This window comes from Peromyscus maniculatus, chromosome 6, assembly GCF_049852395.1.
Source record: "Peromyscus maniculatus bairdii isolate BWxNUB_F1_BW_parent chromosome 6, HU_Pman_BW_mat_3.1, whole genome shotgun sequence".
NCBI lineage: Eukaryota > Metazoa > Chordata > Mammalia > Rodentia > Cricetidae > Peromyscus > Peromyscus maniculatus.
In genome coordinates, this window is record NC_134857.1 from 2,970,725 (window position 1) to 3,042,813 (window position 72,089).

The window sequence follows — 72,089 nt, forward strand, 5'->3', positions numbered from 1 at the left end:
TGGCATTTAATAGAGAGATGTGGAGAAGAAGGGGATGCTGAGATGAAGTCATATATGCACAGCCAAGAAGAATGGACAGCTGAATTAAAAAACTGTCAACAATTTCCAGAATTTAAAATCCTGAATCATGACAGGACACTAGTGGAATTCAGGTGTTTCTGGTACGTGGACTGCTCTCACCCAATGTGAGGTTGAACTGTTGACCTTGTGTACATCCTACATCACAAATGAGTCTGTCAGATACACTAAGCCTATAGGCTGAAGATGATGCCCCAACACTGCGGAGAAACCTCAGGTGACTGCCCAGGCAGCTGGCTGTTTCTGTCAACTCACAAATTTTTTGGAAGTTGCTTGCATGCACTTCCTGTTTTTATTTTTGTTAGCTAATATTATTCCCTTCTTGGGTCTCTGAGGGAGTTGAAGATTAGTTAGTTATGGTTGAAGATTAGTTAGTTATAGTTGAAAATTAATTAGGATAGAAAGTGCATTAGATACATCTTGGATTTACCAAAATAGGATAGATAATGGAATTATTTTCTCTGATTTGTCAAATACCTGTTTAGGTATTTATTATTTGTATATATTGTATATAGTTATTGTACTTTTGTATATAGTTTTTCTTTTGTTAGTTATAACCTTTTGCTTTCTTTTTCTTTTTATTAAAATAGAAAAGGGGAAATGTGGTGGTATTCTAATTGTACTGAAATGTGATTTTGATTGTATGTTAATAAATAAAGTTGCCCGGGGGTCAGAGCTATTAGAGCCATAGACAGAGTGTGGCAGTGGTAGCACACGCCTTAAATCCCATAGATCTCTGTGTGTTCAGGGATACAGCCAGCATTGGAGACATATACCTTTAAGACCTAGGGGGCTGTACATTCAGACAGTGACGAGGCAGTCACGTGTTTGGGTTTACAACCAATGAGAAGGCAGAACAATAATACTATAAAAAAGATGTACAGACAGGATATAGCTCTCTTTCGGGAAGCTGGGACACCGCAGGCAGAAGGGTGAGATTTTAGCTCTGAGCTCTGACCTCTTGGCTTTCTCTTTTACATTGTTTCTGTGTTTCTTATTTAATAAGACGGTTGGATACATCTACACTTCATGTTTGCTGTCCAAGACAAGAACCTCGGTCTCAGCTTCCTGTTTTAGTTGTGCTGCCTGCTGGCAGTCCTGCTCCTCTGCTGTGATTGTGAAGGACTCTAATACTTCTGTATCTCTAAGATCCAAAGAAACACTTCCTTCTATAAGTCTCCTTGTTTGTGGTGTTTTACTAAAGCTGTAGAAATGTAACTAAGACAAAAGACCTTAGTTCCAGGAGTAGCAAATCCATATCTAAGAAGAGGGAATCCTAACTGAGAAAATGCCTTCCTAAGACTGGCCTGTAGTATAGGGAAGTCTGTGGAATATTAATTGTCTTAATTAATGGTTTAATTTTTATAGACCAGATCAATAGGATGGTGTCATCCCTGAGCTATTGTTCCTGGGTTCTAGAAGAAAGCAGGCTGAAAAAGATATGAGGTTCAAGCCAGTAAGCAGCACCCTCCCATGGCTTCTGCTTCAGTGTCTGCCTGCAGGTTCCTGCCCTTCTTCAGATTGACCCCTGACATTTCTCAGCAACTGATTGCTTAATGGAAGTTTAACATGATGTGAATCCTTTCTTCTATAAGCTGCTTTTCCTCCGTGTTTTTTCATAACAATAGTCCAAACTAAGGCACTTGCTAAGTTGAAAACAGTGCTTTTTTTTTTCCTGAGATGGTTAGAGTTCTTAGAGAAACAGAACATACATAAATGAATGTCTCTCTCTCTCTCTCTCTCTCTCTCTCTCTCTCTCTCTCCATATGTATGTATTTATGTATGTATGTATGTATGTATGTATGTATGTATGTATAGATAGATAGATAGATAGATAGATAGATAGATAGATAGATAGATAGATAGGGAATTTATTACAATAGCTTTCATAGTGAGGTAGTGGTGGTTGAAGCCCGTAATACCAGTACTTGGGCAGTAGAGGAACTTGGACCTCTGAGTACAAGGCCAGCCTGGTCTATAGAGTATCCAGGTCCATCTGGCTCTCTGGACCAAGAGGGATAGATGAGCAGAAAGCTGAGTTGTCCTAGCAGTCCAGGACACAAGACCTCACAAAGGAAAGCAGTTCCCAGCCTCTTGCCCTGAAGGAGGAGAGGAAACCATGGCATTTGTCAGGAGTCCTGGTCCAGGCTAGGCTAGCCAGCCCATACCCTGCCACTTCTTTCCATGCAGCAAGGCTTCCTTTCCAGAGCAGAAGGGTTGGGGTTAGGGTGGACCTGAGGATTATGGAGGGACACTGAACTTTATGGAATCTACTTTTAAAAAGGAACTACTTGTTTTAAATAAGATAAGTAATGGAAATTTTTTGGTCTGAGTTTTTCAGATGTTATTGGACTGGACATTGTTAATATATATAATGGAGGTTTTATCTGAATCTGTCAAATGTTAATGGACTAGACATCATTAATGTAATTTTTGGCTGTATATATTGTATATACTTATTGGATAGTTTATCTTGTATTAGTTATAAGCTTTTTTAATTTTAGACAAAAAGAGAGGAAATGTGGTGATATTGTGTTCCCCAAAATATCGTGTACCTTAATAAACTTATCTGGGGTCAGAGAACAAAAAAGCCACTAGTTAGGCAGTGATAGCACACACCTTAATTCTAGCATTCCAGAGATAGAAATCCCTCTGGATCTCTGTGAGTTCAAGGCCACATAGGAAAAAGCCAAGCATGATGACACACACCTTTAATCCCAGAAAGCCAGCCTTTAATCCCAGAGAGTGGTAGTAGAAAGCAGAAAGATATATAAGGCGTGAGGACAAGAAACTAGAAGTATTTGGCTGGTTAAACATGTGGCTGGTTAAGCATTCAGGCTTTTAAGCAGCAGTTCAGCTGAGAGCTATTGGGATGAGGACACAGAAGCTTCCAGTCTGAGGAAACAGGACCAGCTGAGGAACTGGCAAGGTGAGATAGCTGTGGCTTGTTCTGTCTCTCTGATCTACCAGCATTGACCCCGATAACTGGCCTCGGGTTTGATTTTATTAATAAGAACTTTTAAGATTCCTGGTACAGAACTTTTCAAGCAAGAACTATTCAAGTCCCAGCTCCTCGTCTACTGCCATCCCTCCACCAGCCCTGTCCATGCAGGGAGCCTGGATACTGCTGCTGCAGGGCCTCAGGCTACAGCTGTCCTTTGGGGCCATCCCAGGTAAGGAGGCACCCTACCTTCTTGTACCCACTCATAAACACAGACTTCCCGCTGACACCTACCTCTTTTCTCCCCCCTGACTAGTGGAGGAGAAGAACCCAGCTTTCTGCAACCAAAAGGCAGCAGAGGCCCTGGATGTTGCCAAAAAGTGAAAGCCTGTTTAAACACCAGCCAAGAACCTCATCATCTTCTTAGGGGAAGGTGAGCATACAAGGCCTGGCCACCCTGGGGCCCTTGCTCTCCAGGTACCCAAGATCACTTATAGGTCCAAGAAGGCCTGGAGTTCAAATCTGTCCAGATTCTGTTCCTTCAGGGATGGGGGTACCCACAGTGATAGCCACTAGGATCCAAAAAGGACAGCTGGAAGGCCATCTAGGACCTGAGACACTCCTAGCCGTAGACCGATTCTGATACATGACTCTGTCCAAGGTGAGACTGGGACACACCTGGGATGGGGGTGGGAGTGGGGGCTGGAGATGGCTGGAGGAAGAAGAATCCAGAATAACTAGATCCCACTTTGGTAACCAGGACAGTGCAGACATGTCCCAGGAAGCAAGGACAAATGTTTACGAGTAACACAAGCTGAGAGTGTCTGTGTTCTCAGACATACAATGAAGACAGACAGGTCTCAGAGAGTGCAGGTACAGCCACAACCTATCAAGGCCAACTACAAAACCATTGGCTTGAGTATAGCTGCATGATCCAACCAATGCAACACTGCATTTGGCAATGAGGTCATCTCTGTATCATGCAAAGAAAGCAGGTAAGCCAGGCATGGAAGTGTATGCCATTAATCCCAGCATTCAGGAGGCAGAGTCAGGCAGATCTGAGTTCAAGGCTGGCCTTGTCTATATAGTGATGTCCACACCAGCCAGAACTACATAGTGAGGACTTGTGCAAAACAAAGCAACAAAAACCCCAAATAAGTGTTTTAGCGCCAGGCTAAGGAGCTGGAGGAGGCTTGGAGCACTAGGTGGCCCACCTGATTATTGTCATTTCCAGGAAAGTCTGTGGGAGTGGTGACCACGGCATCGATGCAGCATGCCTCTCCAGCTGGCACCTACACACACACACAGTGAACATGATTGGTACTAGGATGCAGAAATTCTGCCTCTGCAGTGCACTACAGCTGCAAGAACATTGCCTCACAGTTCTTCTCCAACATGGACATTGATGTGAGCTCGAGGAATGAGAGATGAGGGCTGGACTGAATGTTGTTCACCACAGTATAGGCAGCCAACAGCCAGAGCTCTGAGTCTTCAATGGTAGCTGAGGAATTTGTAGGAGGAAGGTGTTGAAATGCAGCCCAGGAGAAACCCTTCCAGCAAAGATGAAGTCTGTCTGTCAGGAGGAGACAGAGGGACCCAATCCCTCCTGTTCTGATCCTCAGATCATAGGTGAGCCTCTGTTGGGGCTGCCAATTCATCTTTCCCAGGGGGACACCAGACCCTGAATATCCAGACAACAGAACTCAGTCCAGAACCAGGCTGGATTGACAGAATCTGGAACAGAAGTGGCTGGCCAAGCACCAGGTGACATGGGTACCGGGTAAGGGCTTAGCAAGCACTAGGGCAGGGCTGTGACTTTTAGCAGGCATCCCATACCTGATGTTTCTATGTGACTCCTAGCATGCACCTCATTCCTGAGGCTTTTCCCCTTACTATAAAAAGGGGCCAGAACTCACCACCATTATCACAGCCTCAAAATCCAACTCTGGCTGTGGTCTCAGGTAGCTGATAAGTTTTTGGGCCCCACAGTAATTTTTTTCTTCTTTCTTTTTTTCTGGAATAAAGTTTACTTCTGTTTTTGTTTTGTTTTGTTTTGTTTTGTTTTAAGGACACAGTACCTGCCTTGCAGGGGGTTGGTGAAGATGGTCTATTTGCCAGATTAAAGTGAAGATTGTGTTCTATATGGGAAGCAAGCCAGGGCCATGGCAAAAATATGTCTCTCTGTGCAGGGGTGGGGCCCTCCTTCAATGTTCTGGATGGCAAATTCTTTACCTCCATCCTATACAGCAATGGTCATGGCTGTAAATTCCAGAAAAGTATCTGGCCAGATGTTACTGACAAAGAAAGCCTTAAGTTTTGTGGGGCCACCACCCATGCAGTCGAGGATAGAGGGGACTGGGGTCAAAGGCCTTCTGCAGTGAATATCTTGTTTCTGTAGATGACCCCAAATGCAGGAAGCAGGCTGCTTTACTCCTGTTATCAGAGAAACACACTGGGGAGGATGTAGGAATATTCGAAAGTGCTCCGCAGGCAAACCTGGTGTTTGGAGTGCAGGAACAGAACCACATTGTGACATCATGGCCTTTGCAGGTGCCTGGAGAGGTACCCTGACTACTGGTCAGAGCACTCCTGCTAGCAGGGGCCAGACCCCCACACTGTTGGCAGAGACAATGTTGATGCTGCTGGTGGTAGCTGAACTTTGATTAACTAAGCTCACTTGGCTCTAGTCCAGTGTCCCACAGCTGGCTCCAGTGTCCCATGCCATTGCTCTCCTCAGATTCCTCCTGTCTCTCTGGTTCCCTGAACCTTGGCTTCAGGTTTCTAATCTCAGATCTGATTCAGGTTGCCAATGCTGCCACTCAACCATGGGCTCCAACAACAGACCTCACTCAGAGTGTTACACCCAGCCTCACAACCTGCAGAACTTACCTCCCAGGCCATGGCAATCTAACAGGATGCCCTGCAGACTGAGGGGATGCCAGTCACAGCCACCCCTTGGCCAGCTCTCTCTGGTGTTTTTCACTGATCTCAGATCCCAAAACATGTGATGCCATGCACTCAGTCAGAGATCAGCCTATGACTGAGAAAGAGGACCATGTAGTCCCTTGATGTCCCCACAGGGCAAGGACTGAATGTGCTGGACTTTCTTGACTCTGTGTCTACAGATCATCCAACATATCCTGCAAAGGCTGATGAAGCCAAGATAACCAGTGGCTCTTGGACAGTCCTTAGGTGCCACCACTAAGCCTCAAACCAATGATATTCCTGACAACCTCCAGGGAGCGGTAATTCATTAATGTGGCTCTATGCCTGACTTGCACAGTAATGGCCAAGCAAAGAGCATTTTCTTCAATCTTCTGGGAGGTTTTGGAATAATAAAATGAACTATTATACAATCTAATGCCAGCAGTGCTTTCCTGAAAGAAAAGCTGAGTGTTCAGGTCGAGGTGGGGTGAGAAATGGAAAGCAGAGTGATGGAGAGGAGCAGACTGTTGGAGGGTCATTGACAAATTGAGACTTGAGCAGCACAAGTGGCCCTGTACAAATGAGGGATGAGTCATGGTTTGCAGGTTCCACCTCCTGGCAATGAGCTTCAGGTTTGCAAGGATCAAACAGCTTAGCCACACACTGCTTAATCATTGCCTAAGACTCCACCCCTTAGCCAGCTTTAGATGTAGGGCAGGGGCTCTACAGGGCAGCTAGTGTACTAAGACAAAAGTATGCAAAGCTTATCCTGAAGTGTCCAAAGCCCCAGTGACACAGGACATGGCCCTGCTTCTGACTAGGAAGGACCCTAATGGGTCATGGCCAGTACAGTTTTCTGCCTCCCTGTAAGCAGGCCACTACAGACTCACAGGGGCTGCCTTGGAGTTAGCCTTGACTGGGCTCAGATTTCAGATTGGCAGAGACCAATATGCTCTCTCCAAGGTGTTCAGGGCAGATAACTGTGGTCACACCTGCCCTGGAAAACATCCAAACTTTCCACCTCACCATCCCAGGATGCAAGAGCAGTTCAGGAGGACCCCAGACTTCCCCGGCTCCACTGAATAGTAGTGAGCACAAACATGTGACTCAGGGATCTGCTTTTATGCTCTAGTTCTCCCAGCTGCCTCCAGCAGAGATGGGAGTTCAAAGGTCACCAAATGGACAGCTCTAGGATGTTCATAGAGGGGCCCTGAGGCAAGGAGCCTGGAATGCATGAGTGAGGGATCTGCAGCCTTTTGGGTGAGGAGGATGAGCTGAGACATCTGCTATAGGTACCCCACAGCTAGCAACACCTCATCCTCAGAGAAGTCCTCCTGGAAGAGTTGGTCCATCATCCACTGGAGCATTTTCAGAAAAGTCACATAGTAAGAGGAACAACCAGACCAGCAAGAGTACACTAGAGTCCAGATGCACAGAGCCCTGGTCTAGCTCTGGGGAAGCCTTTTCCCATAGCCTTTACTGCCGACCATGTTGAGGTCACACTGCAGGGTGCTAAGTGTCTGCATGTGCCCCAGCAACACTGTTGAACACCTTTACATGACAAGGTGATCTGGAGTGGAGAGCAGCCTGGGCCTGTCCTGCTCCAGCTCCTCCCAGCAATCCCCTGGTGCCTGCTGCTCATATAGGCCAGTGTGAGAGGGGCTCCAGCTGCAGGATCTAGCTCCTGGCCCTTCTGCTCTTTAGCACTGGTCCTCAGAAGGCTGAGCAGCTGACCCAGGAACACCCTGCAGGTGCCCAGGTAACGAAAGCTATTGGGGTCCAGCCCCAAATAACCTTCTCCCAGAGTCCTCAGAAGAATCTGCAACCAGCTGGGAAATCTACTTATCTATGAATAAATATACTTATCTGAGGGTATATCAATAAATCTATTCACACAATGCTCTTTCAGTCCATCACTTTATAGTTCTAAGAAATCTTCAACTCTGCCTCTAATCTCTCTGCTCTTCTTTCTTTTTTCTACCTCTTCTCTAAATCTACAGCTTACTTTCAGCTCTCCTTCTTATCTCCTCTCTTGCCTGAATTTTTACATTTCCAACAGGAGACTCCTTGCAATCCTGAGAAAAGTTCCAACACCCTCAAGTTCATAGAATAATCCTAGAATAGACAATAAGGAGCACAGCCTTTACTATAGTACATTACTATAGTAGTTTCCAAGGTCACAGGACCAGAGGGATGGGGCACACTGCCCAGTGTGACAAATTCTGAGACATAGCTTTTTATCAGCAGACTTGGCAAGCAAAGAATTGGCAGGCTTTTCTTAGGCTGTTTTGTCTTAGTAACCTTGGTAGACACCTACGACTCTGACCTGGTGCATAACTGTAATGTTTTAAACTTATCTCTATACAAAGGCCTTTAATCTAGTTTGAACTTACTCTGAGATAAAAATGAGCTAGATTCATGCAGTTTGTCTAAGGACAGAGGAGAGATTATTATTTTTCTGCATTAGTCTGAGCAAAAGGAACAAAGCTGTTTTTGTCTATAGAGTCCCATGGAACAATGGATCTGGCTATGAAGTATATCCTAGTATATTTTCTATATATCAAAATTATACAACTAAATGAAGAGTCATCCTCCTGAACACCCACAGATACATGTGCTCATCATATTGAGATATAATCATAATATGACATTTTTATGAAAATGCATGGTAATGGGAAGATATCATAGGTGTTATTGCATAAGAAGTTTACAAGAAACAGCCAATTCATTCAAAAGGCCATAACCTCATCACGTCTGGAGTGACGGCTTAGTCCTCTACCAGAGCCCTTATTTCTCTTAAGTTGGCCTTTTAAACACTATTTGTCCTTTGTTGTATACTCCCATGACCTTTTGCTACCAGCAGCTCTCAATATCTCCTTTTTTCATTTAATAAAAAAAGAAGAAAAAGAATTGGTAAATCTCCCTAGGATAGTGACTAATGTGAATAAATTAAAAGTCTGGAGAGGACTGGAAGAATGATAGGTAATGCTTCAATAATTAATATTGATATTTAATCAATATTTGTCTCAATAATTTATATTCATATTTAATAATCAATATTCGTAACCAATAATATGTATTTAAAGAATAATCAATCAATAATCTATATAGATAGTAAGCTGAGAATCAGTTTAACCATCTAGTTCTTGTATGCTTGAGAAGCAGTCACACAAGACTGTATATTTACACAGGCTTTAGGTGACAGCAATTGTTTTATTACATTTATTTACATGTATTTATGAGATCTTAAGATGACTCATCAGGGCAATGCACATTACTATATAAGCACAATAAGCTTGCTCCTGGGAACCCATGGTAGAGAGATCCACGTCCTGAAAGTTGTCCATTGAACTTTACACATGAGGTATAGCATGTACCTACACTCACTCATCAAAGAGATGCAGACCTCACACACACATATACATAAGTACACATGAAGCACACACAAATGCACACATATCACACACACCACACACACAAATAAACACACACACACACAAATACACATACACTCAAACACAAACTAAACATATACACAAACACACACATACACACAAATATACTCAGAAACATAAAGACACACACACAATCATGCATAAACACAAATAGATACACATCACACAAACACACATACATCACACACCCCCAAACACACAAATAAACACAAACACATATGCACAAACATAAATACACAGAGAGAGAGAGAGAGAGAGAGAGAGAGAGAGAGAGAGAGAGAGAGAGAGAGAAACTGTCCAAAGCAGTATTAGTATTTAAAGAACCTTTAGGATATGTGTGGTGAATAAATTTACACAGGAATGGATTTTTTTGTTCAATTTTTAATGTGATTTGTGTGACATAACAGTATGTTCTGAAAAGTTCTGATTCATAGAACTAGTCTGCTCTTGTATCCATAAAAGTAATATTGTCAAAGTATAATACTTGGAGTACTTTGGCTGCTATGAGGAAAGGGTGAATAAATTGTTTTTTCATTTAATATTACTGACTTAAAAGAATCATTTTGAGTTTCATCTATAGCATAAAAAGCCATCGTTTTGTTTTTGTTTGTTTTTATGGACACATTCTTTCTATGTAGCCCTGACTTCTTGTAACTTGCTATGTAGACCAAGCTGACCTTGAACTCCCAGACAGATCCTCCTGTCTCTGCCTCCCAAGTGCAGCAGAGTGTGGGGAGAGAGGTTTAGATAGGATGGTCTGTGAGATCCACAGGAGATGTGGGCAGGGGGAAGGGAGGGTTTATGTTCTACCTGCTACATCTTCCAAAATGATCCCTGGGACTTAGGAGGGGATTGAGATTTACATGTTGTGTTAGGTTGAGCATTGCCCAATAGTGTTTTATTCTCTGCACTTTGGCCAGATATGTATCACCATGTAAATCACAATCTACTTTAATTAGAAGCATTAACTTGAGGGATGAGAGGTCCATTCATCTATGGATACAATGGTAAATTATTTTAAGTCAGTTTAATTCTTTGTCCCCTTAGCAGCATAATAGCAAGCAGTACATTCTTCCCTAAAGCCCTGTCTGTCCTTAGATTCTTAGTCTGATAGTAGCACCAGGTATGTGTATGTATCCTGTGGAGAAGGACTGAGATACAGTCAGGAAGAAGTTGCTTTATCCCGTATTTGTGCTACTATTGTACCAGTGGGTATGTTTCATCAGGTTGGTCATTATTGTAGCTTGAAGCGCTTGCAGTTGGGCAAGACTGATGATAACTTCTCTCCTTGCTGATGATAACATGCTTGCATAGCATGATCCAGTACTATGACAGCAAGTCAATGGAAATAAAGCTTCTGTATCTTTTCCAGTTTGATTTTGCCATGCTTTATACTTAAGCATATGGTGGCTTCAGCAATAGGTGTAGCATGAATCTTAGAGAGTCTTATTAATAAAAACAAATCCGGGCCAGGTATTGGGGTTCACATTGGAAGATCAGAGAGACAGAACAAGCCACAGTTACCTCACCTTGCCGGATCCTCAGCTGGTCTTGTTTCCTCAGACTGGAGGCTTCTGTGTCCTCATCCCAATGGCTCTCAGCTGAACTGTGCTCCAAAGCCTGAATGCTTAACCAGCCAAATGCTGCTAGTTTCTGGTCCTCATGCCTTATATACCTTTCTACTTTCTACCACCACTCCCTGGGATTAAAGGCTTGCTTTCTGAGATTAAAGGCATGAGTATCTGTTTGTATCCTTGAACACATGGATTACTGACTCTGGAATGTTAGGATTAAAGGCGTGTGCTACCACTGCCTATCCTTTATGTTTAATATTGTGGCTGCTCTGTCTCTGATGCCAGATAAGTTTATTAGCATGCATAATATTTGGGAGAATACAATACTACATTTCCTCTCTTTTTGTCTAAAATTTAAAAAAGCTTATAATTAATACAAGAAAAATTATATCCAGTAAGTATATACAATATACACAGCCAAAATTACATTAATGATGTCTAGCCCATTAACATTTGACAGATTCAGATTAAAAACTCCATTATATATATTAACAATGTCCAGTCCAGTAACATTTGATAAACTCAGACCAAAAATTTTCATTACTTATTTAAAACAAGTAGTTCCTTTTTTTTTTTTTTGGTTTTTTTTTTTGAGACAGGGTTTCTCTGTGTAGCTTTGCACCTTTCCTGGAGCTCACTTGGTAGCCCAGGCTGGCCTCGAACTCACAGAGATCCGCCTGGCTCTGCCTCCCGAGTGCTGGGATTAAAGGCATTCACCACCATCCCCAGCCAAGTAGTTCCTTTTTAAAAGTAGATTCCATAATATCCCTTTTATCTTATCATAACCATATTCTCTCTTTTTTCTTTTCATAATAGATTCAGTAGTCTACCTTTTGTCATTTTTATATCTTCTCCTTTTTCTTTTCAGGGATCTACCTATTTATCCAATTATTTCTTTATCTTTTTTTCAGAGTAGATTCGATGATCTATCTCATATCTATTTTCTCTTTTTCTTTTTTCTTTCTAGGGGTAAATATCTTTAGGGAATCTTGAAATGAAAATTTTTGGGTTAATTGTCAAGTCCTGTATCATTTGTCCAGTCTCTGTATAATACGAAAGTTCAGGGCTTGTCACAGTTCCTTGCTCGAGTATTCTGTCAGGCTGGATCATCTCAGCTAGTCATCTCGAAATTGTTCTGACCAGTTTGTAGTCCAAAGTCGATTTTTCTGTGGTGTTAATCGGCTTAATGGCTTTATCATAGTCCATGTGGAATCATCTTTGTGGGGTCCTGTCATCCTTTTGAAGATTTCAAAGTTGCTGTTAGGTGTGGTCATAGTTCTCTGCAGACTTTTGTGTGTGTGTGTGTGTGTGTGTGTGTGTGTGTGTGTGTGTGTGTGTGTGTGCCTCCTCTGTGGTTTGGAGCAATCAGAGTCTGATAAATGCCTGCCTTTTGGGACCATGAACATTCTTCCCTAGAAGAGAAAATCTTCACAGCAATTTCTCCCCACCATTTGTTTTGCCAAACTTTTCCAAAAAAAAAAAAAAAAAAAAAAAAAAAAAAAAAAAACAGGAATCCTAAACGCTAGGGTCTCACCATCACTTTCTGGAGGATAACCAAGAGCAATAACAATACAATGTAATGTTTCAGAGGTGTTTGGGACCTAATTGGCGAGAACTATAGCAGAAGTAACTTATACACGGCACAGAGTTTTTACGTGTTATCCTCTGTTGTCTAGTAGGGGCACTGTCCCTTTGTTTAAGAGTAACTCCATTTTAATTCTGTCTCTCTCTCTCTCTATTCTATTTTCTTTTCTGTGCATATGTTTGTGACTTTCTGTGTTTGAGTGTATGTTAATAATATTAAAGTATAGTCAGTTTCCATGTCTTTTTCAAAAGGTCTTTCACTTTATTTATCTCTTTCCCTTCACCCTCTGGTAGCCCACCTCCACTTCCCATCCCAGTTTAATTTCACTTGGTCCATTTTTCCTTTTTTATCTATGCATTCTATCTCTGCTCTATTCATAGCTGTTGCCTTGGCACTTCATTAGTTTCATGAACGTTATGGGTCTTGCAATTGAAATACATATCTGAAGATTTAACACCAACTTCCACAGGGACAGAAAACATGTGATGTTTATCTTCCTTGGTCTGGGTTACCTTTATCAAAATTGTTTCCAGCCCCATCTGTTTAGTTGTGAATTCCATGGTTTCATTTTTCCCCCAGTATCTGAATGACATTACCCTGTATGACTAACAATTTTCATAATTCATTCATCAGTTGATGCAAATCTAGGGTGCTTCAATTTCCTGGTTATTATAAATATAATCACAATAAACATGAACTAGCAGATGTCTCTAGAAGAGGATGTGGACTCCCTTTTGTATATATATGGAAGTGGTATTGCTGGGTCATATGGCATATCTAGAGTGACCTTTTTGAATAACCGCCACACTGATTTTTAAAATGGTTGCATCAGTTTGCATTCCCTCAAGACTTGAAATGGAGTTTCTTTTCCTCTTATCAATGACAGCATGTGTCATTTTTTTTTATCTTAGGCATTCTGACTGGGGTAAGATGAAATTAGAGAGAAGCTGTAATTTGCCTTTCCTCAATAGCTAAGTATGTTAAACACTTTTGTTTGTCCTTAATTTGTATTTTATTTTTTGAAAATTCACTATTTAGTTCTATTTCCCATGATTAACATTTAAAATATAAACACATAACAACTCCCTTCTCCTTCCTGTTTCTAATCATTTCATGGCCCCCACTTACTTTATCTCAAATTGGTTGTCTCTTATTTTCTGTTATTACTTTTATATGTCTATGCACATAAATATTTAAATATAAGCTGCTGAGTTCATTTGGCATTATATATATATATACATACATATATATATATATATATTATATAAATATATGAATACAGGACAGACCACTTTGTTTTGGGTAACCAACTGGGAGGCTCTTGCCTGGGAAAATTAATCCTCCTTCTCTCAACACTCAGTAGTTTCCTGCAGTACTTTGTTTAGGGATAGATTCTCATTAGATTCCTTTCCCTCACCTTATGTTAGCATATCTACTGATCATGTTTTCTCCATCACCTGAGATCTTGCAGATCTTGCAGATCTCAGGGTCTGTCCACCCTGCCAGCTGTGGTTTTGGGTTCCCAGATCCTGTATGATACCTTCTCTGGAGGATCAAGTCTCCTCTTCCAGGGCCCTGTGGTTTCAGTTGATGGCTGCCCTGCTGTCTCCACTGGTCATGATCTTAAGCAGTCCTCCAGTGTAGCAGAAAAGCACTCCCCATTCTGCCCATTTCCTCAGGGCTGAAGTCACAACAGGATTCTCAGGTCCTCTGAGTCAGGCTAAAAGAAAGTCTGGAAAGGCATTTCCTAGGAAGAGGATGGTGTGTCTGTGAGCCTGTTATTTAGATGTGTCTGTGAGAGACTTGCCTGTACCTGAAGACTGCTGTATTGAAGAGATTTTGCTGGGTTTGGCTCAGAAAGACAGTAATGCTGGGCTGCACAGGTCCTGTTTATGAACCCAGCATTTGTCTTGCCTACCTGTGAATATCTGCAGAGCTGAAAGAGGTCTTCCAGGAACATAACTCTGCCTAATCCCTTACATCCCATTACTGGTCCCTGGAGATCCCCAGGACCTAAGTCTTGCTGAGCAAGGAGTCAACTAAGTCTGATGGTGAAACCCAGAGAAGTGGAGGTCATACTGCTTCTGCTGTAGCTACCAGGAGTGGTGGGATGCTGGGAATATTCGAGGAACAGCTCACCATGGCCATACAGATGAACCTCTGATACAGGGAGAGTGAGGCATGTATCTCTCTGAACTTTTTAAGGACCTTCTCACCACAAGGTTGCCTTCTGATTCCTTAGCCTGTAAGCCACTCTGTATGCCTTTCTTTGAGCCCAAGTGCCTTCCAAATACTTCTCTTGTGCCCTGCTGCTTTACAAAGCTTTCCATGGGGCAACTACTGCCTTCTGAACCCTTAGAAATTGCTAGTCAGACCTGAGAGATGGTTCTACCATTAAAGGCCAGGCTCACAACCAAAAGTATAAGAAGTTCCTAGAGTTTGAGTGTTCCTGGGTAGCCTGGCTAATCCTCATAGGTGAGCTCCTCAGTAAAATGGAAAGTGTATGACGCAGAGGAACTCATAACTGTTGTTTTGAGGCATTTGCTATTTTGTATATAAAAAACTAGTTATATTGGCTATTATCGGTAGTAGGGAGGTTGTTGATATTATAAATTGTTCCTGTTTCTCATAGAAATAGGAACAGATTTTGGTCTCTTGGTAAGAATTGTAATTGCAGTCATAATGGCAAAGACCCACTAAACAACTGACAACAAATGCTGGAGAGGAAGTGGGGAAAAGAAAAACATCATGAACAAGAAGGTGGATGTGCATAGTTAGTGTAACAAATGTTATACTTTATTGTTCTGATGGCCATCACACAAGGTTCATAGTCTGAATTCCTAGCTACGGTCCTAAACCTATTTCCCCAAAACTGTTGTGTAGTCAAAAGTTTTCTCCTGTCCCACCCAGCCCTATGGTCCTGCAGCCACTTATAAAATGTCACTCAGGGGATTAATAGTATTTACAAACTGTATGGCCTATGGCAGGCTTCTTGCTAGCTAGTTCTTATCGTTTAACTCAACCCATAACTATTAATCTATTTATGGACATGTCTTTGGTGGCTTTACCAGTCTGCTGGCATATTGCTCCTTAGGCAGAAGGCTGGCATCTATCTAGACTCTGTCTTTCTCTTTCCTGTCTCTCTCCTTAGATTTCCCACCTGCCCCTAAACTGCCTTACCATAGCTTTTTTATTAACCAATGGGAACAACTTATATTCACAGTGTACAGAAAGACATCCTCCAGCACTGTTGACCTATGTAGTGAATTTTAGCTGAAGGTCTGTTCCAGTCTTTGAAAGATGTCTTTAATTAGAGAGTGAGGATTCTAGGTGAAACTTTCCAGCCACAGTGAAGTTCAAGGTGGCATATCTCCAGATTTGGAGAACAGAGCATTACTCTTGGTCTCTGCTTATAAACTGTCCAGTGGACATCATGGGGTTCTAAGACTGTGTCTGGTTATCCTGAGTGAGTGATGTCATTGAATTCTGGTTATCAGGTGCAGCCTTGGGTGTAGTGGAGTTCCTGACTAAGCTATTTTTACATGTCTAAAAGACATGTATGTTTTTACTATGCTAATTATAGTAAGGCTTCTGATTCACATATGGTTGGCCATGAATAACAAATAATACATCAGGATGCCTTGGAATTAATAATGGTATGGCTTTTTCTCATAAAATAAAAAAATGGGAAAAATAACAGCTACCTGTGCAATAAAATTACCCTGTACAAGGTATTGGAAGCAGAGTTATTAAAACAGGCATCTCAGAAAACATAACCAGTGTCAAGGAAGTGCCTTATTTCCTCTGTGTCCAATTGGAGGACAAGGAGCAACCTTGCCATTATTCCTACATTGGGTTAAATGTAAGCCAAATACTTCATATAATCTATCATGGGGCCTTGGATGGATCCACTGAAAATTTCATGGTCTTATAAATTATGGTATGGAAACAAACATACTTTTGATCTTTCTCAATCCTGTGGGTCCACTGTTTCCTCACACAGGAGAACGTATCATACTTCCTTGTGAACATTAATACTTAGTACCTGTGGTGTTCTAAATGTAATTGGTGCCAATAAGCTCAAAGGGAGTGGCACTATTAGGAGATGCAGCTTTGTTCCAGTAGGTATGGCTGCTGTGGGATGGTCTATATGTCAAATGTGTTGCTCTGATTGGTCAATAAATAAAACACTGATTGGCCAGTAGCCAGACAGGAAGTATAAGTGGGACTAACAGAGAGGAGAATTGAGAGAACAGGAAGGTGGAGGGAGACACTGCCAGTCACCGCTATGACAAGCAGCATGTGAAGATGCTGGTAAGCCATGAGCCACATGGCAAGGTATAGATTTATAGAAATGGATTAATTTAAGATATAAGAACAGTTAGCAAGAAGCCTGCCACGGCCATACAGTTTGTAAGCAATATAAGTCTCTGTGTTTACTTGGTTGGGTCTGAACGGCTGTGGGACTGGCAGGTGACAGAGATTTGTCCTGACTGTGGGCAAGGCAGGAAAACTCTAGCTACATATGGCCTTGTTCGAGGAAGTGTGTCACTGTGGGAGTGAGCTTTGAGGTCTCACATATGCTCAAGTCACTCCCAATGTCCCAGACCATTTCCTTTTTCCTGTGGGTCAAGTTGTACAATACCCAGCTCCTTCTCCAGCACCATGTCTGCCTGCATACCACCATGTTGTACCATGATGATAATAGACTAAATCTCTGAAAATGTATGTCACCTCAATTAAATGTTTTTCATTTATAAGAGTTGTCATGATCATGGTGTCTCTTCACAGCAATAGACACCCTAATTAAGACAGTACATGATTTATTATGCATTAGAGGTAAAATATTATGAGAATGCTGCTAATTTTACTTTTGATACAATCATATCACACATAAGCTTGTGTTGTTGCTCTTCATGTGTTATTAATAGAAAACTCAGTAATCCAGTATAGTCATTCTTTATTTCATGTAACATACAATAACAGCTATTTAACTTAATGTGTTGATAGCACAACATATTATACTATAATTGTGTATCAACAACCTCCTTTATTTTTTGATCCCAGTAAAATTAAAAAAAGAGCAGTATTACAAAAATTTCAATACGAAACTTGAAAAATTTCTAACTATTTTAGAAAACATTCTTAAAAATTCATTGGGTTACTCGCAGCTAGAATATTTATTTTAATAGGCATTATTTCAACCTTCACAGTTGGAATCTTAGCATAAAACAAAATGTGGAAACAACTCAATTTACAAACAAACTAGTTAAAATATTTTTAAATTAGAAAAAGTTCAAGAAAAATTGATATTGATTTTATAGAATGTTTGGATGGAGGAAAACAACCTAGGAATATAAACTGTAAAATTTCTCCCACTTCCAGTTCTCTTGAAATATAAGTAAATATACAGGAAATTCTTTGGAAGCTCCATCTTGTGTAGAAATTTGCCATACTTTTAATAATAAGCCAATTGTATAGAAGAAAATGTTTACTGGAATTTGTTTTAAAATATTCAATATGTATTTATTAAGCTGTTTATAGATAGTGAGTTCTAGGCCAGCTAGAACTTTCTAATGAAATCCTGTAACAAACAAAATGCAAAATTATATTAAACTATATTTGTGAGTGTGTGTGTATGATGCATGTGTTATTAAGACATGTCTTATTATCATACTCCCTATGTAGACCAAGCTGATTTGAATTCAAGGAAATCTGCCTGGCTCTGCTACATACCGTGCTTGGCTACATTCATTTCTGAGACTAATTTGACAGGGACCAGTGGTGACACTGGAAATGACTTAAAAAGATGTCCTGAATCTCCTGTGCTCTTCGTTATTTAGTTTTGTTCTTCTTTCACTTGTTCCTGTGTGCGCGTGCATGTGTGCGTGTGTGCGTGTGCGTGTGCATGTGTATGTGAAAGCATATAACACATGCTTTCCTCAAACTGACAGTGGTCTTCCTGTCTCTTCACTCCCATTTATGGCTCAGATGGGCTCTTCTAAACTATTTAGTGAGACTTGAGAATGGTCAGACAAAAATACCGGTTCTGTGAAAGATGAAAGACTCAGAGACACAGCCTCATGCTGTGTAGCTGCAAACTGGGTGTTCATAGGGACCTCTGCTCAGGTTAAGCTGGGACAATGTGGTGTATTTTGGAAAAGCATTTCAGGATCAGTAAATAAAAATCAGTTAGAAATTTATTTTGAGAAAGACTCTTTCTATGTATTTGTGGCTATCCTTGAACTCAGAATGTAGACAAGGTTGGCCCAAACTCCCAGAATTGTGCCTGGCTCTGCCTTCCAAGTTTTGGAATAAAAGTTGTGTCCACATCATACAACTTGTAATTTTATTATATATTTACTTCTGACTGTTTGTATGGGTTGGTTCATTTGTGTGTGGAAAGGTGTGCATGTGTGCCATGGGATGGGTGTAAAAATTTAGAGAATAACTTTAGTTGTTGGTTCTTTCCCATCGGCACATTAGAGACATGGTCTCTAGTTTGCTATCACATAATCATATTTTTCAGGGTTTCTCCTCTCTGCCTTTAAAATTACCTTAAAAGAATTGGCATGCACTGTTGCAACTGGCTTTATAATGCAGAAGTAAAGAGGTAGTTGCAAGATGAGTACTGTATCTGTTAACCCATTTTCTCAGCCCTAAAGTTTATTAAATAGAGATTTTTTTGGAGTGAGTCTGTTTTGAAACACAGTCTCACTTTTCTAACCCTGTCTGACCTGGATCTCACTCTGTAGTAGAGAGGCTAGACCTGGAACTCACAGACATCCACCTGCCTCTCCCTCATGTGACCACACTTAACTATTAAGAGGTGTTTATTGTGGGGCATACAGGGGCTGCAAAGAGGGTACTGAGAGAAATTCAGATAAATAGAGCTTAAGCTTTAAGCTGTTTGTGCAGAGAGTGGATACAAATGGTACCAGAGGAAGTTAGTTTAAGCTGTTTGTGCAGAGAATAGATACAAAGGATGGCTAAGAGGAAGTTAGCTTGGGTTGTTTGTATGGAGATTAAAGACTAATAGTGAGATTAAAGGCGTGTGCCACCACCGCCAGCACTCGGGAGGCAGAGCCAGGTGGATCTTTGTGAGTTCGAGGCCAGCCTGGTCTACAGAGTGAGATCCAGGAAAGGCGCAAAGCTACACAGAGAAACCCTGTCTCGAAAAAGACTAATAGTGAGAAAGGAAGTTAGCTCAAGTTATTTATGCTAAGATAAGATACTAAAAACAGGAGATGATGTCAGGGCATAAAGAACGTGTAAATAGGGTGACCTTTAAAATGATTGGTTGGTTCCTTCACCCCCTCCTAGGGGTCTGGGGTTTTCTGGTATAAAAGAGGCTTACTGCCAATCAAATGAGTTTTTGCTTGACTTGACTCCCCATGGCGTCTGATTGTCTCTGGGTAAGAGGGAGGCTGGGGAACAGTCCAGCGACTAGCATCTACCTTTCCTTGGTTCCAGGCCACCTCTTCACAGGTGACCTAAGTTCCCAGTGGGGCAGGTCCCCACAGTTTATCATGGATTTAGCACAGATATTAGTAGAAAGAAAGGACTTTTGGATAGTGTAGTCTTGTGAGGGAGAGCCACACTTAAGAACTGACACAAAGTCATGTTTACAGTTCTGTTGACTTTGTAAGTTCCTTTCAATGGGTCCTTAGGGAGTCTCTCTCTCTCTCTCTCTCTCTCTCTCTCTCTCTCTCTCTCCCTTCCTCCCCCCCTCTCCTTCTCTCTGTCTTTCTGTCTTTCTGTCTCCCTCTTTCCTTCTCTTTGGTAAAAAGATCATCTGTCAGTTGCTGAGGTGGCTTGGGTAGGATTCTGATTTAATGAAGTAAAAACATGGGTCAGAAGGTTTCTGCACTGTGCCTTGCTCTACATGGAGTTCATAATCCTGTCCTGGAGATTCTCAGCAAATTGCTGCTTACATCTGGGAAAGGAGAAAGTCCATACTCCTATGTTTTATGTACTTTGTCTTCAAACATGGCTCATTGGTATTTGAGATATCATTTAAAAAAGGAATAGTGTCACTGTCTACACAGGCAGTCTACATAGCAAATTTTATGAACTTTGTGTGATGGTTAGTATTGATTTTCAATTTGATAAGATCTAGAATCAGCCAAGGGACACTCCTCCAGCCATACCTGTGAGGGCTTATCTAGAACCTGTTATTCTCTGGTGTGTGCTTATGAGAGATTATCTTGTATATTAAGTTCATTGAGATGAGAAGACCTTTTTCTTTCCAAAAGTGATAGCACCATTCCATACCATGGATTTGGTAATGAATTATGTAATAATGACCAACATTCATCACTGTCTGCTTCCTGACTATGGATACAGTGTGATCAACCACAACGGTTACTTCTTATAAACCTTCTTTTTATTTACTTTTAAAATCTTACCTTTTGAATTTCTACATGTTCATGCCATGATACTCAGTAATGTTGAATAAGAAGTCACCAAAGCCAGATATGGTGTCCCAACCCTGTGATCACAAAATTTAGGAGGCAGAGTCCTTAGTTTGAGGGTTACAAAAACATCTAAGGACTGAGTGTACAATGGCATATGGATCATACAAGTTTATAGTGGAGGAATCTGTCCCTTGTTATCTTCTACAGACCAGAACTAGCCTGTCGGCCTCTGGATAATCTCACCTCTGAGGCTCAAGGTGTCTTCTTCCATGAGGCATGTGAACCCCAAGTTCTGAGCTGTGGGAGATGTGAGTCCCTGTTGTCTTGAAATCCAAGTTCACAACATTTCTATAGTGGTAGCATCTCAGGATGTGTGAGGGTAGGGGATGGGGAGGAGGTTTTGCCAGGCTGCTGAATTGATGGAGCTAATATATTTCCTTCTCACATTTCAATGCCTTTGTTACTTGACTGAGGGCAAGCCAAGCAAGTTTGAGGCACAAACAGTAATTATAAGGCTGAGGATAGGAGCACTTCATCAGGCTCTACCCAGTGTCCCAGGAGGTCACATGTCATTAGGCCTGAATCACATACAGTTGCATGGGAAAGATGTTGTACACTCAGAAGGAGGGAATACCTTTCTGTGATGGAATATCAACAGTCAGCAAACCTGATGGTGGTCATCCCTTATAAGCAGGCACATCTGATCATAGGATGGTGTCAATTGTTTGTCCTTAGATTGTACTGAGCAACAAGAATCAAACAAAAGAAAGCTGAATAGAAAGTGTTTATGAGATAATATAATAAATTAGCACTTCCTAGGAACAATCTGTTAAACTGAAGCTTAGAGAAAACAGAAGGCAGTTTTCATATAATACATGGCATCACTACTATAACCATGCTTTTGGTTTTGGGTTTTTAATGAGTGTATGTAGGCAATACAAAGAAACAGCAAATATGTTAAAAAAATCAACGAATAGATGTGTACAGTATCCAGTGAAAGACCCCCGCTCCATTATGAGGACATGGGGCTTTGGGCCAATGAAATGCTCCCCCCCCCAATAACTTAGCCTAAGAAACGCCATTCTGAAGGAATCAAAAAAACAGGAGTTCACAGCCGTAGCCAGCCACCCGGCCTTGACAGAGATAACTATGGCCAGCCATCCAGCCTTGAGAGAGATAACTGTGGTCGGCGGCCTTGGGAGAAAAACAGTTGAGTCGAATCAGGATATTTTATGGCTGGCCCCCTGGCCTTGAGGAATAAGCAGCTGGCCTGGGCAAGGCCAAATCAGCCACACACATACGACCCCAAGTTCACCCTGGCCTTCTTTGAAACAACCAATAGGGACCCTGTAACTATGCTTCTCGCTTCTGTAACCGCGCCTCTGCCCCTGGGATCCCATAAAAAGTCCCCCTTGCCCTAGGAAAGGGCGCAAGTCCTCCAAGAGACTTCGCCCCAGGTACCTGGTCTAAATAAACCCTCTTGCTTTTGCATCTGATCTGTGGTTTCGGTGTGTTCCTTGGGTTTGGGGTCTCTCCCGGAGGAAGATCTCAGCTGGGGGTCTTTCACCAGTACAGCACAACTACGAAATCCCTCTTAAAACTATGATCTTTACCCAAAGGGTTCACTCTATCCTCTCTCCATAGATGCACATCCCATTAGCACATGCATAGACATGTGACCACTATACATAAAAGCTGAACAAACTATTACATCCTAGCATCTTATTCTGTAAAGGCCTGGTTTACATACTACTTGGCTTTGGGATGTTTTAGCAGCAGTCCCAACCCCCCAGCTAAATTCCACTTTGTATGATTTACTATGACCAAAGCAATGCCAAGTCCTTTGTATCACCAAGTCTACTCTTCCACATCATAGCTCAGTAGAGGAGTGCTACCCAGTACATGAGATGCCATTTGTAATCTCCACAAAATTAACTTCAAATGGATCTTACACATAAAAGTGCAGAACTTCTAGAAGATACTTGAGAAACTATGCCTCTCTCAGTTTTGCAACCTGTCTAAGCCTTGGGAGGTTTCTCTAAGGCCCTGATGTATAGAGAGGACAGAAAAGAGTTCCTTCTCTAAAACTAGGATTATGCTTAGGAGAGCTTGCAAAGGTCTGGGACCAGGGCCTTTGAAGGGTTTACTTCAGATCCTGAGAACCATCTCTTTCCACACCTGGGCTGTGGTAATCGATCCCAGCCACTGTGGACTTTGTTTATAATGATGTTCTAGAGATACTCTGTGTTCCTCTTGTGCAATATTGTCAGATTAGCCTCCTTCTGAAAATGTATGCTTTCTTTTAAAACTGAACCCATTGGTTTATATTAACTAGAGACTGGCTGTGGAATTTGGCTCAAATCTCCAGCCAATCTGGGATAGGTTTGTGTTTCAGGTGGAAGAAGCCAGGGCTGGGAACCTCTGGACTGTTTCCCTTCAGTTTACCCGGTCCTGTCACTCAGGCCTCACTAGCCAATCAGGGCCTCGAGCAGACCCGCCAGTCAGATGGGAGGGTTCTTCCTCTGGGTGCTAGGCTTCTGGCTCAACTCCTCTGTGGAGCAAGTCAGAAGTTGGCCCGTGTGCTGTGCCGTGGGCACTGCTGTGGGTAGAGTGCTTGGCAGCCACGCCATGGTGAGCGAGAGGCTTCTGCTCTCAGATCGGGAGGAATGTTCAGCCACGGTGAGCGAGGGGCTGCTTTCCCCAGGCTGGGAGGAGCGACCAGCCGAGCCCTGGGAGCCGGTTGGTGGGTCCTCCTAGGGGCTGAGTGGGAACCAGTGGCCAGATGCACAGTTCAGCGTGGTCCTGTGTGGTCCTGCGAGTCCTACATGTTCCTTCCTGATCCTGTGTCTCCTGCGTGGTCCTTGCAACTCCCTGGGCTGGGGCAGCAGCCTCTGAATAACTTCACTGCATGGGCTGTTTCTGCATTGGGAACAAGACTTAGAAATATCCATGTTGTTGATGTCACTGTGAAGTGCTGGCGCCTGTAGTCCCTATATTGTCACCTTGGAAGGCAGATTTGCCAAACACGGAGAGCCCTGGTCTCTCTAGTATCTTTCAGAAGTTCTACACTTAACATTTAGGTTTAGTATCTGTCTGCAGTTGATTTTGTGGAGCTTGTAAAGGGCATCTCCTGTGTAGAGTAGCACTCCACTGCTAAACTGTGATGTAGAAGAGTAGAATTGATGGTAATAGAATTGATGGTATAGTGATTTACCCATTCTTAGGAGACATTAAGTCACATAGTAGAATTAAGCTAAGGAAGGGCTGTCGCTCAGATATCCCTAAGATATGTAGTATGCTAACCGTGCCTTTTAGAGATTGGTATAAGATGTAAATGCTTGTTCCCCAGCATTAACCAGCCATTAAGCAACATTTTCTTAACAAAGGAGAAAACCCTGATTTACAACCAGCCAAAAGGGTCCCCTCCCCATTCCCTGACCCCTGTCAAAGAACAGGCTTCTAAGGTGCTATTCAAGGGGATATTATGGGGTCACAACCAACATTAAGTCCTGATGTGCCATCAAGGATATATTAAGTCTAGAACAGCTGTATCTCCAGTCTTTTTGAAAAGTTATTTTGAGTCAGGGTCTCTGATATAGATTGAGGTGGACTTGAACCCTGTCTGTGTCTCCACAGGGCATTTCCCTTACTATTGTCCTGACTAAGCACCAGGAATACTTGGATTGCAGATCTGTAGCACCACAGAGTTCTAAAGTAACCACTTTGAGTCACATAGTGAACTGTCTGTCCATTGCAGTAACAGGAAAGGATTTGTGTGTGGATCATGGCATCTCCCTTAAGACCAGAAGAGGAGAAACAGTGTCCTGTGTACACTGCATGGGGAAACAGGGTAGGCAATAGCTAGATCATGGGCTGGAGTTTAAGGCAGTGAGCTGCAGAAGTCTTCATCATAAAAAAGGACCCGCTGGGCAGGGGGAGTGACTTTCTGTGTAATTTAACTCCTGGTATTATTCCTACCATGTGAATGAAGATAGGCAGAATTGGTGGGTGTACAATTTAGCGAGGGTAACTTGAAGTACTGAGTCTTCAGTTTCCAGTTAGGGAACTCTCCTATGCAGATATGTACATTCCTGGTTGACACAGTTAAGTCAGCTCAGAGGTTTGAGACACAGGCCATTGGCTTTAACTCCATGTGTCAGCTTATAGCACCCAGCAGCTGACACTTTACATGGGCAAGTCATGCAGTGTCTTATGAATGGCATTCTCTCCAGCAGGGAAGTGCCTACTCTGTTGCAAAGTCAGTATTGTTAAGTGTTCTTCCAGTTATTTCTATCATTTTAAAAAGTCAATTAGTGGTATCATTTTTTAAATTTCACTTTTAAAAAATGCATTGCAGCTCTAATCTCTGTTTCCATTTTCCAGTGTTTCCTAGTCATTAAGGATTTTATTCAATTTTTTTCCTTGGGTGCAATTTATTTATTCATATCAGTTTATAGAGCAGTGGTTCTCAACCTGAGGGGGTCAAGGCTCCCCTTAACAGGAGTGCCCTAAGACCATTGCAATACACAGATATTTTTTATTATAATTCATAACAGTAGCAAAATTTTAGGTATGAAGTAGCAGTGAAAATAATTTTATGGTTGAGGGTCACGACAACATGAGGAACTGTATTAAAGCGTGACAGCATTAGGAAGGTTGAGAACCACTGGTTTAGACCAATGTCTCCTGTAGCTCAGGCTTGCTTCACACTATATAATTGAGAATTGCTTTGAACACCAAATCCTGCCTCTGCTGCCCAGTGCTGGGAAGACAGTCCTGCAAATCCTTCCAGGCTGGGCCTTGACTGGTCAGTGAGATGGAAAATAGACCAGTGAATGAGTGTCCTCCAACCTCTCTAGATTTCACTGTGAAATTACAGATGAAGTGGGACCTGTGTAAGAGTTGAGTTCACTGACCCACTGTAAAGCAGGTGTAGTCACAACACAGAAAGGGTTGGCAAGAAGAGGTTGAAAGCTTTCCCCTGTGACAGTTGACAGACAGCAGCAATGAGTAGTGAGGTCATCGATTTTAGACATTCCACAAATGTCCTGACTGGTCATTTCTCTTTTTCACAGACCAGACAATCAAGAATCTGGATAAAGAATTTTCCTGAAACAAAATTACAGTAGTGGGCTGGAGAGATGGCTCATAGGTTAAGAGCACTGGCTGGTCTTCCAGAGGTTCTGAGTTCAATTCCCAGCACCCACATGGTGGCTCACAACCATCTATAATAGGATCTGGTGCCCTCTTCTAGCCTGCAAGGATAATTGTAAACAAAACACTGTATACATAATAAATAAATCTTTTAAAAAATTACAGTAGTTACACCAGTTCAACCTAAATAGAAGAACTGAATAAAATGGTGTGGCCCTGCCTCATATGACTGTTTTCCAGGTTTAAGATGTACAGCCTGGGAGAAATGCATGTACTCATCCCTAGTCTCTGGAGCACATGGCCATAAAGCCTGTTTCAACTTTCTAACATATATATATTTTTTTGGATTACAATGCCCCCATTTCCACTATCTCTTTCCTGGTTCTAAGCCCTCCCATAGACCCTCCATTGTGTTCTAATCCATGGCCTATTTCTGCTTTAACAACAGTTACTGTTTGAATGTGACCTGTGTTTGGCGTCAGGTCCTCCCAGCTCTGAAGCAAAGGGTTGGCTTCAGTGGGTCTTGTATAATATTAGAGGGACCAGCCTTAATATTATACATCCCAGGGGCTCAGGAAAGAGAACTACTAACGGCGAGGACTATTTTCAGGAAATAGAATCTCAGCACACCGAGCTCTATAGTGCACTTGCTTTAATTCCTCTGGCATAACATCCTTTATACACAGCTTCAGTTCTGTTCTCATGTCTAGCTCCTTTCTTGCCTGATTTCTCTCTGTATTTATCTACTGTCCCCTCTAGGTTCTATCTTAATTCCTTCATCTAGTTCTGTCCCTTCTAGGTTCTCATCTATCTAGTTCTTTCCCCTATCAGCTCCTCTCTCATCTCCATCTCTCTCATCTGGCTCTTACTCATCTTGTTCTTCCCCATCTGGCTCTTCCTCAACTTCCATCTCGTTCCTCTAGTCCTCTCTTTTGGCCCTTTAATCTAGTTCTTCCCCATCTCAGTTCATTCCTCTCAAGTTCTTACCCGTCTAGTTCTTCCATTCTCTTTTCTCTCCCTGCCCTGGAAGTCCCGGTATATAAAGGGAGGGTCCACCTCTCCTAGGCGGTGTCTCCTTGTGGAATTTACTGTAAGTCAGGAGACTTGTATGTGGGCTGTTACCATTGTTAGTCCTCGGAAGTTGGGCGCCCCCATGGGCGGTGTCTCCTTGTGGAATTTAAGTCAGGAGACTTGCAGGTGGGCTGTTATCATTGTTATCCTCAGAAGTTGGGTGCCCACCTGGGTGGTATTTCCTGTAGTCCTTGAAAGTGGCTAAGGGAGATAATCTGATTCCAGAGAAAGCCTTTCCTGAGGCTGTTCTCCAAATACCTGGAATGTGTATGTCCAGAGAGTGATCAGTCCACACTGTTAGCCCTTCTTAGAGAAAAGTCAATTGGGAAAACTATGAAGGCACACATGATTTTCATAACAGAAACAGCTGATATGTAACAAGCCAAGTAACACCAAAAACTCCTTGGGATTTGGCTTCCTCTGGAGGAATTCCCTGATCCCTCCAGGTAGTGACTTTGCCATTACCAGCTGAGTTCTTATGATATATTCCTGTGGCCCGCAGCAAGTGGGCATTGAATGTGTAATGGAATGTGCATGAAAAGGACCCTGTACCTTGGAACAGGAAGTGCTCTGGAGAATGGAAGATTCTACTAAACTACAAATGTCCCAGACTAGGGCCATGTCTGACCTTAGTGTGGAAGGGGAGAGCTGGGAGGGTTTGTGCAGTTTGAGTCATTTGATCTCTGCTCCCCCAGTAGAGATGAGCATTACTAATGTCCTGAGGTCCAACTGGGTGGTCCTAACTAATGAGGAGCTTTGGGAAGGCTTAGTCATCAGGAGCATCAGTGGGAGGGAGCTTACAGGTTATTTCCAGGATTCTCCTCTGCCTCTACTGTAGGGAGCTGTAAAGAAGACCACAGTCATGCTATGATGAGTGTTGGGGCCACTGTCCCCAGATCAGGAAGAGCAGGTTGGCTGAGCTGTCAAGAGTCTGAGCTGCTAGGACTGGAATGGACCATGAGCCAGACTGTTTCTGTTGGTCCCTGTGGTGACCTGGGCAGTGTCCTTTGGCCTCTGATCCTTAGTGAGTGTGGATTCCCTGGGGATGAGAAGGCTCTGCCACCCTGGCATGGGAGGCTATGGTGCTTGTAATGTCACTGTCCAGTGTGCACACACAGGCTTTGCTTCTGTGACAGTGGGAGTCTGGGAAGACAGATTGGAAAACTGAAGGTCTGGTTTCTACAAGTTCTGGATGTTACTTTTCCCTTTCAGTTTGTCTTATAAATGTTACAGACAGTTTAGAAAATGGTAGAGAGAGGGTGATGGGGATCATCCTTCAGCAATACATGATTAGAATGCTTTTAGCTTTCTGCTACTGCCAGCCACTATGGTGTGATTCCGTGAAGGTCAGTTTCAGGGGACAAAAGGAAGCTCTGAGCTGCAGAGGTATCTCAGTTTGCATGGTTTAGGGCAGGTGGATAGGGCAGGTGCCACATCTTGTGACATAATCTATGTGGTTGGAATCAGACATGAAATTATTCTTCTACAGTGTTTTCTGTGTGGGCATCACTGCGGCTGGGTTTGCCTGAAAACACAAGGGAGCATGAAGGCTGCAGAGCTATAGCAGGATCTGCAGGAGATCACCTCCCTTTGCAGAGAGAGCTCTAGAACATGGGGCCTCTCTTAGAGAAATATCAGTAGCTACCAGGTCAGAAACATAACAGCTTAAGGGTCACTTTGAGTTAATTTTGTGAAAGTTGTGAGATCTTTGTTTATTTAATTTCTTTTCTTTTCTTTCTTTTTTTTTGGGGGGGGGGGTTTCGAGACAGGGTTTTTCTGTGTAGCTTTGCGCCTTTCCTGGGACTCACTTGGTAGCCCAGGCTGGCCTCGAACTCACAGAGATCCACCTGGCTCTGCCTCCCGAGTGCTGGGATTAAAGGCGTGCGCCACCACCGCCCGGCCTGTTTATTTAATTTCTATACACATAGAGTCATAGGTAGCTGCCTGCCTTTTATCTTGCCCTAAAAGCGTTGAATTATAGGCATGCCCTGTTGTAACTGGCTTTATAATGCAGAATTAAAGGGGTAATTGCAAGGTGAGTACTTTATCTGTTAGCCCACTTTCTCAGCCCTAGAGATTTTTTGGATTGAGTCTGTTTTGAGACATAGTCTCACTTTCTAACCTGTCTGACCTGGAACTCACTATATAGTAGCTAGCTAGACCTGGAACTCACAGACATCCACCTGCCTCTCCCTCGTGTGACTACTCTTGGCTGTAAAGAGATGTTTATCATGGATTTAGCACAGATATTAGTAGAAAGAAAGGACTTTTGGAAAAGTGTGGTCTTGTGAGGGAGAGCCACACTTAACAATTGACACAAAGCCATGTTTACAGTGCTATTGACTTTGTAAGTTTCGTTTCAATGGGTCATTAGGAATTCTTTCTGTCTCTCTATCTCTCTGTCTCTGTCTCTTCTTCTCTTTGGTAACAAGATCATAGGTCAGTTGCTGAGGTGGCTTGGATAGAATTCTGATTTAATAAGGTAAAAGCATGAGTCAGAAGAGTTCTGCATGGTGCCTTACTCTACATAGGGTTAATAATCCTGCCCTGAAGATCCTCAGCAAATTGCTACTTACATCTGGGAAAGGAATGAGTCCATACTCAAAGGTTTTTATATACTTTGCCCTCAAGCACGGCTCATTTGTATTTGAGATATCACCAAAAAAGGAATATTGTCCCTGTCTACACAAGCAGTATACACAGCAAATTTTATTAATTTTGTGTGATAATTAATATTGATTTTCAATTTGATAAGATCTAGAATCAGCCAAGGAACACTCCTCCAGCCATACCTGTGAGGACTTATCTAGATTATGATATTCTCTGAGGTGTGCTTATGAGATGCCCCGGCCAGCTCAGTCTCAACATGGGCGACCCACCTGCAGGAGAGAAGGAAAGGGAAGGGAGACAGGAAGGAAGACAGCAAGACAGGGTTCTGATCAAGCTGCAAATTTTATTCTCCTCAGCAAGGCTTATATAGCATGGGAGGGAGAAGAGGCAGGAAGGAGGAAAGGGGTTCAGGACATGCAGGATGTGCAGCTGAGGGGGGACGTGCAGGTCGTGAAGCTGCAGGATGTTGTGCTAGGTGATAAGGTCACTGGTCAGGGCCCACTATTCTGTTGCTATGCTACTTGACCATGGGATGTTCTTTATCTTTGGTTTAGGGTCAGTGGCTTGTACTCTGGCCTACCTAGTACTTTTCCATGGTTCATGTTTGGTCCCTGACAATGAGAGATTATCTTGTATATTAAGTTCATTGAGAAGACTCTTGACCCTTCTAGAAGTGACAACACCATTCCATTCCATGGATTTGGTACTGAATTATATAATAATGACCAACATTCATCACTGTCTGTTTCTTGATTGTGGATACAGTGTGATCAACCACCATTACTTCCCACCAAGGCTGCTACTTCTTCTTCTTTTTTTTTCATTTTTTCTTTATTAAGAAATTTTCTACTCACTCTACAAAATATATACCACTTACAGGTCCTATCTCCTCCCTCCTCCTACCCCCAGCCTCCCCTCCCAAGCCACCCTACATCCCCACATTCCCCAAATCAAGGTCTCCCTTGGGGAGTCAGCAGAGCCCAGCACATTGAGCCTAGGCAGGTCCAAGCCCCTCCCCACTGCACCAAGGCTGCACAAGGCATTACACCACTGGTACTGGGCTTCTAAAAGCTTGCCATGCACCAGGGACCGATCCCGATCCCCCTGACTAGGTGCCCCCCAAACAGTTTGAGCCGAACAACCATCTTCCATATCCAGAGGGCCTAGTCCGGTCCCATGTGGGCTCCACAGCCATTAGTCTACAGTTAATGGGCTTCCACCAGTGTAGCCAGTCATCTGTGCATCTTCCCATCATTATCTCAATGTCCCCCGCCTGCAGAATCCCTCCTTTCTCTCATCGATTGGATTCTCAGAGCCCAGCCTGGCACCTGGCCAAGGATCTCTGCATCTGCCTCCATCAGTCACTGGACAAAGGCTCTATGATGGCGGTTAGGGTATTCAGTAGACCGGTCACCAGAGTAGACCAGTCCAGGCACCCTCTAGACCACTGCCAGCACTCCCAGGTGGGGTCATCCTTGTGGAATCCTGAGAGCCAAGGCTACTGCTTCTTCTTCTTCTTCTTCTTCTTCTTCTTCTTTTTCTTCTTCTTCTTCTTCTTCTTCTTCTTCTTCTTCTTCTTCTTCTTTTTTTTTTTTTTTTTTTTTTTTGGTTTTTCAAGACAGGGTTTCTCTGTGTAGCTTTGCGCCTTTCCTGGAACTCACTTGGTAGACCAGGCTGGCCTCGAACTCACAGAGATCCGCCTGCCTCTGCCTCCCGAGTGCTGGGATTAAAGGTGTGCGCCACCACCGCCCGGCCCAAGGCTACTTCTTATAAACGTTCTTTTTATTCATTTTAAAAATTTTAATTTTTGAGTGTCCACATGTTCACACCATGACACTCAGTAAAGTTGAATAAGAAGTCACCAAAGCCAGATAAGGTGTCCCAGTCTTGTGATCCCAAAACTTAGGAGGCAGAGGCTGAAGTTTGAGGGTTGAAACATCATCCAAGGACTGAGTGTACAATGGGGTATGGAGGCAGGCCCCCAGGAACAGACAAGACTGTCTTGGGCTCAGTATCCTTCCCAAGACTACAATAAGCCTGCGGACCTCTGGACAATCTCACATCTGAGGATCAAGATATGTTCTATGATGAGGCATGTGAACCCCAAGGTCGAAGCTGTTGGAGATATAAGTCCCAGTTGCCTTAAAATACAGGCTCACAACATTTCTAGGGTGACAGGGTCTCAGGATGTGAGTGTAGAGGATGGGAAGAAGACTTTGACAGTCCACTGATTGGATAGAGTTAATATCTTTCTGTTCTTTCCCTGCTCCCATTTCTGTGTCCTTGTCACTTGACTGAGGGCAAGCCAAGCTGGTTTGAGGTACAAACTGTAACTGCAAGGCTGGGAATAGGAACATTTCCCAGGCTCCATCAGTGCACCATCTACAGGTCAGGTCTAGATGGCCCAGACAGGAGAGACTCCAGGGAGGTGATACTGGGACTCAGAGAACTGAAGCACCTCCAGTGCCCTGGGGACACTCAGGTCCTTTCCTGTGTCCTCCTGTCCTTTCCCATCTCCTTCATGTCTCCTCCTGTCTGCTGTGTTTTTTCTTTACCCCTTTAGGCCCCCTCAAATTCAGTAAGCTGTCAGGTAAAAAGTAGAATCCACATACAGTAGACTGAAGGAATAGAAACTACCTTTGCTTGATATCTGGGCAGAGCCCAGACAGTTTGGTAATTTGCTGGGATTCTTCTGCTTCAGTATCTTGCCTGCCAATCCAAGACTGAAGGGCTCATGAAGAGCCAATGACACTGTAACAGATTTGAAACACCTGCGGAGAGGCCCTGAGAGGTCAGTGAGTACAGTGGACACGTGAACGGGTGGTAGGTTCTTGGACTGTAGGATGACCAAGGAGAGCTGCAGTTGTGGAGTAGAACTGGGATGGTAGGCAAGCTGCGTGTGCTAGGGATGGCAGAGCCTGAAACATGGAGCTTCCGCAGTCTCTGAGAGCCCAGAATATCATTAGAGTCTCAGAACTTGTACAGTGTGATATAGGAAGCTGCTAGGTTTTGGTTTCCTTAAATGTGATTGATTATTTGCTATTCTCCTGTTCTCCCCTTTTTGAAAACAGTTGGCTCTTACTCTTTTTTTTTTTCAGAATATACATTTATGAGACTCTAGACTTACTAAATGTTGGAATTTTTAGAGACTTTGGGATTTAAGAAGTTGAGAGTGTTTTATGTTATTATTAACCTATCATACTTTGGGAACCATGGCAGGAAAGGTCCTGTTTGATAGGGATGTACCATAAAATTATGAATCAAGTGAACATTTTCCCCCATAGTTACTTTGAGTCAGGTTATTTTATCAGTTTCATAGAAATGAGACTACTTCACCACCCTGTTTGGTGCTCAAAATGAAAAGAACCTGGATATGAATTCATGGACATCTGCGAGGCCTCCTTCTGAAACACACTTTCATCATACAGATTTGATTCCTGTTCTGTGTCACTGATGTACATTTCCTTACTGCTCTCTATTACACTGTCGTCAGCCCTGCAACCATACACAACCAACAAAAACAGACCCAGCAGGTTACCTTCATGTATTTCAGTATACTTACTCATACATACTTGACAAGGAAGAAGTTGGAAGGGAAACATTGGAAAAGGGATGGAGTGAAGAGAGAACAAGAGGAAAGTGATGCTGTATCTTTTAATTAAAATATATGGAAATAAAATTTAAATAATAAAAGGGGATAGATAAATTGCTCAGCAGGTAAGATCACTGGATGTTATTACAGAGGACCCAGGTTCCATTCCCAGAACCCACATGGTAGCTAACCATTTGTCCCAGGCATATCCTGCCCTCTTCTGGCCTCTGTAGGTACTGTGCAAAGACACATGCAGGCAAAATATCCATATAAATATAATTTTTCTTAAAAGTTAGAAAAAGGAAAGAATGGAATTCTCTACAGCAATGTCACAGTCCTGAGACAGACAGCAGCCAGGGATTGTTAAAATGAACTCCTAGTCAAAATGATCCTGTGTGGAAGCAGCTGTGGCCTTCTTCTGAATCAGCCTGCTCTGTGGCAAAAGAAGCCTTATTTGCTTAGCAGAGCCATCCAACTAAGAGCAGTGACCACAGTGCTGATAGGTGACTTCCTTTGTGTTTTCTGTATTTATGTTCTCTCTCCTTTGTTATTGTAAGAAGAGCAGAACTCTGTATGAACATATCTAGACCCCCCAAGTAAAATCCCCATGATTTTCTTGCTTAGGGAAAGCATTGCTTTGGAAATGACTCCCCTGTTCTCCTTGCCTCCTACAGGTAAGAAATCTTTCTCAGGTCTTCTGTCTTGGCTCTTGTGATGACTATTCTTGGTAGCCAAACTGACTGCCTCTGGAGTTAACCAATACACAAAAAATTGTGTAAGGGTAATGAAAGACTTTAGGGGCCTGCCTTAAAGAGTTTCAGAGTCCAAAGGAGACTCTACACTAACGGAGGAAAACTAGAACGGATGGTAGAGGAATGAATCTACTTACTCTGTGTTCTTTCAGGCCACGTCTCTGTATTAAAAAAGCATCGTCTCTACAGTGGGTGTACTGGCCTATATACCTTTACAAATAGTAATTCTTTGGCAATGCAATGCAAGTCTTGAAATTCTCAGGGTCATAGAGAAAGGTGGTAGGATTCACACACAGAGCAATAACTATCAGGTTTCATTGATGGCACAAGGTGAGAGTGGCTAGTGAAAGTTTTCTGGTGAGGTCAACCAAGGATTAAATCAATAAAGAGAATCCAAGGGGGGATTCGTGTGCTCAAACTACATTCCTGAGTGTGGCTAGGTATAAGGCTAAAAGTCTATTAATAGTGAAAATCACAAATAAGGTAAAACTGTTTTTTTTTCTCTCTGCTCTGCTTCCAAAGGCTGTTTTTCAAATGGGCAGGGTAAGCATCCTGGGTTACTAGGCAACCTGTGTACGGAGTAGAGGAAGACCTGCAGCTTTTGCTCTGCTGTAGTACTTTTGCTGTAGTAAGTTGCTTAAAAGAAACTTCTTAGATCTAAGGATTGCACCTATTGCTTCAAGGTGCAGAAAAAGATAGGATTAATCTTAATTTACACAAGAAACAGAACCTGGCACCTTCCAGGCCCTCTGACCATGGAGGCCAGGTCCTCAGAGGGTCAGTGGGAAAGTTTATTTTTCTCTGCAAACTAGCAAATAGCTGATTACCTTTCCTGCTACATCTCAGGGTAAATGCAAGCAATAAATCTCTTAAGCTAAAATTGTTCATTGATAAACTGAGGAGAAAGGAAGTACAAGCAGTGGAGAATTTAAGGTTAGTGAGGTTACCTCATGATACCTTATCGGCAGGTGAGGTAAAGCCAGGGCACATTTCTATCTATCTAAGGGTTGCAAATCAACAATGTGGTAATGCTTTGTCCTTGAGTGTTTGAAAATGTCTCAAATGAATTTTTTTTTTGCCTAGAAAGTGACAGTGGCCAATGCCTGCCAATAAAGATAATTGCAGGAAGTCAGATTCTAAGTTTACGTTGGAAAAAGGAACAAAGACCTAATTTTGGGAAATAGGGATTTTTTTTTTTTGCCTGCTTGACTGTCTTCACACATAGACAGAGGAAGTTATTAATATACTCCAGATGCATAGGGGAAATTTTCCCCAATAAATGATCAATCACACTGCCAGAAGCTTTTGCAAAAAATGAATCCCAAGGTAGTAACAACAGGTGGGAAAGCTAAAATTTCACACAAGAAATTCACTGCCCCAAACAGCCAATACATTCAAAAGGCAATAACTCCAAAACACCTTGCTTTTAGCCTTAATTCCTCCACTGGAGCCCCCAGTTCTAATGGGTTGATGTAGTCAATGACAGTGAATCCCTATTTCATATTTCGATAGTTTGCAGCAATTGGATATACATGTGAGAGATTATTCTTAATGAAAGGTTTTGAAATGGGAAGACCCTTCATTAGTGTGGATCTTTGAGGTAAGACAATCTATTTTTAATCTCAGCCAGACCTTCTGGTCACTATATATATATATATATATATATATATATATATATATATATATATATATATATATATATAAAGAATATTGAAGAAGGAAGCTCTTTCTCTGCCTGATTGTCATGGCTTTGCCTAGGAAGGTCATTCATTTACTCTCTTTAGAGCCCAGTTCTTAGAAATTCTAGTGTATACTGAAGACCATCTGAGACATCCAGCCTCATGAATTGAAGAAGTATTAAATTCTTGACCTTTTTATTGGTAGACAGCCAATGTTGGACCAGCTGGACTACAGACTGTGAAACATTCTAATAAATCCACTTTCTACCTACATAGGGAGATTTATTCTATCAGTTCTGTTCAAAGAGAACCTCACTAATACTGTTCTTGTTTTTTTCCCACCTGCCCAGAGGAAGATGTTGTAGCCAACAATAGTGCTCATAAAGGCATCCCTCCTTGTTCCATTTCTCTTTAAGAATTCAACTGATTGTGAAGACTACACTTCATATTGTTATTAAATTGTCCAGAGATTGAAATGAATTTCAGGAATAAAACTCCTAAAGCAATAGAACCACCCATCCAGCCTTGTGGTGGGAGAAAGATCTATCTTGTCTGTGATCTGATTCCTGGTTTTCTCTCCTGGTTGTCTAAAGTCCCTGTGACAACCAGGTAAAAAGTATCTGAGTTCATCAGACCTCAGTGTGAAGCCATAAAACAGACATCTCATTTTGTGTCCTAAAATCTCTCTGTAATTGTTAATATTCTGGGCATCCTTCAACCTGGTGGAGAGGGGAATCACTCCACTCCACATTGTGTAATGGGCTGTGCAAGCTAGTCACGTGGTGTCCAGGAGGAAGAAGGGGAAGTGCCTGTGGAGTGCAGGAATATAGCAAGGTCAGCTATTTGAGCCTGGGGCCAGTGCTGTTGTAATGGAAATTTCTGCAGATCTGGAAAATGTCTGTGTCTTGGGTGGAAGGCAGGGCCAGGAACCACTGTGCGGAGTCTTTAATCACATAAGGGAGTTGCTCTTGTCACTCAGGCCTCACTAGCCAATAGGCCCTCCAGTGTGACCTGCCAGTCAGAAGAATGTGGAGGTGGTGTGTGCTTTCTGGGGTCAGGCTGCAGGCTTGTCTTTGTAACAGAGTGTATACCAGTGGTTTTTTTGTGCTGCCTCTGCTGTTGGAAGGAGCTGAGGGGAGAGCATGGGTGACCTGGAAAGTCACGACATAGTGAGAAAGAGGCTGCTGTCCCTAGGTCAGGAGGAGCCGATGTAGTGGTCCTCTCTGGGGTTGGGTGGGAACCTGTAGCCAGATTCCCTGTCGTGCGAGGTCCCATGAGGCCACTGCATCCTCCTAAACCCAGGTGTAGGCCTCTGAATAACAGTGCTCTGTGGGCTGCCTCTTCTCAGAGCATTGGGAACAGGGAGCTAGGAGATGAAGAGAAGGCTCAGTGGTTGGGAGTACATGCTATTCTTCCAGAAGACCCCAGTTCAATTCCCACACCCACATGGCAGCTCACTACAAGGTCTGGCAGGCTCACACAAACATACATGCAGGCAAAACACCAATTCACATAAAATAAAAAATAAAAATAAAAACTGCTCTCAGTAAAAATAAAAATAAAAAGTAAGCAAATAAACATTGTTGTAATCAAGGTCAACATGCTTTTGGTGCATCCATGGAAGGCAGGCAGCCAAATTCAGAAAGGCCTAGTTTATCCACTATCTTCTAGAAGTTTTGTGCTTTGGATTTAATATTTAAGTGAAAGATTCATTTGCAATTAATTTTGTGGAGATTATAAATGGCATCTCTTGTGTTGAGTACCACTCCACTATTAAGCTGTGATCTAAATATAAAGGATTTAACAATGCTTAGGAGATAGTAAGTCATAGAAAGAATTTAGTTAAGGGAGGGCCGCCTCTAAAATACCAGAAAGATAAGTATATGCTAACCAGGCCTGTTTGAGATTAGGATTCTAGGATACACATTTGTTCACCAGGATTGCCCAGGCATTTGGCTCCAAACTATGACAAAGGAGACATCCCTGATTTTCAAGCAGCCACTAGGCCCATCCTTATATCAAAGAACAGGTCTCTAACAACTGCTCAGGGCACTACAGGGTCACAACCAACCTTAAGGCATGGTGTGAAGGGTCTAGTTTTCATGTTCTGACAGATGGACAAGGTGACAACTATTTGTAAAGAAAAACACTGTTGTGTTGGGGCCTGGCCTGATCAACAATACTCCCTTTAGGCCCTCACACAGGGTGAAGGAAGGTGCCTCAGATCCTGAGAATACAACTCTTATTACCAGATGGCACTATGGTTATCAATCCCAAGGCCACTGTGTGCTTAGCCAGTAACGTTTTTGAGGTTCTCTGTGTTCTCCTTATGCAGCATTGTGTGAAATGCCTCCTCCTGAATTTGCCCCATTGTATGGTAGCTTCTGTTGACTTCATGGAAGTCTCTCATTTTTTTCCCTTTTCCACTGGAAGATGCTATTCTTCTTAAGAAGTTTACTTGGCATGAGGCATAGATCGTGCAAGACCTCCCCATTCCTGTCTTTGTTTTTTCTGACTTTCTACTTTTCCTAACCTTCTCATCCCCTGTCACCTCTTTGTCAGGACCCTGTCACTGAAGAACGACCTGCTGTTTCAGGTTAGTGGTGTACTTAAGGAATAATACTGGCACTATCTTTGCTGTGTGAGTTTCCCATCTGCCTAAGTGGCTAGACTTGCAATCTCCTGATCCTATTTAAATGTTCAAAATATAACTGAAGCCTGAACCTAACAGAAAGTTAAGGATGACAGAACATGTGGAATGCAAAATCTAGGCTGGCTCCTCTTTGAGCATTAGCTAGAGATGGATGCATGCTATCATTAATAAAATTTTTCTTTTTTAATCTCAAGTGTATGGAGTGATTTCTCCTTTGGAAGGCATATTAATTCTTGAACAGTGCACCTCAAGCTATTTAGAAAAATGTTTTTGAGACAAACTCTCCTATGTAGACTCAAGTGACCTTGATTCCAGTCTGTTGATCCCCAGGGCAATGACTTTGGTGTCCATGACTAAACATTATAAATTCTTAAATTAAGTGACTCTACCACATCAGAGTTTTAAAGTTACCCATTTGTGTCGTGTAGTTGTCTACCCATTGTCAGAGGAAAAGGATTTGCATGTGGAGCATGGCTTCTGCCTTCAGAAGAGATAGGAGGAATAGTTTATTGTGTGTACTTCAGGGGGAAACAGGGTAGGCAATCAGCTGCTAGAATCATCATTATGAAAAAGGACCTGAATTTGGCAGGGGGAGTGATTTTGTAGTTTCCCAGCATGTTTTAATTCTTGTCATGTGAATGAACACAGACCAGATTGGTGGGTGTACAATTTGAGAAAGTTAGTTTGAGCCAGTGAATTTCTAATTAGACAACTCTCCTTTGCAGATATGTTCAGTTTTGCTTGACAAAGTTAAGTCAGTTCAGAAGATTGAGAAATAGACCATTGCCTGTAACTCTGTGTCAGGTTACAGATCTCAGCAGCCAACATGAGCATATGAGCAAGAGCAATCAGTATTTTATTAATTGCATTTCCTCAACTAGGGAAGGTCCTACTCTTTTTTTTTAAGCCAATATAGCTAATATAGCTAAGTTTTTTATCTTAAAAATAAATTACTTTTATCATGCTAAAAAGACAATTGTTATTTTTTTCATTTCTTTTTCTTAAGTGCATTTCTTTTTTAATCTCCATTTGTTTCCATTTTCCAATGTTTCTTGGTCATTAATAGTGTCATTTCCTTTTTCTCAAGTGCTGTTGATTTTTTATTTCTGTTTAGAGCAATGTCTTCTGTAGGCTTGCCTCATGCAATGTAATTGAGAATTGTTTTGAAAACCTAATCCTTCCTCTGGTGCTGGAAAGATAGTCCTTAAACTCCTTCTAGGCTGGGTCTTGACTGTTCAGTGAGAAGGAAACATAGACCAGTGAATCAGTGTCCTCCAATCTCTCTGGCTTTTACTGGGGACATAGAAATGAAGAGGGACTTGGCCAAGAAAGGACTTCAACTTTGAAGCTGGTGTAGTGACAGTGCAGAAAGGGAGGGGGAGGAAGGAGGGTGACATTTCCTGCCTTGGCAGTAGTTGAGATTAGCCATGTGGTAGGTAATCAATTTCAGATGTTCCTTAAATGTCCTGACTGGTCATTTCTTGGGATCCACAGACCCGGACAATCAAGAATCTAGATAAAGGACTAACCTTACCATGAAACCAAATTACTGTAGTTGCAGGAGTTCAACCAAGATAGAAGATCTGGGTAAAATGATGTGGCCCTGCCTAAGAGGACTATTATTTTCCTGGTTTGAGATGTTCAACCTGAGGGAAAAGGTGTGGCTTATCTTTGGTGTGTTCTCATACAAATCTGTAGTTTCTGCAGCACATGGCCCTAAAGCCTTTTTTAACTTTTTCAAATAGTTCTTTGAGATTATAACTACATCATGTCCACAGTTTCTTTCCTACTTGCAAGGCCTACCAATGCCCCTCATGTTTTCTAATTCATGGCCTGTTTTTGCTTTAAAAATAGTTAAACAGTAACAACACTTGCTTTTTGAGTGTGACCTATATTTGACTGTAGGAGTTCCCAGCTAAGAAGCAAAGGGTTGGCTGCATTGTACATTGAGTGTGTAATGTATTGTTCACACAAAGGACTCCATGCCTTGGAAGAGGGACCAGAAGTAGTGCAGAAGACTTCAAGAATTTCCACTAAAATACTAGGGAAATACGTGTATACTGGGGTAGAATTGCAGAGTAGGAAAGGCCTGTGATATATGGTTCACTTGATCTCTGATCGCCCAGTTGGGGGATGTTAATGTCCTAAGGCCCAGCTGGGTGGCCTAGGCTAATGTGGGACCCTAGGAAGGTTTAGTAATTTGGAGTGCCAATAGAAGGTAGCTATAGAGAGCTGTGAGGGAGACCTGAAGCCATGCCATCGTGAGTGTGGGGTCAACGTCTTCACTGTCACAGAGCAGGAACAGTTCTTCTGAGGCGCAGAGGTTTCTAAGTTGTGTGTGGTTTTGGGTGGGTGGATAGGGCAGATTCCACATCTTGTGACATAATCCACATGGCAGGAAATTGACATTTAATTATTCTCTTACAGTGTTTTCTGTATGAGCATTCATGGGACTAGGTTTGCCTGAAACCAGAGGAGGACATTATAGTTTGCAGAGCCATAGCAAGAGATCACCTGCATTTGCAGAGAGAACTCTGGAGCATGGGACCTCTCTGTTTTGAAGAAATAGCAATAGCAAGAGAATTAGAAACATAACAGTTTAATGGTCACGTGGAGTCAGTTTTGTGGAAGTTGTGATGTCTGTGTCTATTTAGTTTCTATATACATAGAATCATAGGTAGCTGGGTAATATTTGTCAAGATCACATTTTTCCTGGCTGAGTTTCCTTTGGTCTTTTGATTAAAAGAGAAGTATATTTTTCTGTTTTGTTCTTGGCTTTTTCTCTATATCTGATTTGTTCTTTCATAAATATCGTACACATTCTCGATTGGCATAGCTTTGTGTTAATTTAGAAGTCACATTGTGTCAGTGTGTGTGCTATCTTTTCATAATCCTATTGATCATTCTATGCTGTGGGATGTCTTTCTGTATGCTTGAATATGCGTTGCTCCCTTTGGGTAATAAATAAAACTACATTGGCTTATGGCAGGAGCCAGGTGGGAAAATCCAAGAGAGATAGGAGAGGAGAAAGGAGAGTGGAGAAGATGCCAAACCGCCATCCTAGGAGCAACATGGAATGGGATGCAGGTAAAGCCATGGGAGATCTGGTAATGCATAGATCTATAGTTATGGGAGGAGTCAAGCTATAAGAACTAGCTAGCAAGAGGCCTGCCTTAGGCCATATAGGTAGTAATTAATATTAAGCCTCTGAGTGATTATTTTATAAGCAACTGTGGAACTGTGGAGCTGGGTGGGACAGGAGAAACTTATGGCTACAATTCTGAGTTTTTACACTTTGCATGTAGCTTTGGAATTAAATATCATGTTATAAAATTTTGGGAATATTCTTCAATTTGCATTCAACTCATGCTGCAGATTTACCAGAGCCAACATCATAATATTGATGCATAATGTTCCCAAGTATCATTTATTTACTACTTTATATTATTTAGGTTTTGTTGTTATTGTTGTTGTTAAATTATGAAATGTAGACAAATTTCAAAATGGTCTTATTAAATAAAAAACACAGAGCCAAATATAAGGGTGAAAGCCTTAGGGAGATCAGGGAAATAGGGAAAGCCACCAGCCAACCTTACCTCACCAACTCTGCAGCTTCCAAATGCGAGTTAGTTCCTGTCTACCCATGCACATATGCCTTGCCTTGCTGTTCTGCCATCTGATTTGCACTCTGTCTAACTACATCACTTCCTCATCCTGCCCAGCCTTGTCACTTCCTGTCTGTACGTACAGACCTCCAGAAATCCATAGTTAACTAGTTTTGATTTTAAAGCATGTGCTATACCACACCTGGCTCTGTTTCCAGTGTGGCCTTGAACACAGAGATCCTACCTGCCAAGTGACAGGATTAAAGGCATGTGCTAATACTGTATGACTTCTTTGTTTACTTATAATGGCTGTTCCCATTCCTCTGATCTCTAGGCAAGCCTTATTTATTAAAGCACAAATAAAATGTCACCACATTTCAGCACAATGAAAGACTTTTAGTTTCTTGGATTAAAAAGTACTAAGGGGCTTAGCAGGTGACTTAGCACATATTCTTCTTGGGGGTTTCCTGAGTTCATATACCAACACTCTAGTTGAAAGGCTCCTAACCACTTGTTACTCCATATACTGGATATCTGACCCCCACTTCTCTGCTCTGTCACACTGAAATCATTTTCTCTCCCACACAAACATACACATAAAAATGGGAATAAACTTGTTTTTGAAAGTGTTTGTGACTTACAAAGCAATTAGAGCAAAACAAGTTTTGGGTTTTTTTAGGTATATAATACACATCACACTGTTTCTTTAAAAATGTGTTGTCTTGCATTTGGTTTTAATAAGATTTCTTTTGCTTACTCTGATGTTTACTTATATGCAATTATCCATCATATTATTCATAATAGCCAGGAACTGCTATGTCTGTAAGAGATTGTGTTGATTGATGATTGATGTGGGAAGGCTCTTCCACTGAGGTTGTAATATCCCTAATCAAGTGGGCTTGAGATGGATAAGAGAGCTAGCTAAGCATGAGACAGTGACGAAGCAAGAGAGAAAGGCAGTAAGTAGTTTCCCTGTGCTTTTCACCTTCAATTTTTTGCTTAAATTTCTATCCTAAGCTCTCAAAATGATGGACTGTGATCTGGCAATATCAGTCAAATAAACCTGTTCATTACCTGAGATGGTTTTGGTTAGAGAATTTAATCACAGCAAAAAACAAGCAAGTTAGAACAAAATGTGGTATACCAGAAGTAATTTTGTTAATGCAAAGGACCTTGGATTGATGACTTTTGGAGGAATGTTGTAGATATTTGGACCTTGGTTGGCCAAATCCATAGAAAGCTGCACACATAGCTTAACTGGCTATTCTTGTAGGATTGGGAAGATGGGAACGTTGAGAGTAATGCATACAGTGGAGCTTGAGGTCATTGGAATTCAGGGGGAATTGGACTCCATGAAAAATTTAGCTAGTGGTCATTTGTATAATAATTTGGCTCAAAATTTTTCTTACTTTCTCCATTCCATTAGAAATTGAGTAAGTCATAAATAAAAAGTAGTGAGGTGATTTCTTAGACAATATATTGATTCTGTTGCTTACTTATTACTGATGACTCATTCAGGTTCTACACTGAAAAACAAGTGGAGCAGAAAGAAATGAAAAGTCTGTGTTTTGTAGAGAAAAACAGCACTATGTAGTTTCAGATGACAGTCCAGTGGTCAAACCAGCAGGTACTTTCAAGGAGACTGTTACTGTTAAAGAGACTTCCCTTGCTCTCTACAGTAGAAGCCTATCACTGTGTTCTAAGTGTAAGACTCCATCAGCTAAACCTTCATTTTATGGATGGATTGAGCAAAGTGATTTCTACTCCCAGGAGCAACTTTATACAGAGCCTGCTATAACTCTGGTTGAAGCATGGCAGGGTCCATCACAACTTAAAAGGCAAATTTGGGGGGAGTCACCCATGTTGTACTGGTTCTGGAAACAGGAAAGATGCACAATTTAAAGGTCATAGATTCTTTCTCTGTGGTATCAGTTTAGCACTGTTGCACTCATCTATGTTTGGCAGAGTAAGAAACTGTGAGGAGGCTATAAGTGTTCATTGCATAAAGTTGTGAAGATGAAGCTGGGTTGCATTTTGAGGACATAGGATGTGGTGATATTTTAATTGTGCTGAAATGTGATTTTATTTGTATGTTAATAAGTAAAGTTTGCCTGGAGACCAGAGGTCATTAGCAAGCCAGGAACAGAATTCAGGTGGTGGTAGCCCATGCCCTTAATCCGATCACATGGCAGGCAGAGTGTCTGTGTGGTCGAGGATACAGCCAAGTGTGGTGACCCGAACCTTTAATCCCAGTTCCAACCATAGAGACCTGAAGGTCTGTATAGACAGGCAGTGATGAGGAAGTCATGTGGTTGGGTTTAGAGCTAATGAGAAGGCAGAACAGAAAGGCAATAAAAAGACAAGTCACACAAGAAGAAGGTCTCTCTCTCTGGAGAAGCAACAGTGGCCAGGTGGTAAGATAAGATGGTCTTGGCTCTTCACTAGTACTCTGATCTCTTGGGCTTTTAACTCTGTATTTGGCTCTGTGTTTCTTATTTAATAAGACTGTTTCGAATTTCGTTTACAATAGGTTGTTGAAATACCCAAGCTATGGGACATCTGCCATGGAGAGCTGCATACATGGAGTAGACGTAGCACTGGAGAGACATGTATGAAAAGTTTCAGGGTTAAAGCTATCTAAGCCCTTTGAGAATGAAGCCCCATGTATATTAGATAGAGCTACAGGATTTTGTTTTTTGCCCTGCTGAGTTTTAGTCTTACCTTGGTCCAATCTTGCCTCTCTGTACCTATATTCCTCTGTTTTCATTTTTAAAATTTATTTTTCTCTCACACAATACATCCCAAATGCAGTTTTCCCTCCCCCTACTCCTTCCCTGTTCTCCTCTCCCCTAGATCCCCTCCTCTTCCATATCTCTTCAGTAAAGGGCAGATCTCTCATGGACTATCAACCAAACATGACACAACAAGTTACAATAAGACTAGGCAGAAACCCTCATATCAAGGCTGGATGAGGCAACCCAGTAGGAAGAAAAGTCCCAAGATCAGGAATAGTGTTAGCGGGTACTGGAAGTATGGAGGAGGTCCATGGGTAGGCATCCTACATGGATATTGGATGGCTGGTATGGCTTCTGGTCCAAAAGGGAGTCTTTGCCTGAGTCTGTCTATGTGTTCTTCTGGCTTATATGGCCTGTACTTGAACAGAGGATGTCCAAGTTGGTGGTGGCTGGAGGGTTGGTGGGGGATTGTGTCTATGGGAACAAAAAGAATTAGGACGTTCCATGGGCTGGTGTCCTACCTGTTCCTCTGGCTTGTGTGGCCTGCACATGAGCATGGGCTGACTACCTGAGTTTTGTACTGGAACCTGGCCACATTCCTCTTTCTGAATGAGAATATATCCTGTGCCATTGCACATTGCAAAGGTTTAATTGGTTTCTTGATTTTAGAATATTTTACATTCAAGAGATTGGCTGATGAGCCTGGAATGTAGGTTTTTGTACATGTCAATCATATGTGCTTTGCTGAGCTTCACCCACATCTTGAATTTTAAATATGGCAGAGTATATCATTGTTTTTCAAGAATGGCTGTCATCATGACATTAAAACTGCCTGAGCCTTCTGAATCATTCAATTACAGGTGTGTGTGGAAAGTATCATAAACACCTGTGAGTTCTTTCTACCTTTTTTGTTCAATTTATTTTTATAGGTGAGATAAGGTCTTACTAATATTTAACTCTATCCTGAAATTCACTGCATAGGCTAGGCTGTCATGCAACTCAATCGAATATACCTGCCTTTGCCTTATGACTGCTGCAATTAAGGGCATGAGCCAATACAAACAGCTTGCCCATAATTTTTGTAGTTAGTGATTATTCATTCAATTTCTCTGATGTGTACTCTGATCTCTTGCCTCTATCTATGTCTCTTAATAGGCATTTCTCCTGCAAGGCTATATCCTAGACAAAGTGTGAAGAAATGACAGGTGAACCTCATTGTTCAGTTTTTTTTTTTAATGAATTGATTAGAACTTCTGTGTTATTGAATAAGTGTGGTAAGGCCCAGAATTATATGAATATAATGTCAAATAAATATACATTAGCATGCTGTCAGTATCACACTCTGTTGTACTCATGTATGGGATATTTTAGACTGCAGTGACCTATGATGATGTGCATATCGACTTCACTTGGGAGGAGTGGATTTTGCTGGATCCTTCTCAGAAGAATCTCTACAAAAATGTGATGCTGGAGACCTACAGGAACCTTACTGCTATAGGTAAGACTGAGTTTTCCATCACATTTTAAAATAATGGGAAAATGGTTTCTTAGTTATTGATATACTTCTGTAATTTTGATTGAGAAAGAAGAAGAAGAATGGGGTGAATAAATCTGACATGGCTCTAAGGTTCAGTGAAAATAGTGACTTAAATTTTGTAGTTTCCCATATAATATCATTCATTTTCTGGTGCTGTATTTTAGGCTACAGTTGGGAAGACTATAATATTGAAGAACATTATCAAAGTTCTGAAGGACATGCAAGGTAATTTCATGTGCAAGCTGATACAAATGTGCCCATGGAGAAATTGTAATGTATCCTGGAAGTTTAAAACAAAAGTAACTGTAAATAAGCACATTTTAAAGTGTACTGATGATTGTTATATTCTCACAAGACCATCTACCTCAATGTCACATAACTGATATGTGTTTGCAAGGCATTGATCTAAGAAAGAACACAGGGAAACAATGCCTTATCTGATATCCCCATTTGAATTGCAGCTCCATGATAGCTATGCTATAGAATGGCCAATCTGTTTAATTTCATGTCACTCAGATATTGCATAAAGAATTCATGTTGGATAGGCGAGATGTATATATCCAAAACCTTCTAGTAAGCAAATAATTCAGAGTAAACTAGTGCTACTCTTTTACTTGTTGTGACTTCTAAGTTTAGTGAGAGGGATAGTTTATGAGAGTCAAGAAGTTGTTGTGGAGAATCCCTAAAGTTTGCTTATTTCTGTGAGGAACAGAAAGTCAAGCTGTGTGATTGCAGTGTAGAAACATTTTATTTATTAGCTTTCCTTTATCAATATATCATATGTCACTCTGGATACAAGCCATGTGAGCAGGTGTATATGAAAGGAAGCGATATAACTTTCTCACACACACCAATTAGAAGATGTATAGCAGTCACTTTGAGTAAAATTTTTGAATGTGATTCAAGTTTAAAATTAATTGCTTTTCCAAGTTCATTGGGAATACATCAACAAACTCATAGGCAGAAAAGCCCTATGAGCATTGGAATATATAAATATGTCTGTCCTGGTTCACTTTACAAATGTGGTATGACTCATACTATTGGAATACTTATGAATGCAATCAGTATGTTAAAGCTCTGAGTTCTTCTAGTTCTCTTCAAATATGTGAAGAATCTCTTATAGAAAAATGATGTTACAAATGTGGACCCTCTAATAAAGGTTCTTACCATTACAGATACCTTCCAAGACACAAAACATCCCTAAATGGAGAACACTGAGTGTATACTTTAAGATCTTATTTGTCTTAAAGATTAGAACAAGTTTTAAAATAATTCATACAGAAAAAATATTCATCAGTGTAATAAATGTGAGAAAGCTTTTACTTGTGCTAATTATCTTTACAGGTTCAAAAAATGTCATACTGGAACGAAACCCTGTGAATATATTCAATGTGCAAAAGCTTTTTCATATCATAGTCATCTTCAGAAACATGAAAATATTCATACTGAAGAGAAACCCCATGATTGTATTCAGTATGGTGAAGCTGTTGCACACAACAGTATTCTCCAAATACTTAAAGGAACATGTGCTGGAATGAAAACCAATGAAAGTAATCAGTGTGGTAAAGCCTTCACAAGTCATGGTCATCTTCAAATACATAAAAGAATACATATTGGAGAAAAAACATATGAATCTAATCAATGTGGTAAAGCCTTTAAATATGCCGGTAATCTTAGAGTACATAAAATAGCACATGTTGAAAAGAAACCCTACAAATGTAATCAATGTGATAAAGCTTTTTCACAACATAGTAATCTTCAAATTCATGGAAGAACACATTCTGGAGAGAAAACCTACAAATGTAATCAATGTGCTACAGACTTTGGATGTGCCAGTAATCTCCAAATATATGAAAGAACACATACTGGCGAGAAACCCTACAAATGTAATCAATGTGATAAAGCCTATTCAGAACTCAAAACTCTCAGAATACATCAAAGGACACATTCTGGAGAGAAACCATACAAATGCAGTCAATGTGATAAAGCCTTTTATCAGCACAGTCATCTCCAAAGACATGAAAGAACACATACTGGAGAGAAACCCTACAAATGTAATCAATGTGGTAAAGTCTTTTCACAATACAGTAATCTTCAAATGCATGAAAGAACACATACTGGAGAGAAACCCTACAAATGTAAACAATGTGATAAAGACTTTGCATGTGCCAATAATCTCCAAATACATGGAAGAACACATACTGGAGAGAAACCATATAAATGTAATCAATGTGGTAAAGCCTTTGTATGTGTGAGTAGTCTCCAAATTCATAAAAGAACACATACTGGAGAGAAACCCTACAAATGTAATCAATGTGATAAAGCCTTTGCATATGCTAGTAATCTCAGAGTACATAAAAGAACACATACTGGAGAGAAACCCTACAAATGTAATCAATGTGGTAAACACTTTACATGTGCCAATAATCTCCAAATACATGAAAGAACACATACTGGAGAGAAACCCTACAAATGTAATCAATGTGATAAAGCCTTTGCATATGCCAGTAATCTCAGAGTACATGAAAGAACACATTCTGGAGAGAAACCCTACAAATGTAATCAATGTGATAAAGCCTTTGCATATGCCAGTAATCTCAGAGTACATGAAAGAACACATACTGGAGAGAAACCCTACAAATGTAATCAATGTGATAAAGCCTTTTCACGACACAATCGTCTCCAAAAACATAAAAAAAGACATACTGGAGACAAACTCTACAAATAGAATCAATGCGATAAAGCCTTTTCATAATAATGCAATCTTCAAATGTTTGAAAGAACACATTCTGAAGAGAAACCCTATAAATGTAATCAGTGTGATAAAGGCTTTGCATGTGCCAGTCATCTCCAAATACATGAAAGAATGCATTCTTGACAGAAAGCCTATGAATGAAACCAACATGGTAACACCTTTGTATGTCTCAATAATCTTAGAATACTTAAAAGAATACATACTAGAGAGAAACTTATGATTGTGATCAGTGTGGTAAAGCCTTTGCAAATCAAGGTCATCTTTGGATATATAAAAGAACGTATACTGGAGAGAAATCCTATGATTAAGCCTTTTCACAACACAACCATCTCCACATACATGAAAGAACACATACTGGAGAGAAACCCTACAAATGTAATCCAAGTAATAAAGACTTTTCACAAAATAATCCTCTATATATACACAAAAGAACACATACTAGAGTTATGAATGTTATCAACGTGATAAAAGTTTGGATGTGCTATTAATCTCCAAATACATAAAAGAACTCATACTAGTGAGAAACCCTTCAAATATAATCAATGTGATAAAGCCTTTCATGACACAATCATCTTCAAATACATAAGAGAACACATTTTGGAGATAAATCCTATGAATATAATCAATGTGGTAAAGCCTTTACATGAATCATCAGTCTTTGAAGTCATGAGAAAAATTCATACTGCAGAGAAACCCTATAAAAGTAGTGAGTGTAACAAAGTTTTGCACTTCATGTTAGTCTTTATACAAGAGTAAAACTTTTAGTGTGTCATTGGTCTCTTAAAGCTTTTTCAATTTACAGTCGTCTTTGAGGGCCTGAGAAAACTAATACTCAAGGAAATCTGGCCATAAAGGTTTTGGAAGATCTTTACCAACAGACTTACATTCAGTTACACAAGTTTAATCTGGACAAAATACCTGACAAGTGTCACCTATCTGTTCAAGCCTTATGATGTTCCTCTTTATTTTGTTTGCACCGTCAAACTCATATGGACAAAATGATGAGGTAGCACTTTTCTATTCTACAGTTCTCTTCAATTACATGAAATAAGGCATCCAGATTTAACACTTAATGGGTGTGTATTAGTGCCTTTTCTGTTGCTGTGATAAAACATTATGTCAAAGTAAGTCAACTTACTAAAAGTTGGCCCTTGGTTCCAGAGGGATCCAGGATAACCATAAAAGTGGCATGGCAACAAGTGTCAAACATGGCAGCTATAGAAGAAGATATCTATGAACTCACACCTTCCACCTGTGGCATGAATGTGAAAGTGGGAACTGGAAATGGTGTGTGGATGTGAACTCTCATGCTCACTCCCAGGGAGGTACTTTCTCCAGCAGGGTGAGCATTACATATATCTTCCCAAATGATACCACCAACTAAGACAGATTGATTTCTCTGACTTCAATCCTATGTTCTTGTTTTCTGTTACATGAACCAGTTCATGATGAAGAAAAACTCTGTAAGTAAGCCTTTTAATGCCTCAACAACTGAGTTACAGGAACAAATGCTTACAAGAGAAAAATGTTCTTGACTGAAAATCTGATTATTTAAAGATTTTTTTAAATTTTAGTTTTGTGATGTCAGTGTGTCTTTGTGTGGGTATGTGCATGCTGATTCCCCAAAAATTTAGATCATTGGATCTCCTTTTTTGCAGGAATTACAGGAAGTTTAAAAAAACCCAACCTTTGTCCTGGGAATGACCTCCTCTTAACTGCTTGGCTATATCTCACCCTGTACACATTTTTAAGCCTTCATATATGATCTTGATGTCAGAAAATAGGAAATAATTCATATGTCTATTTGGCTAAACAATTTGATAAGGACTTTAGAGACATCACAGTTGTCTTCAGTTTCAAGAAAAGATCTTGTTTCATCTCTTTTTCCATCATAACCTTGAAGGAAGTAAATTATTTACCATGTTCTCTCAAGACAGATTGTGGAGATGACTGCATTGTGGTTTCTGTTTGGCAACATTTGAGGTAGATACTACAGTGTGCTATATGTGTGGCAAATCCATTTTGTGAAGTGTATTTTGTGGTTCTTATATTCTTTCTTTGACTTCTGTTCATCTTCTGTTGTGTTTTCACTTAGTAATAGGTATTTTTCTGCTACAATGTATAGAATGGGATGCCCATCATCTAAGTGGTCTATTGTTTATTTAAATATCAGGCAGTGTGTGATCATACTATTCAAGTAAGGGTGTCTATGAAAAGGTGGTGAGTTTTCCTGGTTTTTTTTTTTTCTTCATTTTTTCACAGATTCCTTTGAAATTTATTTTTCAATGTCAGTAATGAGCCAGGGATACGTTTAAACTCTTGATGCTTATGTGTCACCCTCTTGAGTACAAGTCCAAGGGTAGAATATTGTACCCCAATGTATGCTGTTTTATTAGCATGTTTTAACAATGTTAATGTTAAAATTCTTAATAGAAGAGAATACAAAAAAACATTAAATACCTCATATGTATCCAAAGCTGCATTTTCATGTATGTGGTAGAGATGTAATAAAGTAGGATAATCAGCAATCAGCTGTATATTTAAAAACATACTTGATCACTATGGATATGTATATAGTATTTGAAGTTCTATGTGTGTTCATGTCCCCATTAGTTATCCATTTAACACTTCATCTTGAAATGCTACATTCTAAGGAAATTATCCAGAGATGCCAGATAATGTAATGGTAATGAAATTTGTTTAAAAAGAAATTCTAGTGTGTGTGTGTGTGTGTGTGTGTGTGTGTGTGTGTGTGTGTGTGAGAGAGAGAGACAGACAGACAGACAGACAGACAGACAGACAGACAGACAGAGACACAGAGAGAGACACAGAGAGAGAGACAGAGAGATATGATTACAGTTTTATGAGCCATGACACATTTCGGAGACTGGAAGGCAACTTTGTGGGGACTCCTTTTTTTTCTTATTCATATGATGATCAAGATGAGGTTGTCAATCTCACATACCACAGACATTTCCCACTGAGGCACATCTCTGATTCTTAAATAAGATTGGTTGAAACATAACTAAAATATTGTTTTCTCTTTTTTTTATTTTTATTTTTATTTTTTATTTTATTTTTTGGTTTTTCAAGACAGGGTTTCTCTGTGTAGCTTTGCGCCTTTCCTGGAACTCACTTGGTAGCCCAGGCTGGCCTCGAACTCACAAAGATCCGCCTGTCTCTGCCTCCCGAGTGCTGGGATTAAAGGCGCCACCACTGCCTGGCTTTGTTTTCTTTTCAAATTGTAAACATACTTTCATCAAAGGATAGTGGAAAACAGAACAATTTGAATAAAAAATCTTATTTGCAAATGAAAATAATATACCCATATCACTTTCTTTTGGAATGTATTAGTTTATTCTGAGGACTAAACATTTTTTCATAACACTTTCTCAGAACCACAAGTGAATGCCACAGAATTATCTCAGTTGGTAAAGTGAGTTGCTGCTTAGCGTGATGACCTAAATTCAATCTCTAAGAAACCCATAATACTCTTAGAAATTTTTCTTTTATTTCTTCACTTGGGTTGTGTCATATGCACACTCCTACACCAGCCCATACATGAATAATTTTTAAAGCCAACCAAATGCCATTGAGTTCATGTGTAGCCAAAAAGCACTATGGATTTCATCTATAAAACTCACATAGAAGTAGATAATAGACACCTTTAAAGTTGTCCTCTCATTGCTATATACACAACATGGCTCAGGTAAAAATATAAACACAGTTAAGCATTTTTAATTGGTTGAAATTAACAAAGCAAAGAAAATAACCCTATTATTGAGAAGATATGGAATGATTTGCCAGTTTAAATTATTATTATAAAATTTCAAGAAGTATTACTCTTTATCGAAACATCCCTGGTTCCTTGTAAACTCTTAGTTTGTCCTTTATTTCTCTGATTCAAAGATAGGCCATGTAAAAACATAGCTTGGCTTAGAGGTGCATCCCTATAACCCCAGCACTCGGGAGACAGGGCAGGCCAATTTCTCTGAATTTGAGGTCAGGTTGGTCCACATAATGAGTTCCAGGGAGCCATGGCTATCTTAAAAGAATACAAAAAGAAAAAGCATATCTAAAATTATGGAAAATTTCCTAATATAATCTGACTGAAATCCTTTGACAACCATCTAGCGGGGACTTTCATCATGTTCAAGTGATAGGAGACAGAAGGAGTAATGGAGCATTTTCATCTTCTGCATTATAATGTCATATTGGGGAGCTAAAGAGTTTGCTCAGTAGTATTGCTCCTGATGAGTACCCATATTTAGTTCCTAGTACCAATATCAGATAGCTCAGAAGTAACTGTAATTCCTGTTCCAGGAAATCTGATGCTTTATCTGGCCTCCTAGGACATCAGATAGATATCGTGTGGTCTCGTTGCCTAGTGACAGGACATTGAGTCAGAACCCTTGGCCTTTTCACCCTGTCAACATCCTGCACAAACATCCTACACAAACATCCTGCAGCTGCGTTAGCTTGCTCCACGCAGATAACAGCTTCCTGCTCCCCCTACCCTGCAAGAGCTATATAAAACCTCTTGGAGAAAAATAAAGTTGCACCTCGATCAGAATCCTATCTTGGTGTCTTCCTTTGTGTCTCCTATCCTTATCATTCCATCCTTAGGGTGGTTGAGTTCCCATTGAAGCCCTGCTGGCCGGGGTAGAATTCCATCCCTGGGGTTCTTTTGCTGAACTGCAGAGTTCCAGAGTCACCAGGCTTCTACAGAAGCTGTTGGGAAGCATTTATCCTGTGAGGCCATCTGAGGTCATTCCTTGGGTGAGTTATGTTCTTAGGCTAACCTGTGAATTGGTAGAAATAAGTGTCTGGACAAGACAAAATTTTCTCTTGCTCAGGAAGGTGTGCTGGTGAAAGGGCATCTAACCTAGATAGGAACTGCACTTGATTTTATCCTAAGGAAAGTGGTGTCTGCATCTTTCCCCCAATATCTAGTGTCAGACTTCACAGTCTTAATCATTACATGAGTGTGAAGGAAGCAGGAATGTGCACTACTTACTGGAATGGAGAGTCAGTCCCTTCTTCCAGCCATGAAATTCCTATAATTTAGGCTTGGGGCCTGAAATAAACAATATTTAACTAAATGGAGGAAGTGTTATGATTTGACTTCCATATTTTAAACGCAATTTTTATAGTCATTGATAGAAAAGATTCATATTTCATATTTCTCACAAGCATTAATGTGGCTGCATTTATTGAATCCAAAGAGAAAATAAAGGGGCTGCTGAGGCACAGCAGATTTCTCTGCTCTGTATGTCCAGAGAAAGCTCTAGACAATGGGGCGTATATGTTGGTAGGAAGATCACCAGCTGGAGGGCCAGTAACCTAACAGTTTAGGATCAGTTTAAGTCAGTTTTGTAGGAGTTGAGAAACCTTTGTGTACTTAATCTCTATACATATGTTCTTAGACTTCATATATTCCTATAGAATCGTAGGAACTTGGGTAACATGTCTCAAGATCACAATTTTACTTGCTGAGTTTCCTTTGGTCCTTTGTTTGAAACTTCACTATAGTTTTATGCTTTTTTTCTTGACTTTTTCTCTCCATCAGTTTTTTTTTTTGGACAAATATATCATCCTTTTTTTTTCTAGTATTGTACTTTGTGTAGAATTCAAATTGTGTCACAATCCTATTGGGCATTCTATATTTTTCTGCTTTCCATATAGGTTTAGAATCAGCTTTTCTTTTATAAATCATTAGTTTTTCTTGAGTGTGTTGAATTCATATTGCAAATTGAACATACCTGGCATTATAATACTGATTCTCCTTGTTCACAATGATCATTGGTTATTTCACCATTTATTTAGTTCTTTTAATTTGTGATAATATGTGAAAGATTTAGTATATTGGATAAAAATTACTTTGAAGATATACAAGTGGCCCAGCACAGTCTTCTTTGGGATGACCTTTGATTGGATCCCTGTGCTTAAGTTGTGGGGCTCATAACTATCTGCAACTCCAGATCCAGGGAATCTGACACCTCTTCCTTCAGGTGTCACTTACATACACATGGAAGACATTCTCTCACACATAGAAACACACTTAAAAATGGGAATATTTTATTTTTCCCAAAGCACTTATGGCTTGTAAAGTAATTAGAGTAAAACACATTGCTTTATGTGTTTGACAGAAATTACATAACTTTTCTTTAAAATTGATATCTTGTTTTTGGTTTTAAAAGGTGTACATTATTGTTCTTCACTGTGCTACAGATGTACATTCAGTCATTAATCATTGCAAAGATAAAATAATTTCTTACTGATCATAATAGGTATAATTTCCTTTACCATAAGAGAGTGAACCATTTTTTATTGGTTAAAACCAATATCTCCAAAGGTGAAACATCAGTGTACTTCAAGCAAATATTTCCAATTTGGAAGAACAATCTCACAAACAGCATTTTCTGTTATTGGCAAAGCAGATTACTAGAGTGTTTAAAGTATGAGTCCTGGCCCATGATTTCTTTAATTATTATTAGTTGTATGATATTTTTCTTGTTTTCTAACAAGGTTGCCTGGGGATGAGAGGGCAGGGTCAGTCACTAGTTAACCATAGAACCTGGGTGGTGGTGACTCACTACTTTATTCCCAGCACTTGGGAGGATCATGACTTTAATCCCAGTACTTGGGAGGCTCACTCTTTAATTCCAGCATTTAGGAAACTCATGCCTTTAATCCCAGCACTTGAGAGGTGGGGAGAGAAAGTGATAATGGGTGGAGACAGGATCTCAGCCCTTTCATTTGGAGGATCTAGAGAGATAAAAAGTCACTAGTATCTGCTCCTCTGATCTTTTAGGTTATTACCCCAATATCTGACTCTTGGTTTTTATTGATAAGACTAATTATGTTCACAATTCACCTGGTGTCCATCTTTTGAGGCATGAATTCATGGAAAGCAACTTGTCTAATCAAAAAGGAAGGCTTTAACTTTAACATAGTAAAATTACATATAATAGAACAGTTATCATGCAAGAATTACAGTTACAATATCTAGTCTATTTGTATTTGGCAAAATTAAATATTTGTCATCTGTCCTATATTTGTGAGTCTAAAGATTTATATCTAATTTATCTTTTATCATAATCAAAGAAAATTATAACTTTAACTATTTAGTCTTCAACTATATCAAAGCTACCAGAAGGATATAAAAGTATCTAAGTAAACAGGAAAAGCAACTTGCAAAGTTCTGGAAATTACAAAGACAGTTGGCAGCATGGATAGTCATCCAATGTTCCTCAGCAATTTTGGTGCATTCATCTTCAGGCTACAGGCCTAGAATCTTGGGCTGACATTTTAGTGAAGAGGAAAATTTAAAGCATTATTCTGCCCATTTTGGCAAGTTTGTCAGTCACTTCTTTGTGTCCTATAGAATGTCTGGCAGTTTCCTCTGTGAAGCAGGAATCTCAAGGACTATCTCACCTTGCAAAGTTTAGTGGTCATCTTTTTATGTGTTCTGCATATCTAGTTTATACAACATACTCAAGCAGTCCAGGCAAGAGCCGTTTCTTGCCCAAATGGCTAACTTGTGCCGTAAAGAAAGCAAATTCCATATGGAGTTTCTTTGATGCCCATCTTCCTCTTTTAAGTAGATCAGTGCTGCCAGAAGCAGACATGTCTCACTGTCTAGAAAAGTCACAGTTTTTAAAACATTTTTAAATGCCATATTCTGTAAGTCTTTGAAGTGTTTGGAGATTACCAATCTAATTTAAAATATATCAGTGTATAACTAAAAAACTTAACTAGCATGACTATTAATTTGTATTGTATATCTTTGGTTCTTTTTTTTTTCTTTGGTTTTTGGTTTCAGGGTTTCTTTCTGTAGTTTTGATGCCTGTACTGGATCTTGTGCTGTAAACCAGGCTGGCCTCAAAATCATAGAGATCTGCCTGACTCTGCCTCCCAAGTGCTGGGATTAAAGGTGTATGCCACCACCACCTGGCTAATTTGTATTCCTTAACTATATATTACATTTTTAAATGAGTTGCATCAAAATAATACCTTAAGCAAGAGTAAAAATATAGAGTATATAAAAATTGACTTTAAATTTGTAGCAATAAACCAAAATCTGTAGCAATGTTGTTGCTTTTTAAAAGTAGATTCAATAATCTACTCTTTGATCCTATCATATCTATATCCCCTTTTTTGTTCTTTAGAGATTGTATTTATAAGCAACCCCCTTTAAATAAAAATAAACATTTTAAACAATATTTTGGAAATTTAGGCATAGCTTCTTATAATACTTCCTTCTGATTGGGGGTGCTGGCAATCTTATGGGGATCCTGAGAAAATTAAGAATTATAGTTAAATCTTGGCTGTAGTAGTCTGTGAGGCTGCACCAACCTTTCAAGGGGTCTTGATTGTTCAAACCATATTAGCCTGGAAGCAATCCATAGGTTCTCATCTTTTGTGGAAACAAAAGCAAATCCTTTTTTCCAAAGCAATATATCCTTAGACACAAATTTTGAAGTCAAGATACCTTTAAAATATACATATTGGTTTAACTTAGTAGCCATTACAACTAAATGTCTCTGTCCAGTTAAAAATCCCAAAGACAACATAATCCAGACTCTTTGTGTAATTTCTGTCTTTACATGGCTTATTAGATACTTCATATATTATTTTAAAGACTTTATTTTATTTTTATGACTATTGATATCCTTTCTCTTCTCTCTCTCAAGTCTACATATATTTTTACATATATTGTAAACTGTTTAGAAAATTTTTCCATCTGAATCTGTCCTATTATATATCTGTAATCATTTTTTGACCATTGAGTTAAACTGAAGCATGGCTTGGACCAAAGCAGCAGCTCCAGCTTCTGGCTCCACCCACCTCAGCTTCCCACCTCAGTGCACGTACATTTACTAGCAGCTCTGGGAGTCATGGTCACCACCAACTCTGGGAACAGTGGGTCTATGCCTCCATCCAGCAGTGTGTGGCCCAGAAACCTTTTGTTTTCTGTACTAGCAAAAGCTAAATCCACCATGCAGTACACTGCATGGCTTGGAGACATCTCTGTGTACCACAGCAGGAATCTGTCATACTGCAGTTCAAGCCTGCATGCTACGGAGTTTCTGTATCATGGCTTGCCTGGGAGACACAAGTAGGAAGCTGTTTTTAGTAGCATTTTAGAATCTTTTTTTAAAGCTGTCTCAGGTTTTGGGTGGAAATTCTTGCTACCACGTTAGGCACCAATTACAAACAGAAGTTTCCCTGGTCCTGACCAGCCCCAGTGTTGGGAAGAATTTCTCCCACCCATTGTCCCAAAGCCACTTATAAAATAATCGCTCAGAGGTTTATGTTAATTGCAAATTGTATGGTCTAAGTTTCAGGCTTCTGGCTAGCTAGCTCTTTCCTCTTAAAGTAACCCATTCCTATTTATCAGTTTGTTGCCACATGGCTGTGATATTACTGGTCTGCTGGTACCTTATTGCTCCATTGGGGGCAGGGTGGCATCTCAACTCTACCCTTTCTTTCTCTGTATCTTTGCTTGGATTTCCTGCCTGGTTGTAAGCTTTCTTGCCATAGGCCAAGTCACCTTTGTTTATTAGCCAATGGGTGCAACACATATCCACAGCATACACAAAGATATCCCACAGCAGGTCCCCTCCCCATGTGTTAGGACTATTAATCCAAAGGATCCACCCAAAGACCAGAGCTGTGAATCTCTTAACTGTTGCTGGAGGGCTTCTCTCCAGGTTCCACCAAGCCCCGCAATCCCACAATCCACATATAAAATAATCACTCAGATGCTTATATTACTTATAAACTGTATGGCCGTGGCAGGCTTCTTGCTAACTGTTCTTATATCTTAAATTAACCCATTTCTATACATCTATACCTTGCCACGTCGCTTGTGGCTTACCGGCGTCTTTACATGCTGCTTGTCCTGGCAGTGGCTACAGTGTCTCTCTCTCCTTCTTCCTGTTTCCCCCATTCTCCTCTCTCCTTGTCCCGCCTACACTTCCTGTCTGGTCTTTGACCATCAGTGTTTTATTTATATAGAGCGATATCCACAGCACTTCCCCTTTTCCTCTTTTTTTAAAAAGGAATGTTTTGACTTTAACATGGTAAAATTACATATAACAAAACAATTATTGAGCATGAATTACAGTTACAATATTAAAGATGTCCTGTCTGTCTTATATTTGTGAGTTTAAGGTTTTATATCTAACTGATCTTTTATCATAACTGAGGAAATTACAACTATCTAGTCTTTAACCACATCAAAGACCTGAGAAGGAACATAATGGTACCTGAGAAATGGTAGATGGATGCAAGCAACTTTCGGGAATCTTGCAAGGGTAGACCAAGACAGCTGGAAGTCTGGACAGTCACCTAATATTTTTTTTAGCATCGTTGGGCATCATCTTCAGCCTATAGGCTAAGTGTATCTGACAGACTAATTTGTGAAGTAGGATGTACACAAGGTCAACAGTTCAACCTCACATTGGGTGAGAGCAGCCCATGTACCAGAAACACCTGAATTCCACCAGTGTCCTGTCATGATTCAGGATTTTAAATTCTGGAAATTGTTGATGGTTTTTGAATTCAGCTGTCCATTCTTCTTGGCTGTGTATATATGGCTTCATCTCAGCATCCCCTTCTCCACATCCCTCTATTAAATGCCAGTCTACTATCGAGAGGCGTGAGCTTTCAGCTGCTGTTCCATTGCACAACAGAAGCCATTGGCCCTCTGCCTGTTAAGCCAGATGTAGATGTAACCAACCATCTTATTAAATAAGAAACACAGAACCAATGTAAAAGAGAAAGCCAAGAGGTCAGAGCTCAGAGCTAAAATTTCACCCTTCCTCCTGCGGTGGTCCTAGCTCTCTGAAAGAGACCTATTTTCTGTGTGTCTGTCTTTTCATAGTCTTTTGTTCTGCCTTCTCATTGGTTGTAATGACTGCCTCGTCACTGTCTGTATGTACAGCCCCCCAGGTCTTAAAGGCATATGTCTCCAATGCTGGCTGTATCCCTGAACACACAGAGATCTACCTAGCTCTTCTACCAAGTGCTGGGATTAAAGGCATGTGCCACCACTGCTACACTTTTGCTATGGCTCTAATAGCTCTGATCCCTGGGCAACTTTATTTATTAACATACATTCAAAATCACATTTCAGTACAATTAGAATACTACCACACTTAACTTCCTTCAAGGTTTTAAATTTACAGGTTTTAAATCCTTCTGTCCCCATTTGCACCAATAATTCTAGTGTAACCTCACTGATATTTCTTCATCTAATGAAAACATATTATCAATTGGGGAAGAGTTTACAAAAGAAAAGAAATTGTGGTAAGCATGTTTTGTTTGTGATTGTTACTGTGTGAATATCCAGCTATTATTTTTTACCTGATCAATATCTCAGTTTATTGGTAAACATGTTATTTGTGTCAAATTTGTAAAAATTCATTATATAATACATCATAACAAAATGCAATCCACTTTACTGAGTTACAGTTTTGGTATTTTAAAATCCTTTAATATGAGCTGTATCTGAACCACTCTATTTGAGACTGGTGAAGGGACTGTAGAGCGAGAGTGCAGGTAAGGTCTTGAAAGGTAGCCCCTCTGCCCAATAGGGAGATGGTGAACTTATCTGTTAATTGGAGCATCACCCTAGGCATGAATAGGGTAAAGGGAGTCTCTGAAGTTGGGTGCCATCAGTCTTCTGCCAAACTGAGAAGCTCAATGGCCTGAATTTGAAATGCCCCTGATGGTGAGGCTGTGCCTCTGTGGCATGGCACAGGGATCAAGCTCCCATTGGAGCACTCTGATTTCCAGTGGCCAGGTCACAGGCTGAGATGGCATGGCTTTATTAGTGGGCAGGGACAAGTGGCCTCCCTTTCCACATCAAAAGTAGGTTCCCAGTGGAACTGACTTTGCCCCAGGGGATAGTCTGGGAAATCTCCCCTGACCCATTTGCAGGGATGTTGTTGGCTTTAGGGTCACAACTGGGGCTTGGTTGAGGTGGGTAAGGTTCTGTCACACCGGAGCCTGTGGGGAAGACTTGGTCACTGTGTCTCAGGCATTAAAGACCTTGAAGGCCACATTAACCAATTCTGAAACAGGGTTTTGGGACCGTCCTCAAATTTTTGAGTTTTATTCATATGTCTGGAGCTGATTGGGAAATATAATGAGAGGCCAGTACTGAAGTCCCTGCTTGTGAGGTTGGATCAAGTTAGGTGTACTGAGTCATGGCCTCTTGGTAATCTGTAAAGAAAAACTTCTGGGTTCTCATGCATTTGCTGGGTAACTTTGGAGAGTCTATCAAAGTTTACTAACTTCTTAGAAATTGTCTCCATGCCTTTCAGGAGGCAGCAAATCATAACATCCCTCCTCAGGTGGACCTCCTGTCCCTGCTGGTAGGCCCAGCCAGCATAGGATCTACCAAATGGCTCCAGATTACATACTCTCTGGCCATTGCCTGGGCTCTCTTGAGCTTCTCAAGCATAAGAGTGGGGGAGAGACTAACTCAAAGATCATGCCAGGTTAAGTCATACATTTGAGTAAGTGATGGAACTCTGTTATGTAGGCACAGGGAATAGTGGATAAAGAGCCCAACCATTGTTCCATGTTAGCAAGATATTGAAAGGAGAAGGGAAAATGAATCCACAAGACACATTTGACTCTAACCACCTCCTGGAGGGGAGGGAGGTAAGCAAGGTTCTGTTGGGATCCTGTGTGGGAGGCCCCTGGAGAGGTGGACTACTGTGTCACCAGTGAACAGGAAGAAAAGAATGTAGGTGTTGGTATGAAGGCTGGTACATAGCAAGGTTTTGGTCAGAGGGTAGAGATATTGGTGATGGAAGAGGAGGAGGAGTCGGGGGCAGGGAGTAGGTGAGACCTTGGGTTTCTGTGTAGAAGCTGGAAGTGGTGAATAAATGGTTTTAGGTCTGCCAGTGGGGACAGGGTGTGTTGAGTGGACAAAGTAGGAGAAAAGTCATAGGAGTGGGGGACAGGGCTGGCAGAGGCCAAGGAGATTCAGGAGGCTCAGTTAGGGCTGAAGGCTCAGGGTCAGTCCCTCCAAATGAAAGCACAACTGAGGCTCTTTGACCATGGCCAGCAGAACCTAAGCCATGGTATTGGTGAAATTATTAAGGCCACTCCATGTAGTTAAAAGGGAGATGTATTTAGTGGGTAACTTAGAAATGAAGGGGTAGGTAGGTTGCGGGGTTTGGGAAAGCTGTATCCCAATCCAGCAGTGTTATCTGGATCAACCTCCACAATCAAGGATCCAGGCACAGAGAGAGCATGCTGGCCCATCCAGATCTCGGGTCTCCCAGTGCCTCCCTTGGCCCTGCCTTGTAGGCATGACAGTTACTGAAGCCTCAATGGAGGTTGGAACTTCCAGATTAAAGCTGGAATGGCTACCCACTACATCTCCCCCTTTTTGTCTAAATAAGAAGGTTCTAACCTAATACAAGACTATATACAAAGGAATGGTTATCAAATATTGTCCAGGAATAATGAGGGATAGTAAGATAGATAAGATGGAACTACAACCAATATGATCAATATCAAGCAAGAAACACATACTAAAATCCAGAGAAGTATAGAGCATAGGTAAATGGCATGTTACAGAGATCATTCCAAAAGGTGTCCTATCCTAAAGAACCTGAATCTAATACTTAACGTGTTCTATCTAAGATATTATATATATACTAAGTTGGAACTATAACTGCTAGTCTTCAATCCCATCAAAGACCTGAGAAGGAACATAATGGTACCTGAGAAATGGTAGATGGAAAGCTTCCTTTTTGAAAAAGAAAAAAAGGGGAAGTGCTGTGGATATTGTTCTGTATAAATAAAAACTGATTGGCCAGTGGCCAGGCAGGAAGTATAGGTGGGACTAACAGAGAAGAGAAAAGAGGAAACAGGAAGAGGAGAGACTGCCTGGAGCTGCTTCCAGGACAAGGAAGATGTAAAGTACCAGTAAGCCACGAGCCACATGGCAAAGTAAAGATTAAGAGAAATGGGCTAAACATAAGAGTAAGAGCTAGACAATGATATGCCTGAGCTAGTGGCCAAGTAGTTTAAATAATGTGAGAGTCTGTGTGTTTATTTTATAAGTGGGCTCTGGGAATGGCGGGACTTGGCGGCAGGAGCTGGAGAGAAATTTTCCAGCAACACCATGGAGCACTGGCTTCAGAGGAAGGGGCCAGAACATAAATGCCAGAATCCATGTAGGTAAGGGAGTACCCCTCACTTGCATGTACAAAATAGAAAATTTGCAAAAACGTTCTAAATCATGAAGGATGTTCAAGTCAAGGGTGCCACCTGGTGTTGAGAGACCTAGGTCTCAGCAGAATTGCAGGCATAGCAGAAAGGCCTGAGCAGGAAGGCCAAACTCCTAACTTCCTGATGGCCTCTGACCTTTTGCCCTAGCTACAGAGAGAGCCATGATCTCTTTACCCCACAGGGAAGGTGCAATCAGAGGGCCTTTGCCCTAGCTAGCCACCCACACCATAGAAAAAGGCCAATCAGAAACCATAAACAACTCACCCCACAGGAAAGGGCCTACCAGGAGCCAGGAATACCTCACCCATTGTGGAGGAACAGTCAGAACAAGACAGAAAACTACAGGTACTGAAACTACAATGTTGCAATTCTCTAGGCCTAAGAGAGCCAATCAGCACAGTCCAGGTACCCCTAACCAGGTCTTGAGCCAATCCCAGGTCTGTAACTGGGCAGTCTTGGAATTCCCCAAGGCACTCCCTCCCCCCACCATCCAGCCACTCTAAAAACCCTTGCACCATGGGGCTTGAGGTCTTTCTCGAGCTCTGCTGCTGCAGCAGTTAGACAGAGAGGCCTGAATTAACTCTTATTAAAGACTCTCTTTTTGTGTCAGATTCAATCTCTTGGTGATCTTTTGGGGCTCTGGACTTTGGGCACAACAGTGGCCTCTTGGACTCATCCAAGGTATACTGTAGCCACATCACAGAAACAAGAGAAACCAGTGGCTTCAGCATATGGCCTGGGAAAGTCCCAATTTGGACAAATATCACAGCAGATACCCTCAGAGTGACTGAGGTTTGGGTTTTAAATTGGAGTCATGCATCTCCCAAAGCTACCCCATCCTTGAAAGCTACAGTTTAAAACCAAGGTTAGCTCAGAGCATCCTTTGTGGTAGCTTGAGGTTGGATTAAGGGGTGGAGAAGTCTTGAGAAGGAGGCATCGCTCAAGGCACCAAGAACCTTCTGAACAAGGCTGCTTCTGTTCTAATGTGGGCTTTCTCTGGTATAGCTGCAATTCTTGTCAGAAAAACCCCAAATAGGCACCAGGAGTCTGCAGCTAGCCAGAAACGACAGCTTGCCAGTAGATCTGATCAGGTAGAAAGCCAGGGATGAACAAAGGAGAGGAGGATTGTCCCTGGAACCCAGCCTGCCTAGCTTGGGGTAACTTCACCTGTAGTCTTCCACACCAATTGAATGGCTTATCTGCCTACTGCTGCAAGAAATCTACTTGAGCCAAATTAAAAAGTAAAAGGCAGGTTCATTTTAGAAGTTGGTCACTCATGAACAATTTCACAGTAGGAGGTCCATGAAGCTGCCTGGCTGGACACTGTTGAGAACTCTCATAGGAGGAGTGGGAGGCAGTGATGTGATTGTTAAGGGATTGAAGTATTGGCTGGGTCTGTGGTCTGAGAGGTATATCCTGGGTCCATTGGTCCCTTTGGAATCTGGAACTAAGTGTCTACTTGTCCATTCTTTAGCATAGTAGAATATTATTTTAAGATGTGTTAACTTTTGTTTATGTTGCATTTGTTTAACTCTGTGAAGCTGTGTTACTGTGCCTGTCTAAAACACCTGATGGTCTAATAAAGAACTGAACAGCCAATAGCAAGGCAAGAAAGAGGATAGGTGGGGCTGGCAGGCAGGGAGTAGAAAGAGAAGGAGAAATCTGAGGGGGGAAAAGAATTAGCCAGAGAAGAAAGAGGACTCCAGGGGCCAGATACCCACCTACCCAACAAGCCAGGAGTAAGAAAAGCAAAATCCCAGAGGCAAAAGACACATGAGATAATTTAAAGATAAGAAATGTTGGCAGAAACTAAGCCAATCTAAGGCTGTGGCATTTATAATTAAGAAGAAGCCTCCATATGTGAGTTATTTGGGAGCTAGGTGGTGGGCCCCCTAAAAGAAAAAAAAACCCAACATTTTGGCCTTCCAACATGGGCCTTATTTCCATAGGGACTGAGAAAGCTTTGGAAAAAAAGAGAAGATATGTCATCTTTAAGAGTTTCTGTGGGACAGTGAGCCCTTGAGCAGCTAGTACATTATGTAGAAACAAAAATCTAAGTGAAAAAAAAAATGCCTGCCACAGTCCAAGTATCAGCATTTTAGAGCTCTAGGAAGGTTGAATACAGTTCCTGGTCACGAACCTCCTAACGGGCTGTGGGCTTTGGGCTTGACTTTCAGGCCTGAGAAGTAGGCAGAGCCAGTTGTCAATGTTGCAGGCAAATGTCCATGCTACTTAGCAGTTCAGAGATTTGCACACACAGTCAAAAAAGGATAAAAGGTATACAATAACAGAAAAACCTCTAAACAGGTTACAGTGTATTTAACAATGTGCACAGGCTTAAGAAAAGAAAAAGTGCATAGTTAAAGAAATAATAAATAATTAAAAAATAAAGTTTTTAAAGAGAGAAGTAAAGTAATATAAAAAAAATATATAAGCCACGTGAAATGGAAACACACAGGGACCCTGGACTCTTTACAGTGTGTGTTGATTTTGAATTTCTGACTGCTGATAAGCACACAGTAGCTGCTGAGAGAAGTGGGGTTGTGAACAGGACTGAAAAATTGAACCAATCAGGATACATTAGGAAATCCTTAACTGTAAAAATGAAGTAAAAAATGTATTTGTCAAATGGAAATAAATGCTTTGGAGTTTTATTCCCACAGGAGATGAGGGGCTGTGGATTCCTTCAGTGTTAATATGGATCAGGTTTGATCAAGGGAGACTGCCTGAATCTTGACAGGTGATATCTTTCAGCAAAGATTTTTGCTGGTCTTCCCAAGACTTGGCCATTATCTCAAATTTTCTCTTTGGGACCCTAAATATACTTTATCCACAGACAGCAGGAAGCAGTATTGAGAATTCTATGTCCATATTCCCAAGAGTTAGGGAGTGTGGGTAGTTGCTGGATATTTGATGGGTTATGGATATTTGTTATGATTTGGGGGAATATAGGAATTTGGATAATAAGACAATTATTAATCTCAGATATTATGCATTGGCATGGATTTGATATATTGATATAAATTTAAAGTTAATTCCATTATACTGTATGTATGTTTTTGTTCTTGTTTGGAGAATTTTTGAATATTGTTAAAAATTTAAGGTTATTTTTGTTACAACATATTGTATGTATGTTTCTACTGTTATTTTAGGTATTGTGCTTATGCAAATCATTTAAAATGCAATTTATAAATAAGAAATGAGGTTAGTAGTTAATGCATAATAATTAAACTTGTAGTTATATTAGAATTGTTTTCCAGGTTAAATAGGTTCACTTTAGATAGATAGATGGTCTTCAGATGTTTCAAAGAAGTACTGAATATGGCATCCTCATGTTGACCAGCTATGGATCTGTGTGCTAAATCACTATCTACTACCAAAGAAGCAATTCTAATGGAGACTGAGATTGCTCTAATCTATTACATAAGTCATTAGGAGTAGGTTTACTACTACACACACATACTACTAAAAATAGTGATAGTTTTTTTTTTTCTTAAGGCCTTAACTTATCTAGCTAAAACTTACTGGCCCTGATAATTGTGCCAGATATGTATTCCATCTTGGGGATTGGACATTAATACATTCAGAATGTAGTTGGTAACCACATGGAATTTGTGCTGCTGTTGTACCACTGGACAAATCTTGACAGGACATTTATTTCTGTAGCTCACAGGATTACAGTGAGGTAAGGCTGATGATTACTTTTATTTTCTAGTAGTATTTAATAGCATAATTGGAAGGAAACTTTCAGGCCTTTACCAGGCTGACTCCTCCATTTCTGTGAGTCAAGCCTATGTTATCTCCAATAATGGGAATTGAGTGTCAACTTCTGGAGGGTAACCAATATCAATGTCAATAGCCTGTTAGGAATCTATGGCATCCACTGGCCAATAACTCACAGATTATCCCAATTCTAGCACTATACTTATACTTGTTAGGCTATGGAGTCTAGTGTGAGTATCATCACTTGTTAGTGGATAACTCCACTTATACTCCTTTAAATATGTATATGTATATATTTAGGCAGCTTCTACAAGAGTTGGCTTTCAGACAGCTTTAAAAAATTAATGTTAGTTATCCTCCTAGTAGTCACTCCTCTATGCTGCCTTCTCACTCCCACATCATGTAAGTTCTTTTTCCATGATTCCTCTTTCCCCCTTTATATCCTTGTTTTCTATTTCCCATGACCTGAAAATTTCCCCATCTTCCCTTGTTTTCTGTCTTCTAAGTCTATTGCAAGGGAAACACACTTATCTAGAGCTTTGAGTAACTGACTTAGAAATGGTTCCCAGAGTTAGGATACTACCAATACCTTGACTAGTGAGCTGGGTTTATTAAAGAAGTAACTCCAAAAAAGATACGTGACCAGGTAGACTAAGACAGAATAGAAGATGATGAAAGGCTGATTCAAAAAACATGTCATCAGTAAGTACAGATAGTTGCTGATCAAATGATAAAAGGATCAGGAAATACCATTTTGACTAGATTTTGGAACATTTTCAGTCAAAACTATAAATGGAACCTATGCATGTGCATGATCAATAAGGCCAGTTAAATCCTGTGTGAGGTATTCATATACTCAAGTTCATGTCATATCTTTTTACCTCTTAGTGCTTCATGGGACTACATAAGATGGCAGAGTTCTTTGAAATAGGATCTTTGAGAAAAAAATTGCTTGATCAAAACATTCTAAAGAACAAAGATCTGTGCACTATTTATTGTGTGGTTACTGTCAAAATATTCTGTCACCATATTTTCTTCATCTCAAATACAGGTAAAATATCAAAAAAATTTAGCCTTACTAAATGGCTTAAATAAGATAGGCTACACAATGGATTTCATGAATAATAAATTGAGTGTAGGAAAGTTTTCTTTGAAGTCAGCATTTAGCATCATACAACCCCAGGGATATACAGCTATCAGTTCATAATTCACTGTCTAGAATGGAGATGAGATTCAGAACTTGAAGTCATACATCTTTAGTTCTTCCATCTTCAAATTTCTGATAATTCTTTGCTTGAAATTACTTGTTTAATTCTGTTTAAAAGTCTTTAGAATCTATTTCAATAAAGCCTGGGGTAATCTAGTGTCTGAGTGGATATTTATACTAAGATTTTTTCATTCAACAGTGACAATGGAACAACCTTTTGACCCAAGGCCATTAAATGTCACAGTATCCTACATAAGGGCCAGCTGCGGCATGGTGTCTGAGGCCCCATCTGGATCAGCACATTTAGATAGATGTCCATGATACTTTTTTTTTCATTAATTTAAAGACTGGAATCCCTATACCCATATTTTACTACCTTCTTCATTTATTGTTACAATTCTTTTTTTTTCTTACTAAAAAATTGTCTGTTTGAGCTGGGCGGTGGTGGCGCACGCCTTTAATCCCAGCACTTGGGAGGCAGAGGCAGGTGGATCTCTGTGAGTTCAAGGCCAGCCTGGACTACCAAGTGAGTTCCAGGAAAGGCGCAAAGCTACATAGAGAAACCCTGTCTCGAAAAAAAAAAAATGTCTGTTCATGTTACATACCAACTGCCGGTGACCCTCTCCTCCCTCCTCCCACCCTCCAGCCTTCCCTCCCAATGCACTTCCCATTCGATGACCTCCAAGGCAAGGACTCTCATGGGGATTCAGCAGAGCCTGGTTCATTCGCTGAAGCAGGTCCAAGCCCCTCCCCCTAATCCAAGACTGTGTATGGTGTTGCAACCTAGACAGGGATGGTCATGCAGCAGGGCCAAATACTGATCCCACTCCAGGGGCCCCTTAAACAGGTCAAGCTAAACAACTCTCTCAGCTATGCAGAGTGCCTGGTCCAGTCCCATGGAGGCTCCACAGCCATTGGTCTGCAGTTCATGAGTTCCCACTAGTTTAGATTGGTTGTCCTATATATTTCCCATCATGATCTTGATGCCACTTGTTCATAGAATGTCTCTTCTCTCTCTTTGACTGGACTCCTAGAGCTCATGCTGGTACTTGTCTATAGATCTCTGCATCTTCTTCCATCAGTTACTGGATGGAGGCTGTATGATGACAGTTAGGGTATTCACCAATTTGTTTACCAGCATAGGCCACTTAAGGCACTCTCTTCACTATTGCTAGTTGTCTAAGGTGGTGTCCTCCTTGTGGATTCCTGCAAACTTCCCTAGCACCCTGTTTCTCCCTATTCCCATAACATTTTCCTCTATCATGGAATCTTTTTCCTTGATCTCCCATTCTGTCCCTGTTCCAGCTTGACCATCCCATTCCCTTATGTTCTCATCTTCCATGACCTAACCTCCATTGCCTGCTCCCTAACCCCCATTTGCTCATGGAGATCTCATCTATTTCCACTTCCCAGGGTGATCTATGCTTCCCTCTTAGGGTTGTCCTTCTTAGCTAGCTTCTTTGGAGCTGTGGTTTGTAGTCTGTTTATCCTTTGCTTTACATTCACTTATTCACTCATGAGTGAATACATACCATGTTTGTCCTTCTGGATCTGGGTTACCTCACTCAGGATAATATTTTCTAGTTCCAACCATTTGTCTACAAATTTCATGATGTCATTGTTTTTTACTGCCGAGTAGTACTCCATTGTGCATATGTGCCACACTTTATCAATTCTTTGATTGAGGGGGATCTGAGTTGTTTCCAGGTTCTGGCTATTATGAATAATGCTGCTATGAACATAGTTGAGCATGTGTCCTTGTGGTAGCTGGGTCTTGAGGCAGATTGATTCCAAATTGTCTGAGAAACAGCCATACTGATTTCCAAAGTGGCTGTACAAGTTTGCACTCCCACCAACATTGGAGGAGTATTCCCCTTGCTGCAAGCTGTATGCAGTGCTTTTTTTTTTTTTTTTTTAGTTTTTCGAGACAGGGTTTCTCTGTGTAGCTTTGCATCTTTCCTAGATCTCGCTCTGTAGACCAGGCTGGCCTCAAACTCACAAAGATCTGCCTGCCTCTGTCTCCTGAGTGCTGGAATAAAAGGCAGGCACCAACACTGCCTGGCTCTGCTGTGCTTTTGATCATAGCCATTCTGACAGGTGTAGTAAGAGTCATTCTGATTTGCATTTCCCTGATGACTAAGGATGGTAGGCAATTTCTCAACTGTCTTTTGGCCATTTGAGATTCTTCTGTTGAGAATTCTATTTAACTCTGTAACCCATTTTTTAAATTGGATTGTTATGTTTTTTGATGTCTAGTTTCTTGAATTCTATATATATATATTTAAGATCAGACCTCTGTCAGATGTGGGGTTGGTGAAGATATTTTAGCATTCTATATGCTATCATTTTGTCTTATTGACTGTGTCCTTTGCCATACAAAAGCTTCTCAGTTTCAAGAGGTCCCATTTATTAATTATTTTTCTCAGTGTCTGTGCTGCTGGTGTTATATTTAAGAAATGGTCCCTGTGCCAATGCATTCAAGACTTCTTACTTTCTCCTCTATCAAGTTCGGTGTAAGTGGATTATGTTGCAATCTTTGATTCACTTTGGACTTGAGTTTTGTGCGTGTGATAGAAATAGATCTATTTGCAGTCTTCTACATGTTGACATCCAGTTATGCCAGCACCATTTGTTGAAGATGCTTTTTTTCATTGGACATTTTGGTTTCTTTGTAAAAAATCAAGTGTTCATATGTATGCAGATTAATGTCAGGATCTTCAGTTTTATTCCATTGGTCCACAGGTTGATGTTTATGCCAATACCAAGCTGTTTTTATTACTATAGCTCTATAGTAGAGCTTAAGGTCAGGGATGGTGATGCCTCCAGAGATGGCTTTACTGTACAGAATTGTTTTAGCTATCCTGTTTTTTCTTGTTGTTGTTGTCGTTTTTTCCATAGAAAGTTGAGTATTGTTTTTCCATATCTGCGAAGAATTGTGTCAGGATTTTGATGGGGATTGCATTGAATCTGTAGATTGCTTTTGTTAAGAATGCCATTTTTACTATGTTAATCCTAACTATCACAGAACATGGGAGATCTTTCCATTTTCTGATATCTTCAATTTCTTTATTCAGAGACTTAAAGTACTCATCACACAGGTCTTTCACTTGCTTAGTTAGAGTTACCTCAAAGTATTTTATATTAGTTGTGGCTATTATAAAGGGTGATGTTTCTCTGATTCCTTTCTCAACCCAATTATCATTTTTATGTAGGAGGGATACAGATTTTTTTTGAGTTAATATTTTATTTTCCCATGTTACTGAAGGTGTTTATCAGCTGTAGGAGTTCCCTGGTAGAATTTTTGGGGTCACTCATGTATACTATAATATCAACTTCAAATAGTGAAAGTCTGACTTCTTCCTTTCCAATGTGTATCCCCTAGATCTCCTTTTGCTGTCTCATTGCTCTAGCTCTAACTTCAACTACTATATTGAATAAATATGGGAAGAATGGAAAGCCTTGTCTTGTTCCTGATTTTAGTGGAATCGCTTTGTGTTTCTCTCCATTTAATTTGATGTTGGCTGTTGACTTGCTGTAAATTGTCTTTATTATGATTAGGCATGTTCCTTTTATTCCTGATCTCTCCAAGAACTTTATCATGAAGGAGTGTTGGATTTTGTCAAAGTCCTTTTCAGCATCTAATGAGATTATCATGTGTTTTTTTCTTTTATTTTGTTTATATGGTGTATTACATTGACAGATATTCATATGTTGAACCATCCTTGGATCTCTGGGATGAAGCCAACTTCGTCATGGTGGAAAATTTTTTTGATGTGTTC

At 40.7% G+C, this 72,089-nt stretch overlaps 1 protein-coding gene and 2 pseudogenes across 1 annotated transcript; all 3 read left to right on the forward strand.

Annotated features, from left to right (window-relative positions):
• Positions 1-3,184: 3,184 nt before the first annotated feature.
• On the forward strand, positions 3,185-5,590 carry LOC102916936 (intestinal-type alkaline phosphatase-like; annotated as a pseudogene).
• Positions 5,591-23,529: 17,939 nt separating this feature from the next.
• Positions 23,530-48,043, forward strand: LOC143273804 (uncharacterized). The gene is made up of 3 exons (XM_076573833.1): positions 23,530-23,654; positions 46,198-46,324; positions 47,708-48,043. Exons 1-3 carry the CDS (start codon positions 23,604-23,606, stop codon positions 47,899-47,901), a joined length of 372 nt encoding a protein of 123 aa, XP_076429948.1. The 5' UTR covers positions 23,530-23,603; the 3' UTR covers positions 47,902-48,043.
• A 14-nt stretch (positions 48,044-48,057) lies between these two features.
• On the forward strand, positions 48,058-49,338 carry LOC121830124 (uncharacterized; annotated as a pseudogene).
• The last annotated feature ends 22,751 nt before the right edge of the window (positions 49,339-72,089 follow it).

Excerpts from the sequence above, each read along its gene's own strand:
- LOC143273804 (XM_076573833.1), top strand. The coding sequence starts at position 23,604 with ATGGTGAGCGAGAGGCTTCTGCTCTCAGATCGGGAGGAATGTTCAGCC. Across the intron at positions 23,655-46,197 it reads GGGAGGAATGTTCAGCCACG|ACTGCAGTGACCTATGATGA; the intron begins GTGAGCGAGGGG and ends GGGATATTTTAG. Across the intron at positions 46,325-47,707 it reads CAGGAACCTTACTGCTATAG|GTTCAAAAAATGTCATACTG; the intron begins GTAAGACTGAGT and ends TTATCTTTACAG.